Here is a 69632-nt window from a genome sequence, read left to right as displayed (position 1 = left end):
ACCCATTCTCCTCAACAAATTGCTGTTGTTCAGTTCTATCGTATTGCAATTCCTGCAGCAATTCTGGATTGTCATCATCAAGGTGCATCCTTCCATTTCTTGGTTGTGGCAAATTAAAGAATTCCATTGTTTTGTTGTAAGTCGCAATCCTCTGGAGTCACTGAAGAATTTGTGCAAAACAATTTTTTGAGGCGGGGCTGCCGGGGCGGGGTGGAGGGTGGAAAACGTCCTGCAGCCGAAGGAGGGGGCGGCCTCAGGAGGGGGAGCATCCTATAGCCAGGCGGAGGGCAGCGTCTTGAGGTGGGCGATGTCAGTTGAGGGGGGAGGGCGGTGAGCGATCTACTCATGGCCTCTCGACTCACTCACTGCCTTGGGACTAACTCATGGTGTCTGGACTGACTGATTGACTCACTCATGGCCTCTGGACTGACAGACTGAATCAGGGCTTGTAAACTGACTGACTTATGCCCGACTTCTGGAGTCACGTCCGACTTTTGTAAACTGAAAACTGTAACATTCACATTGAGGAACAGCTTCTTCCTGACAGCCATCAGGCTATTAAACATAACAAATAAGCTCTGAACTACAAAAGACTATATTATTTGTAGTATTTGTTATTTGTTGATCACACACACACACACCCTCCATCTCAGACACTCACACACACAGTCACACACACAGTCACACACATACACACACACACTCATACCCAGACTGACACACACACTCACACACATACACAGACTCATACCCAGACACACACACACTCACACACACTCACACACACAGACACACACAGACACACACACACAGACCCATTATCTGTTATTTGCACTTTATCAGTTTATTTATTCATGTGTGTATATATTTATATTCTGGTATATGGACACACTGATCTGTTTTGTAGTAAATGCCTACTATGTTCTGTGGGCTGAAGCAAAGCAAAAATGTATTTGTCCTATACAGGGACACATGACAATAAACTCACTTGAACTTGAACTTACAAGCTAAACCGTTGACAGTTCAAGTTCATAGCCCACTAACGGTGGCAGCACAAGCAGATAGGGTGGTAAAGAAGGCATATGGTATTCAATGTATTGCGGCATCGAACACAAAATGCAAGTCATGATGCAGCTCGAAAGCGCACTTTTTGTTTTACAAATACTTTGATTCATAAAACAAAAATAAACATACAGGGTATTAACACGATCAAAGGCTGCCTATATTGGCAGTTTACAAACAAACAATCATCAAATTCATATATTACCAACTTTATCAATAATACACTCAACCTGACACTTACAATAAATGTTTTATTATACAAATACTTTTATTCAAAAAATAAAAATAAACATACAGAGTATAAACACAATCAAAGACTGCCTATGTTGACAGTTTTACAAACAAACGATCATCAAATCAATATAACGCCAACTTTATCAACAAACCACTCGACATCCCGCGGGGACCAGCGTTCACGGAAAGCCTCCAATGTCCCCGTGGACACCGCGTGTTCCCTCTCCAGGGACGCGGGCACAGACGTAGGCCCGAAAAGGGGCAGGCAGTCAATCCCGGTGTGGTCATTGACTACCCGCTGCCTGGACCAGCGAATGGCCATCTTGGCCAGACCCAGGAGCAGACGGACAGGGAGATCCCCCCCTCCCGTCCCTCCCTCCCTTCCCCCCTCTGTACCGGGTGCCCAAATATCAGGATTGTGGGGCTAAAATGTAGCCAAAGCTTGAGGAAAGCCCCTTCAGATACTCGAACAGGTGCTGCAGCCTCTCACACTGCATGTACATATAGAACACAGTCTCTTTCTCGCCGCAGAAGTGACAGGTTCGTGAACCGGCTCAAGTATCTGTTACAGGCCACAGCCCTGTGCAACACTCTCCACCCAAGGTCCTCGATGTAAAAAGGGGTGGTCTCCCTTACAGAGAGACCTCCACTGGGGACCACTCCTACCATCAGGCGGTAACATAGTGGCTGGATGGAAGACAAGGGCGAGGAGAGGTCGCAATTCTCAGTCTGAGCTGTGAATAACACTGAACACATGTCTACTAAACTGTGAGTGGTTTTATTGACCTGTCAGTGCCCTTAATGTGGTTTGAAAATATAGTTTGAAAATGCAAAAGTGTGTTTTGTTTTGAAAGTGCAAAAGCTGTGTTGCCTTTGGTTTTGAAAGTGTTAAAGCAAGCTGCCTTGAAAGGTTGAACAAGTTAGGGCTTTATTCTTTGGAGCGCAGAAGGTTAAGGAAGTACTTGATAGAGGTCTTTAAAATGATGAGAGGGATAGACAGAGTTGACGTGGATAAGCTTTTCCCACTGGGAGTAGGGAAGATTCAAACAAGGGGACATGACTTGAGAATTAAGGGACTGAAGTTTAGGGGTAACATGAGGGGGAACTTCTTTACTCAGAGAGTGGTGGCTGTGTGGAATGAGCTGCCAGTGAAGGTGGAGGCAGGTTCATTTTTATAATTTAAAAATAAATTAGATAGTTATATGGACGGGAAAGGAATGGAGGGTTATGGTCTGAGCGCAGGTATATGGGACTAGGCGAGAATACGTGTTCGGCACGGACTAGAAGGGTCGAGATGGCCTGTTTCCGTGCTGTAATTGTTATATGGTTATATATGGTTATGGTTATATGCCTTGCCTTTGGTTTGAAAGTGCGAAAGCGAGCTGCCTTGCCTAATTAGAGCTGCCTTGCCTTCTATGTAATAAAGTCTAATCTTGACCATTTCCTGTTTGCGCTTTATATTGATTTTACCACGTCCGGCTGTGATTTTTGCTTATCTTACTGAGAGTCTCCTCCGCTCATCAGGTGCCGAGGATCTTTCCCATCGATGAAAAATAAAAGAGTTATTAGTGTTTAAAAAATGTTGAGATTCTCTCTCCTGTCAATCACGCCATGAAGACCACACCCCTTCTGGTGGGATTATAAAACCCAGAAGTGTGGGCGTGGCTCAGTCTCTGCAAGATGGGGGAGGGAGAGGTCATGACTCTCTGCCTTTAGTGGCCTTGCACCCTTCTTGAAATGGTAAGAAACTGCACTTGAATTTGATGCCCTTGCACCCTGCTTGAAATGGAGTTTCAAGGAATAGCCATGAGTCAACTGCAATGTCCATACTAGCCCTCTGGAAACCAGTCTCTTTAGTCTGTGTCTGTGCATGATGTGTGTGGGAGGGATGGAGAGAAGGGAGGAAGGAGAGAAAGGAGGGAGGGAAGTAGAGAAAGAAAAGAGGGAGGGAAGGAAGTGAAGGAGAGAAAGAAGGGAGGGAAGGAGAGAAAGAAGGGAGGGAGGGAAGGAAAGGGAGGGAAGGGGAGAAAGAAGGGAGGGAGGGAGGGAAGCAAAGTAGGGGAAAGAGAAAGATGAGGGAGGGAAGGAGAGAAGGGAGTAAGGGAAGGGAGGGAGAGGGCCGGCGGCAGGAGCGGATGCCGGGGTCCGGGTGTGAGCTGAGGCCGAGGTTTGTAAACATTCCTCCAACCCCCGGCCCGGCGCTCCCTGTATTGTTCCCCGCGTCTCCCCGGGGAGAGAGAGGGGGAGAGCAGTCAACTGGAGGGGTGGGAGCGCTGACCCGGGACACTGAGGGAAAGACCCAACTCCCCGTCCTCCCTTCACCCCTCACATCCCCCTCCCCGTCTACCCCTTTCTTCCCCCTCCAGCCCTCTTCTCACTCTCCACCCGTCTCTCCCCCCTCCACCCGGGGTAGATCTACCCAAGCCGAGAGTCGATTACTCTAGCGCGGGGCCCCCTTAGGCGCGGGGCCCAATTGGGAGCAATTGGTTCAATTGGCTTAAGGCCGGCCGTGGGGCGGACCATGTACGGATTCTCCAGGCTGTCAGACTTCCAGGCCAGGATTGCAAGATCGGGACGGATCCATCCCATCGCCACCTCGAACCTCTCCTGGCTGTGATGTAGGACGGGGAACCTCACCGTTCCACCCACGGGGACGGTGGTGATGGAGCCCGCAGTGGCTGCCGTTCCTGCTCTGCACAGCGCCGCAGTGTGGAGGCCTGCAACACAACAAGGGCCAGGGATGGTACACAATCCAGCGATGATTGGAGACATGGGACCAGAGCAGACAAGGCACCGTGCAACACGATAGACAACATGTAGTGGCCGCACCAGTGTGGACCTCTGGTCACCGTGTTGTAGGATGCTGCAGTGGAGGTTCACCAGCACATTGCATGCGACAGATACAGCACAGAAACAGGTCCTTCGGCCCCTCACCTCTGCCAACCAAAGTGTCTACACCAACTCATCCCACCTGCCTATATCTGGCCCATATCGAAACATGTTCCCATTGTTGGGGGAGTCCAGAAACAGGGGTCACAGTTTAAGAATAAGAGGTAGTCCATTCAGGACTTTTTCACATAGAGTTGTGAGTGTGGAATTCTCTGCCTCAGAGGGCCGTGGAGGCAGGTTCTCCGGATACTTTGAAGCGAGATCTAGATAGGGCTCTTAAAGATATCGGAGTCAGGGGATATGGGGAGAGGGCAGGAACGGGGTACTGATTGGGGATGATCAGCCATGATCACATTGAATGGTGGTGCTGGCTCGAAGGGCCTACTCCTGCACCTACTGTTTATATACTCCTTCATTATCCATTTACCTGTCCAAACATTTAATATCATACTAAGGTCTACAGCTTCCTCTGGCAGCTTATTCTGTACCCCCTTCCCGCACGCCCCCGTGTGAAAAATGTGACACTTGGGCCCCTGATGTAGTACATTTCGAAGATTTTAAGGAAGGTTTTTAATCAGTTTCAACCAAGACCTCACATAGACTGCGGTGGCCTCAATGGGCCCGACCTCGGGTGAACTTCCCTCACTGCAGAAAACGTTGATTCTGCAGTGGGGACATGTTCATGTTGAATTCTATAGTGTGTTGTCCTGGGGGCGGAGTTAGATTCATGGGAGGTTGGTTGGAGGGGAAGATGATCCTCAAACTGCGGAGCATCCTCGACAATACAGCTCACCCCCTCCATGTTGGCCAACCTGAGGAGAACCTTCAGCAACATGTAATGTTAAAATTGTACAAGGCATTGGTGAGGCCACTTCTGGAGTATGGTGTACAAAGAGTAGGAGTTAACGGGTCCTTTTCAGAATGGCAGGCAGTGACTAGTGGGGTACCGCAAGGCTCAGTGCTGGGACCCCAGCTATTTACAATATGTATTAATGATTTGGACGAGGGAATTGAATGCAACAGCTCCAAGTTTGCGGATTACACGAAGCTGGGGGGCAGTGTTAGTTGTGAGGAGGATGCTAAGAGGCTGCAAGGTGACTTGGATAGGCTGGGTAAGTGGGGACATGCATGGCAGATGCAGAATAATGTGGATAAATGTGGTTATCCACTTTGGTGGCAAAAACAGGAAAGTAGACTATTATCTGAATCGTGGCCGATTAGGTAAAGGGAAGATGCAACGAGACCTGGCTGTCATGGTACACCAGTAATTGAAAGTAGGCATGCAGGTGCAGCAGGTAGTGAAGAAAGCGAATGGTATGTTAGCATTCATAGCAAAATGATTTGAGTATAGAAACACAGAAATTAGGTGCAGGAGTAGGCCATTCAGCCCTTTGAGCCTGCACCGCCATTCAATATGATCATGGCTGATCATCCAACTCAGTATCCCGTACCTGCCTTCTCTCCATACCCCCTGATCCATTTAGCCACAAGGGCCACATCTAACTCCCTCTTAAATATAGCTAATGAACTGGCCTCAACTATCTTCTGTGGCAGAAATTCCAGAGATTCACCACTCTCTGTGTGAAAAATGTTTTTCTCATCTCGGTACTAAAAGATTTCCCCCTTATCCTTAAACTGTGACCTCTTGTTCTGGACTTCCCCAACATCGGGAACAATCTTCCTGCATCTAGCCTGTCCAACCCCTTAAGAATTTTGTAAGTTTCTATAAGATCCCCCCAATCTTCTAATTTCTAACGAGTACAAGCCGAGTCTATCCAGTCTTTCTTCATATGAATGTCCTGACATCCCAGGAATCAGTCTGGTGAACCTTCTCTGTACCTTGTCAAATATGGCAAGAATGTCTTTCCTCAGATTAGGAGACCAAAACTGTACGCAATACTCCAGGTGTGGTCTCACCAAGACCCTGTACAACTGCAGTAGAATCTCCCTGCACCTATACTCCTACCCTTTGCTTCCTGTCTGCCAGTCAGTTCTCTATCCACATCAATACTGAACCCCCCAATACCGTGTGCTTTAAGTTTGCATACTAAACTCTTATGTGGGACCTTGTCGAAAGCCTTCTGAAAGTCCAGATATAACACATCCAGTGGTTCTCCCTTATCCACTCTACTAGTTACATCCTCGAAAAATTCTATAAGGTTCGTCAGACATAATTTATCTTTCATAAATCCATGCTGACTTTGTCCAATGGTTTCACCACTTTCCAAATGTGCTGCTATTCCATCTTTAATAACTGACTCTAGCAGTTTCCCCACTACCGATGTTAGACTAACTGGTCTGTAATTCCCCATTTTCTCTCTCCCTCCCTTTTTAAAAAGTGGGGTTACATTAGCTACCCTCCAATCCTCAGGAACTACTCCAGAATCTAAAGAGTTTTGAAAAATTATCACTAATGCATCCACTATTTCTAGGGCTACTTCCTTAAGTACTCTGGGATGCAGCCTATCTGGCCCTGGGGATTTATAGGTCTTTAATCCATTCAATTTACCTAACACCACTTCCCGGCTAACCTGGATTTCACTCAGTTCCTCCATCTCATTTGACCCCCGGTCCCCTGCTATTTCCAGCAGATTATTTATGTCTTCCTTAGTGAAGACAGAACAAAAGTAGTTATTCAATTGGTCTGCCATGTCCTTGTGCTCCATGATCAATTCACTTGTTTCTGACTGCAAGGGACCTACATTTGTTTTAACTAATCGTTTTCTCTTCACATATCTATAAACACTTTTGCAATCAGTTTTTATGTTCCCTGCCAGTTTTCTTTCATAATCTATATTCCCTTTCCTAATAAACCCCTTTGTCCTCCTCTGCTAGTCTCTGAATTTTTCCCAGTGCTCTGGTAGGCTGCTTTTTCTGGCTAATTTGTATGCTTCATCTTTTGTATTGATACTATCCCTGATTTCCCTTGTTATTCACGGATGCACTACCTTCCTTGATTTATTATTTTGCCAAACTGGGATGAACAATTGTTGTAGTTCATCCATGCAGTCTTTAAATGCCTTCCATTGCATCTCTGCCGTCAACCCTTTAAGAATCAATTGCCAGTCTATCTTGGCCAATTCACGTCTCATACCCTCAAAGTTACCTTTCTTTAAGTCCAGAACCCTTGTTTCTGACTTAATTATGTCACTCTCCATCCTTAAGAACTCAACCATATTATGGTCACTCTTGCCCAAGGGGCCACGCACAAGACTGCTATGTAACCCTTCCTCATTACTTAATACCCAGTCTAGAATAGCCTGCTCTCTCGTTGGTTCCACTACATGTTGGTTTAGAAAACTATCCCGCATACATTCCAAGAAATCCCCTTCCTCAGCACCCCAGCCAATTTGATTTACCCAATCTATATGTAGATTGAAGTCACCCATTATAACTGTTTTACCTTTGTTGCACGCATTTCTAATTTCCTGTTTGATGCCATCCCCAACTCCACTACTACTGTTAGGTGGCCTGTACACAACTCCCACTAGCGTTTTCTGCCCCTTAGTGTTTTGCAGCTCTACCCATATCGATTCCACATCCTCCAAGCTAATGTCCTTCCTTTCTATTGCGTTAATCTCCTCTCTAACCAGCAACGCTACCCCACTTCCTTTTCCTTTCTGTCTATCCCTCCTGAAAATTGAATATCCCTGGATATTCAGCTCCCAGCCTTGGTCACCCTGGAGCCATGTCTCCGTGATCCCAACTATATCATAATCACTAATAGCTATCTGCACATTCAACTCATTCACGTTATTACGAATGCTCCTTGCATTGAGACACAAAGCCTTTAGGCTTGTTTTTACAACACTCTTACCCCTTATTCAATTATGTTGAAAAGTGGCCCTTTTTGATTTTTGCCCTGGATTTGTCTGCCTGCCACATTTCACCTTGGTACCTATTGCTTCTACCCTCATTTTACACCCCTCTGTCTCTCCACTCACACATTTAAGAAACCCTTTCCCTTTAACTCCATCCTCGACTATTCCATTTGACACCCCCCCCCCACCCCCTAATCAGTTTAAAACCACCCATGTAGCAGTGGCAAACCTGCCTGCCAGAATGCTGGTCCCCCACCTGTTAAGATGAAATCCGTCCCTTTTGTGCAGTTCCCCCTTACTCCAAAACAGATCCCAGTGATCTAAGAATCTAAATCCCTGCCCCGTGCACCAGTTCCTCAACCACACATCCAGGTCCCGTATAGGAGCAGGGAGGTTCTACTGCAGTTGTACAGGGTCTTGGTGAGACCACACCTGGAGTATTGCGTAGTTTTGGTCTCCTAATCTGAGGAAGGACATTCTTGCCATAGAGGGAGTGCAGAGAAGGTTCACCAGACTGATTCCTGGGATATCAGGACTTTCTTATGAAGAAAGACTGGATAGACTCGGCTTGTACTCGCTAGATTTTAGAAGATTGAGGGGGGATCTTATAGAAACTTACAAAATTCTTAAGGAATTGGACAGGCTAGATGCAGGAAGATTGTTCCCGATGTTGGGAAAGTCCAGAACAGGGGGTCACAGTTTAGGGATAAGGGGGAAGTCTTTTGGGACCGAGATGAGAAAAACATTTTTCACAGAGAGTGGTGAATCTGTGGAATTCTTTGCCACAGAAGGTAGTTGAGGCCAGTTTATTGGCTATATTTAAGAGGGAGTTAGATGTGGCCCTTGTGGCTAAAGCTATCAGGGGGTATGGAGAGAAGGCAGGTACAGGTCACGGAGTTTGATTATCAGCCATAATCATATTGAATGGGGGTGCAGGCTCGAAGGGCCGAATGGCCTACTCCTGCACCTAATTTCTATGTTTCTATGCAATTCTGGTCGCCAAATTATAGGAAAGACTAGACCAAGTGCAGACCCGTTGGGTCTGTTCCCCCAATGTGTGGTTGTGGGGGGGGGGAGGCGGCATGCAGCGTCACACACTAACTACCCCACCCCCCCTGCACTCCCACTAATGGAGGGGAGAGAGAGAGAGGGGGGAGGAGAGAGAGAGAGAGAGAGGGGGGTGGGTGGAGAGAGAGGGGGGGGGAGTAAGGGAAGAGGGGGGAGGAGGAGAGGGAGGGAGGCGAGGAGGGGGGGGGGTGGGATGGAGAGGGGGGGGGGGGGGAGAGGGGAGGGGGGGGGGGGGGGGAGAGAGGAGAGGGGCGAGAGGAGATGGAGGGGCGGAGGAGAGAGAGAGTGCCTTTTTACTTCAACCCAAACCCAAACAACTATTTGCAGGCAGTGCTTTTTTTTTACCTCTAACCATATTTTCATTTTCAAACCAAATTAAGGGTGCTCACAGTGCTGTAGACATTTGTCAGTGTCATTCAAAGCTTTGATTGAGGCACACCACTTGCAGAGACTGATTGAGGCACACCACTTGCAGAGTGATTGAGGCACACCACTTCCTGGTTTTATAGTCGCTCCCCCTCCCTCCAGCAGGGGCAGCAGAGAGAATGGGGAATGTTGTAAAAAAACATTAATATCTCTGTAAATTTTCAACGACGGGAAAAATCCTCGGCACACACGCGGCGGAGGGGGGCTCTGAGCGAGGTGGCCAAAAATGACGGCCGTAGGTGGCGGCGTACTCTCGGAAACCGCAGCACAGAATGCCGAAACCCGTCAAGAACAGAGTTTTAGTAATATAGACGTCAACAAACTAGAGAGTACAGAGATTTACTAGAATGTTGCTTGGGTTTAAGCAACTACATTACAGAGAAAGGTTGAACAAGTTAGGTCTTTATTCTTTGGAGCGCAGCAGGTTAAGTGGTACTTGATAGAGGTCTTTAAAATGATGAGAGGGATAGGCAGAGTTGACGTGGATAAGCTTTTTCCATTGAGAGTAGGGAAGATTCAAACAAGAGGACATGATTTGAGAATTAAGGGACAAAAGTTTAGAGGTAACATGAGGGGGAACTTCTTTACTCAGAGTGGTAGCAGTGTGAAATGAACTTCCAGTGGAAGTGGTGGGGGCAGGTTCGATTTTATAATTTAAAAATTGGATAGGTATATGTACAGGAAAGGAATGGAGGGTTTTGGTCTGAGTGCAGGTAGATGGGACTAGGTGAGAGTGTGTTCGGCATGGGCTAGAAGGGCCGAGATAGCCTGTTTCCGTGCTGTAATTGGTATATGGTTAAGAGACTAGTTCCACCAAGATGCAGCACAGAACGCCACAGGAGATCCTTGTTCCGTTTGGCTATCAAAGCGTACAACTCGTCCCCCTTGTGTGGTGAGGTAGACTGAGATTCAGACTGACTCCCACCCCCCACCACAGTCAAAGAGACACCAGTTGGACAACAGAATGTTTCCATTGTTTTAATTATTGCACCACCTCCCTGCAGCAGAACAGAGCCTGACCACGATCCCGCTCCGAGTCCCGGTGTCCAATCCAGTCCACTCCTAGCCCGGGTGTCCAGTCCTGGTCCAAGTGTAGTCCAGTCCAGTCTGCTCCTAGTCCGGGTTTCCAGTTCAGTACACTCCTAGTCCGGGTGTGAGGGAGAGGGAATATGAAGGGGGAGAGAGGGAATGTGAGAGAGGGAGAGAAGGGCAATGGGAAGAGAAGGAAGGTGACAGAGAGAGAGGGACATGGGGTAGGAGAAGGAAGGTGAGCTGGAAAAAGTGTTATTTATATAACACGTTTAAATCAACTTGCGTTGAAACCAAAGTGCTTTACATAGAAGAAATAATTCAGTTTCCGTACATCCATAGGGGAAAAAAAAAAGAAAAAAAATGACACAACACATTATAGAATTCAACATGAACATCAAAATGTTCCACTGTGGGGAAAGGCACCAAAATGTTCAGTCCTCTTCCTCTGTGATCACCCGAGGTCGGGGCCTATTTGTGGCCTCCGCAGCCAGTCCGATGTTTTCAGGCCATCTTGCCGGGAAGATGGAACACTCCCCAGCGGCTTGGAATGCCTGGAGCGGCCGCTTCCTCCCCGGAGACCGCGGCTCCTGAAGTCCTCAGGCTGCGTTGGCTGGAGCTCCGACTCTGGCGATCTCGTATCGCAGGCTCCGCGGTATTCTAAATCCAGCGCTGCCCGCTTGAGGCTGGACGCCCGCAGCTACAGCTTCTCGGATGTTGGAGTCAGCGGTCACAGCACTCCGGAGATTACCGCAAGGCGACCCGGTCTGTGATGGTGTCCCAGCGCTGTGCCGCCGCCGAAGTTGGGGTGCCGGCCGGTCCCGACAGGAAATGCCGCTCCACTCCGAAGGTAGGCCGTGAGCAAGGGGCGAAGAAGCAGCTCGGAGGGAAGCTGCCTCTCCGACCAGGTAGGGACTAGGAAATAAAGTTCCCCCTCCCCCACCCACATAAAAGACCTCCAACTAACATTTGTTTTTTAACAGGACTAAAAATAAACATAAAGAAGGGTGAAAGGGCGGACAGCAGGCAGAGCAGCCTTACACACAACGGCCTCAACTCCTACAGTCCGCAATCTAGCGTGTTAATAATAGAGAAAGTTAATATTGTGTTGGAGAGAAAGAGAGAGATAAATTAATATTATGTTAGGGAGAGGGAAGGAAGAAAGAGAGAGGGAGAGGAGAGGGAGAGGGAGAGAGAGAGGGAGAGGGAGAGGGAGGGGAGAGAGGGGGAGAGGGAGAGAGAGAGAGAGAGAGAGAGAGAGAGAGAGAGAGAGAGAGAGAGAGAGAGAGGTTAATATGTTAGAGAGGAGATGGAAGAAGAGAGACAGACTGGGGAGAGAAGAGACACTGCACAGTGGGAAGGGGAGAGGAGAAAGTTGAAGAGAGGGGCCTCCCCCTCTCCGAGAGGAGAAAGAGAAGGGAGAAGAAAGGAGGGGAGGAGAAGAGAGGAGTGAGTAGGGAGAAGAGTGGAGAAGTGAGAAGAGAGGAGAGACAAAGAAGAGAGGGGAGGGGTCGAGAAGGGATGTGAGGGAGGGTCGGGTCGGGTCGGGCAGGCAGCCCGGGGAGGGGGTCAGAAGTTGGGCTTGTGTTTCTTCACTTCCACCATGAGGTGGTGGATGTTGATGAGCTCGGAGCGGGCGGCCAGGTTTTTAAATGGCGGCTGTGCCAGCACCTTGTGGAAGCGATGGTAGTACTGGATCAGCTGGGTCAGTGCTCCCTGTGTGGAGGGAGGGGGGGGGGGAGAGGATGGGCAGAGAGGGGAGAGGTAGAGAATGAGGAGGGGGAGAGGGGAAGAAGAGTGGGGGTGACAGGGGAAGAGGGAGAGAAGAGTGGGGGTGAGAGAGGGGAGAGGGAAAGGGGTGAAGAGTGGGGGTGAGAGGGGGATAGAATGGGGGAGGGGATAGAGGGGGGATGAGTGGGGTGGTGAGAGGGGAAGAAGGAGAGGGGGGAAGAGTGGGGGTGAGAGGGGAAGAAGGAGGAGGGGGAATAGTGGGGAGAGAGTCGGGGTGAGATGAAATGGGGAAGAATGGGGGTGTGAATGTGGGAGAAAGAATGGGGAGGAGATGGGGAGAGAGGGGCTACCCAGGGGGGAGAGAGTGGGAGGGGGGGAGGACATGAGAGGAGGAGAAGGCGGGGGGAGGCGGAGGGGGGGATATTACTCCCCAGAGTCATCAGCCTTCCCCATGCACCCACCACTCCCATCCCATGCTCCTGTGCCCCCTCCCCCCTCCGCTATCTTTTCCCTCCCCCTCCGTTTCCCTTTCCCATTCCTTCCCTCCAGTTCCCCCCCCCCCCCCCCAGGAAGGGATGGGGAATGGATGGGGGGTGGCAGACTGTAAATTACCCCCCCCCCCCCACCAGGAAGGGATGGGGGAATGGATGGAGTTGGTGTGGTGGGGGGGGGGGGGTAATTCTGCCACCATCCTCCCAGATGAAGCCCATGCATTGAGGAGGGGCAAGGGGGAGGGGGGTAATTCTGCCCCCACTCACCAACCCACCCACCTGTATGATGCCGGTTCCGTTCTTAAAGTTGGTGAAGGATCGCATGACGTCCTGACTCAGTCCCTCCACTGACTGCTTCCAGGAGCCGGCAAAGCCCCGAACCAGTGTCACCGCACGCCCTGGGGGTGGGGAGGGCAGAGAGAGAGAGAGGGGGGTTATATATGACAGGGGGGGGGGGGCAGAGAGGGAGGGGGGCAGAGAGGGAGGGGGAGAGTCAGAGTGAGAGAGAGGGGGCCAGAGAAGGAGGGGGTGGGTGGTCAGAGACGAAGGAGGGCCAGAGAGGGGGTGAGGGTCAGAGACATGTTCCATTTAGGAGATGAGGAGGAATTTATTTAGTCAGAGAAGGAGCGGGGGGGGAGTGGTCAGAGAGGGGGTGGGGGTCAGAGAGTTAGGGGGGCGATTTAGGGATGAAGGGGGGGGGCAGAGTGGGGAGGGGGTTCACAGGGGGGACATAGAGGGAGCGGGGGACAGAGGGAGGAGGGGACAGAGGGGGGGGGGTCAGAGAAGGGGGGACTGAGAGAGTGGGGGGGGGGGGGGGGTCAGGGCCGAAAGGGGGGTCAGAGAGACAAGGGGGGGAGGTGTGGAGGCAGCGGCGGGCGGAGTGAGGGAGCTTCGCGGGTGGGGTTGGGTAGGGTGAGCCGCTCCTCTCTCCCCCCACACCTCCCACTCACTCCTCCTGCCTTGAGCCGCTCCTTCCACCTGCCCCCCTTCTCCAGCAGCAGCCCCTCTGCCTCCTTCACACAAAGGCCATCATCCCGCCGAACGGCGGGGGACAGGATCTCCTCGATAAACTCCTGCCGGGGACGGGGGGCCGCGTTAGGTCAGGGCCCGGTCATCTCACTGCCACCCACCAACCCCAGCTACCCACCCGAGACCCCCCACCACCCACTCACACACCCACCGAGCCCCCTCAACCACCCACCCACCAACCCACCCACTCACCCGAGCCCCCCACCCACCCACTCACACACCACCGAGCCCCCCACTCAAACCACACCACCCACCAACCCATTACCCCCCACTCACCCACCCAAGCCCCCCCCCACCTACTCACCCACCGAGCCACCCCCCCACCCACTCATTCACCCATCAATCCAGCTACCCACCCACTCTCGCACCCACTCACTCACCCACCCAGCCATCCGCACTCTGAGCCCATCCCATCCCCACCCAGCTCCATCTCATCTCGCCCTGACCAGGTCCATCTCACCCAGTCCTATCCCATCCCATCCCAACCAGACCCGCCCCCATCATTTCCCTCCCATCGCAGTCCCGTCCTGCCCCACCTTCACCTGGCCTGACCCCATCCAGACCCGTCCCATCCCATCTCATCCCATCCAGACACGTCCCATCTCATCCCATCCAAACCAAACCCTAACCGGACCCATCCCATCCCATCACCCCACTGCTGTCCCATCTGATCACAACCAGTCCCCCAGTCCCGTCCCACCTGCGTGCGGGCTCCGAGCAGCTGCTGGAAACTCTCCACTTCCTTGCTGTCGTCAGTGGCTCTCTCCTACAGACAGGGACACCAGGGTAAAGGGGCAGAACATTACCATCCCTGCCCCCACAAAGCCCCTGCCACACCGCCCTAGACACCCCGCTTCCATCCTCACCTCGGCTGCTGTCGATGCGGAGTTTGCACGTTCTCCCCGTGACCTGCGTGGCATCCCCCCCAGGTGCTCCGGTTTCCTCCCACACGCCAAAGACGTGCGGGCTTGTAGAATAATTCGCTTCTGTAAACTGTCCCTGGTGTGTAGTTTAGTTTAAAGATACAGCGTGGAAACAGGCTCTTCGGCCCTCCCGCTCCGCACCGACCAGCGAACCCCACATATTAACACTATCCTATACCAGGTAGGTCAATTTTTACATTGACCAAGCCAATTAATCTACAAACTGTACGTCTTTGGAGTGTGGGAGGAAACCGAAGATCTTGGAGAAAACCCACGCAGGTCACGGGGAGAATATACAAACTCCGTACAGACAGCACCCGTAGTCGGGATCGAACCCGGGTCTCCGGCGCTGCATTCGCTGTAAGGCAGCAACTCTACAGCTGCGCCAGCATGCCGCCCCAGATGTAGGTGCAATGTAAGGTCATAAGTGATAGGAGCAGACGTAGGCCATTCGGGCCATCAAGTCTACTCCGCTATTCAATCATGGCTGATTTATCTCTCCCTCCTAACCCCATTCTCCTGCCTTCTCCCCATAACCCCTGACACCCGCACTAATCAAGAATTTATCTCTGCCTTAAAAATATCCACTGACTTGGCCTCCAGAGCCTTCTGTGGAAAAGAATTCCACAGATTCACCACCCTCTGACTAAAGAAATTCCTACTCATCTCCTTCCCAAAGGAATGTCCTTTAATTCTGAGACTGTGACCTCTGGTCCTAGACTCTCCCACTAGTGGAAACATCCTCTCCACATCCACTCTATCCAGGCCTTTCACTATTCGGTAAGTTTCAATGAGGTTCCCCTCATCCTTTTAAACTCCATCGAGTACAGGCCCAGTGCTGTCAAACGCTCATCATACGTTAACTCACACATTCCTGCAATCATTTTTGGAAACCTGTAAATGTAGAATCTGGGGGTGAATTCAATGAGAATGTGGGGGAGAATACAATGAGATCAGTGAAGGATCAGTGGTGTTGGACAGTATGGATCCAAAGGGCCTGTTTTGTGTAGTATCACTATTGCTAGATCCCACCCGTAAATTAAGTATTAACCCAGATAGGTTAAACACAAAGTGCTGGAGGAACTCAGCGGGTCAAGCAGCATCAGTGGAGAACATGGATAGGTGGCGTTTCACCTGCAGTTGTACAGGGTCTTGGTGAGACCACACCTGGAGTATTGCGTACAGTTTTGGTCTCCAAATCTGAGGAAGGACATTATTGCCATAGAGGGAATGCAGAGACGGTTCACCAGACTGATTCCTGGGATGTCAGGACTGTCTTATGAAGAAAGACTGGATAGACTTGGTTTATACTCTCTAGAATTTAGAAGATTGAGAGGGGATCTTATAGAAACTTACAAAATTCTTAAGGGGTTGGACAGGCTAGATGCAGGAAGATTGTTCCCGATGTTGGGGAAGTCCAGGACAAGGGGTCACAGCTTAAGGATAAGGGGGAAATCCTTTAAAAACCGAGATGAGAAGAACTTTTTTTCACACAGAAAGTGGTGAATCTCTGGAACTCTCTGCCACAGAGGGTAGTTGAGGCCAGTTCATTGGCTATATTTAAGAGGGAGTTAGATGTGGCCCTTGTGGCTAAGGGGATCAGGGGGTATGGAGAGAAGGCAGGTACGGGATACTGAGTTGGATGATCAGCCATGATCATATTGAATGGCGGTGCAGGCTCGAAGGGCCGAATGGCCTACTCCTGCACCTAATTTCTATGTTTCTATGTTTCACAGAGAGTGGGACTAACTAAGATGGGTCAGGCAGCATCTGTGGAGAACATGGGTAGGTGATTTACATTGGGAAGGGCCCTGACCCAAAACCCCTGTCCATTGGTTCCAGGGGTGCTGCCTGAGCCGCTGAGTTCCTCCAGTATTTTAGTTTGGTTTAGTTTAGAGATACAGCGGAGTTTAGAGATACAAGAGGTCCTTCGGCCCACCGAGTCCCCGGCGAACAGCGATCCCCGCACACTGACACGACCGTTACATTGATACCAAGCCAAGCAAGCTGCAGACCTGTGCGTCTTTGGCATGTGGAAGGAAACCAAAGATCTTGGAGAAAACCTACGCAGGTCACGGGGAGAACATACAAACTTGGTAAGACAGCACCCGTAGTCAGGATTAAGCCTGGGTCTCTGGCGCTGTGAGGCAGCAACTCTACGCTGCCACTTTGTGCTGTGCTCAGGGATACGGCTCCTGCAGTCTCGCATTATCTCCAGCAGGGGGCAGAGACTCACCATCAGGACGCCCAACATCATATCGTAGTTGTTGATGAGGAATATCAGCTGCTCCCGGCGGGAGGAAAATTCCGCGGCCATCCGCAGCACAAAGTTCTCCACCTCCATCTGTGCAGAAAAAGATCGGTCTGTGTCACACTGCCGTCGGGAACAGCTCCGTCCAAGCCCCACGACAAAAAGTAGACTGCAGCCCAGACCATCACACACACAAACCAACCTCCCTTGCATCGACTCCATCTACACCTCACGCTGCCTCGGCAAGGCCAGTGGGATAATCAAGGACCGGTCTCTCCCCGGTCACTCCCTCTTCTCCCCTCTCCCATCAAGAAAGAGATACAGAAGTGTGAAAACGCACACCTCCAGATTATCTTTAATTGGACTGTATCTACATACTTTTAAAACTGTGTGTGTGTGTGTGGGTGTACGGCATTATGCCTTTGAAACATATCTCCTCGAAAACCAGACGCAAAAATGGGGAGATTTTTACAATTTCGGTAGGGATTTATCTTATGAGCAGAAATTCACTCCCTGGTCAATTATTTCCCCAGATTTTGAATAAATTTGATCACAAAACTCATTTAAAAAAATAATAAAATCGCCGCTTGAGCTGCTGACGTCACAATGCCCACCAATCGAGGCCCATCTGCCTCCAGCCCCTCCCCTCCCGCCGCTGTGGACTAAAGCCCTGCGCCCAGCCTAAGTACGCTCGTGCCACACCTCCCGCAGCTGGACTCCCACACCTGTCCGCTCCAACCACCCCCCCCCCCCTCCCCTCCCCTCGTTCTCAAAATGTGCAGAAAGAACCAGCGTTCTGCAGATCAGGAGGACACCGGAGGTCACAGCAGGTTACAGCCGGTCACAGGAGGCCACCGGCTTGCTTCTGATTTCACTCCGTTACCCCCACCCGATGGTAGAACATGGCAGCGGCCGTTATCGTTGTGCGGGGCACGCAATGAGAAGGTGATCCTGGCGGCCATTACTCCCTCTGGGAAACCTGCAATTCCTCCGTTGCTCGCAGGAACACGGGGAATCGTCACGTGAGAGCTGCCGAGGCTCTCGACGCCTCCCGAGGTTGAGAAAGCTGCCGAAGCTCGCTGCCCTTTCGCAGTCGGCCCTGTCCGAACGCCCGCTCACCAAGTTCAGGTCCGCCCTCTCCCTCTCTCCCCATCCTCTCCCCATCCTCCTTCCCTCTCCCCCCTCCCCCCACTCCCTCCTCCCCCCTTCCTCTCCCCCCTTCATCCCCACTCGCCCTCTCCCTCCTCCTCTCCCCCACACCCCCAACCTCCCGCCCTTCCTCCTTCCTCTCCGACTCCCTCCCCCCCCCAGCCTCTCCCCCTCCCTACCCTTCCCACTCTTCCCCCTCTCTCTTCCCCTCACCACTCCCTCCCCCTCACACCCCTTCGCTCCTCCCATCCACCCCCCTCCCCACCACCATCTCCCCCCCCCCCCCTCAACCCCTTCCTCCCCCTCTCAGTAGATAGGGCCGTTATGGGGTAATGGGAGCAAATCTATATTACTAAAAGTCTGTTCTTGACCGGATTTGGCGATCTGTGCTGCGATTTCCGAGAGAACACCGCCACCTACGGCCGTCATTTTTGGCCACCTCGCTCAGAGCCCCCCTCCGCCGCATGTGTGCTGAGGATTTTTGCAGTCGATGAAAAATGACAGAGATATTAATGATTTTACAAAATTCCCCATTCTCTCTGCTGCCTCCGCTGGCGGCAGGGGAGAGGGACTGTAAAACCAGGAAGTGGTGTGCCTCATCAGTCTCTTCAAGATGGAGGAAGGCAGAGGGTCACGTTTCTCTGAGCTGTGAATAACACTGAACATATGTCCACACTACTGTGAGTAAGTACCCTTAATGTGATTTGAAAACGAAAATATGGTTAAAATAAAAAAGCACTGCCTGCAAATGGTTGTTTGGGGGGTTTGGGTTGAAATAAAAAGGCACCCTCTCACTCTCTCCTCTCTCCCCCCTCTCTTCTCCCCCCCTCTTCTCTCCACCTCTCTTTCTCTCCCCCCTCTCCTCTCCCCCCTCTCCACCCCCTCTCATCTCTCTCCCCCCTCACATCTCCCCCTCCCCCTCCCCTCTCCTCTCCCCCCTCTCCTCTCCCCCTCCTTCCCTCTCTCCCCCTCTTTTTTCTCCCCCTCCTCCCCACCATCCCTCCCCTCCCCCCCTTCCCTCCACCCCCCTCCCCCTCCTTGCTCCCCACCTCACCCCCCTCTCAGCACACCCGACTACCCCCTCCTCTACCCTCCCTCTCCTCTCCCCCCCTCTCCTCTACCCTCCCCCCTCTCCTCTCCCCCCTCTCCTCTCCTCTCCCCCCCCCTCCTCTCTCCCCCTCTCACCCCATCCCCTCGCCTCTCCCCCTCCCCTCCCCTCACTCTCATCCTCTCGCTCTCCTCCCCTCCAGCCCCACCTTTCCCCCCTCACCCACCCTCCCTCTTCTCCTCCTCTCCACCCCCCTCTCCCTCTTGCCCCTCTCTCTGTGTCTCTGTCTCTGCCCCTTCTCTCTCAGCCCTAACTCTCTACCCCAGCCCCCCCCCCCCCCCTCTCTAGATGTGACTGCAAGTTGGGGGCTATGCGTCAGTAGATAGGGTGGTTATGGGGGTAAAATTAGTGTGTGTGACACTGCATGCTGCCCCCCCTCCCCGCAAACGCACATTGGGGGAACAGACCCAACGGGTCTGCACTTGGTCTAGTCTCCACTAAATGTCGACACCTTTATCTGTTGCATGTGGACGACGATGTACTCGTTCATCGTTGTTTGACTGGATTTTCACTGTTCTTCAGTACACGTGGTAATGATAATAAACTACATACACACATGCCCACACATGTATGCACACACGTACATAGATGTACATACGCACAGGTACGTGCACAAACTTACACGCACGCACGTACACGCACCCACGTAAACACACCAATACGTACATGCAGACGTATGCACACACACACCCCATACACACACACCCGTACACGAGCACACACGTACGTACACGCAGACACACACATCCGTACACACATACGCCTGTACACACACACCCATTACGTACACGCACGTAGTACACCGACACACACAGGTAGACACACACATACATGTACACACTCGCACACACGTACACAAACATGTACATATACACACACACCTACACATATACACGTACGTACACACACATACACATACGTACACACACTCACATATGTACACACACACATAGGTACACACACACGTACGTACACATACGCACACACACACTCGTACACATATACGTACACACACAGACGTGCATACACGCGTGCAGCTGGCTGGGCGATCACCAGGAGACAAGGAGGTGTTGCTGAGAGAGCCCAGTGTTATCCTGGACCCTGGTCCTGTCCTCTCACATCCCGGGAACGGGACACCCCCCCACTCCCGAGCCGCTGTACCGGAGGGGAGAGATGACCCGGCTCACACACTGACCTGTAGCTGGGCCAGTAGGCTGTGTGTTTTCTCGTTGGGGTAGGTTTCGTTGATGCTGACGATCGCTGAGGAGAACTCTGCGTACCTTCTGGTGACCTGCGGGGGGGGGGCACAGAGAGGGGGGAGTGGACAGGGGTTACATAGAAACATAGAAATTAGGTGCAGGAATAGGCCATTCGGCCCTTCGAGCCTGCACCGCCATTCAATATGATCATGGCTGATCATCCAACTCAGTATCCCATACCTGCCTTCTCTCCATACCCCCTGATCCCCTTAGCCACAAGGGCCACATTTAACTCCCTCTTAAATATAGCCAATAAACCAGCCTCAACTACCTTCTGTGGCAGAGAATTCCACAGATTCACCACTCTCTGTGTGAAAAATGTTTTTCTCATCTCGGTCCTAAAAGACTTCCCCCTTATCCTTAAACTGTGACCCCCTGGTCTGGACTTTCCCAACATCGGGAACAATCTTCCTGCATCTAGCCTGTCCAACCCCTTAAGAATTTTGTAAGTTTCTATAAGATCCCCCCTCAATCTTCTAAATTCTAGCGAGTACAAGCCGAGTCTATCCAGTCTTTCTTCATATGAGAGTCCTGACATCCCAGGAATCATTCTGGTGAACCTTCTCTGTATTCCGTCTATGGCAAGAATGTCTTTCCTCAGATTAGGTGACCAAAACTGTACGCAATACTCCAGGTGTGGTCTCACCAAGACCCTGTACAACTGCAGTAGAACCTCCCTGCTCCTATACTCAAATCCTTTTGCTATGAATGCTAACATACCATTCGCTTTCTTCACTGCCTGCTGCACCTGCATGCCTACTTTTAATAGGTACACAAAAATGCTGGAGAAACTCAGTGGGTGCAGCAGCATTTATGGAGCGAAGGAGATAGGCAACATTTTGGGCAGAAAACCTTCTTCCGACCCGAAACGTTGCCTATCTCCTTCGCTCCATAGATGCTGCTGCACCCGCTGAGTTTCTCCAGCATTTTTGTGTACCTTCGATTTGCCAGCATCTGCAGTTCCTTCTTAAACACTTTGCCTACTTTCAATGACTGGTTTCTATACTCAAATCATTTTGCTAAGAATGCCAACATACCATTCGCTTTCTTTACTGCCTGCTGCACCTGCATGCCTACTTTCAATGACTGGTGTACCATGATCCCCAGGTCTCGTTGCATCTCCCCTTTTCCTAATCGGCCACCATTTAGATAATAGTCAGCTTTCCTGTTTTTGCCACCAAAGTGGATAACCTCACATTTATCCACATTATACTGCATATGCCATGCATTTGCCCACTCACCCAACCTATCCAAGTCACTTTGCAGCCTCCTAGCATCCTCCTCACAGCTAACACTGTCCCCCAGCTTCGTGTCATCCGCAAACTTGGAGATGTTGCATTCAATTCCCTCGTCCAGATCATTAATATATATTGTAAATAGCTGGGGTCCCAGCACTGAGCCTTGCGGTACCCCACTAGTCACTGCCTGCCATTCTGAAAAGGACCCGAATACTCCTACTCTTTGCTTCCTCTGCCAGCCAGTTCTCTATCCACATCAATACTGAACCCCCAATACCGTGTGCTTTAAGTTTGCATACCAATCTCTTACAAACGGCACCTGACAGCACCCTGCAGCCTCACGATCGGACGGCACCTTGAACGCCAGAGATACACACAGCGGGTCAGGCAGAAGAGGGCTCTGCTCAAGCCCATTTTCCGGGGTTAGGTCCGCGCCCGGGTGGGGTTAGAGAGGGACAACATGCTGTCCACGGGCACTCTGGGGGATTTCCAGGACCGTTGGGCACCGCGGGGGGTGGAATGTATCCTTGACAAGGATTTTAATATAGTTAGTCATGGAGTCATACAGTGTGTAGGGACTGGGGGTGTGTGGGCGTGTGTGCGTGTGTGTGTGTGTGTGGGGATGTGTTTGGGGCCGGGTGTGTGTGTGTATGCGTGTGTGTGTGTGTGTGTGTGTGTGTGTGTGTGTGTGTGTGTGGTGTGTGTGTGTACATGGGCTGCGTGGGTGTGTGTGTAGTGTGTGTGTGTGTGTGTGTGTGTGTATGTGTATGTGTGTGTGTGTGTGTGTGTGTGTGTGCGCGTGTGTGTGTGTGTGTGTGTGTGTGTGTGTGTGTGTGTGTGTGTGTGTGTGTGTATGTGTGTGTGTGTGTATGTGTGTGTGTGTGCGTGTGTGTATGTGTATATGTGTGTGTGTGTGTGTGTGTGTGCGTGTGTGTGTGTATGCGTGTGTGTGTGTGTGGCGATGTGTGTGGGGCCGGGTGTGTGTGTGTATGCGTGTGTGTGTGTGGGGCTGGGTGTGTGTGTGCGTGTGTGTGTGGGGCTGGGTGTGTGTGTGTGTGTGTGTGTGTGTGGGGCCGGGTGTGTACATGGGTTGCGTGGGGCTTACATAGTGGGGCCGGGTGTCGAGGGCTCCCAGTTTCTGTGGGTCTGTGGTGCGAATGCTCTGGGTGTTCAACTCCAGGATGAACTCAAACCTCGGCCACAGGATCTCCAGCAGGGTGTCCCAGTACCTGGAGAGACACATGGAGCCGTTACCAACCTTGCCCTCTCTTGCAGCATCTTTAACCAAAAATAGATTCATACCAGTATTTACAACACCAAGTAATTCAAAACAAAACCCACCCACTCAATATAAATACAACAAATGTTCTTAAACATGTGGGTTGTCACGGTGGCGCAGCGGTAGCGTTGCTGCCTTACAGCGAATGCAGCGCTGGAGGCCCAGGTTCGATCCCGACTACAGCACGTCTGAAAGGAGTTTGTACGTTCTCCCCCATGACCTGCAAGGGTTTTCTCTGAGATTCGGTTTCCTCCCACGCTCCAAAGACGTACAGGTTTGTAGGTTAATTGGCTTGGTAAATGTAAAAATTATCCCTCGTGGGTGTAGGATAGTGTTAATGTGCGGGGATCACTGGTTGGTGCGTACCCAGTGGGCCGAAGGGCCTGTTTCCACTGTGAATCACCAAATTAAGTTAAATTAAATGTGTAAGGAGTGGATGCGAAAGTGGGATAACACAGAAGTAGTGAGAACGGGTGATCGATGGTCGGCCTGGCCTGTTTCCATGAGGTATAACTAAACTAAACTTAACCAAACTATGATGCGGGTCAGGCAGCATCTGTGGAGAATGAGGATAGGTGACGTTTCACACAAGTCTGAAGAAGGGTCACGACATGAAACATCACCCTTCTCCCCAGAGATGCTGCCTGTCCCGCTGAGTTACTCCAGCATTTTGTGTCTATCTTCAGTTTAAACCAGCATCTGTAGTTCCCTTCTTAAGACTGGTATCAGAGGAGAGGGAGATACATAGATAAGGAAGTGTAAGGTGTGAAAAAAGGACTAAGGGAATAGTGATGAAGGAAAATGTAGAATAGATCAGTGTTCGCTGGGAGAAGGTGACAACAAAGCAAACAGAGATAAAATGTAGTAAAATGAGATGCCCAGGGAGCTGTTGGTTGCGATGAGGAGTTGGCCCGGGGAGCCGTTGGTGGAGTTACCTGGAGCTGTGAGTATAAAAACAGCGCGGGGCTTGCTTCTACAGAGGCCCGGGGAGCCGTTGGTGCGAGGAGGAGTTACCTGGAGCTGTGAGTATAAAAAACAGCGCGGGGCTTGCTTCTACAGAGGCCCGGGGAGCCGTTGGTGCGAGGAGGAGTTACCTGGAGCTGTGAGTTACCCAAATCTGCAACGTTCCATCTCACTTCCAAAGAAGGATTCTGGTGGAAGCCTCTGATTCGTGGAAGAGGACCAGAGGACGCAGCTGATTGGCTTGTATCCCGGGTAAGGCTTTATTGTATTTGGATAAGGGGGAGAATGAGGACCAGGGCAGTTTACTGTTCTGGATGTCAGATGTGGGAGGTCATGGAGTCTGAGTGCTCTCCAGACGTCCATATCTGCGCCAGGTGCGTCGAGATGGGGCTCCTAAGGGACTGTGTTAGGAACCTGGAATAGCTCAGGGAGAGCGAGGAGGTCATAGAAAGGAGTTACAGGGAGGTGGTCACTCCAAGACCACGGGAGACAGAAAACTGGGTCACAGTTAGGAAGGGCAATGGGCAGAGGCAGGGACTGGTGAGTACCCCGGTGGCTGTACACCTTGAAAATAAGTACTCATGTTTGAGTAAGGGTGGGGGAGACAGACTCCCTGGGGGCAGCGACAGCGGCTGGGCCTCTGGCACAAAGACCGGTCCTGTTGCTCAGAAGGGTAAGGAAAAGAAGAGGAGGGCAATTGTAATAGGGGACTCTATAGTCAGGGGGTCGGATAGGCGATTCTGTGGACGCAGACAGGAGACACGGATGGTAGTTTGCCTCCCTGGTGCCAGGGTCAGGGATGTGTCTGAACATGTCCAAGAAATCCTGAAATGCGAGGGAGAGGAGCCTGAGGTTGTGGTACATATAGGTACCAACGACATAGGTAAAAAAAGAGAAGAGGTCCTGAAAGAAGAATTTAGGGAGTTAGGTAGAGAGTTAAGGAGAAGGACCGCAAAGGTAACAATCTCAGGATTACTGCCTGTGCCACGCGACAGTGAGAGTAGGAATGGAGCGAGGTGGAGGATAAATGAGTGGATGAGGGACTAGTGCAGTGGGTATGGATTCAAGTTTCAGGAACATTGGGACCTCTTTTGGGGAAGGTGCGACCTGTACAGAAAGGACGGGTTGCACTTGAACTCGAGGGGGACCAATATCCTGGTGGGGAGATTTGCAAAGGCTACTGGGGAGACTTTAAACTAGTATGGTTGGGGGGAGGGACTCAAATTGGGAAAGCTAGCAGTCAGTGTGTGAGGCAGGAGGCAGAGAATGGTAGCACTCTGACCCAAAATGTAGGGGAGAGAGAAGAAAAAGACAATAAACAGAGAATAAGAGTGGGTGGGTTTCTCAAATGTGTATATTTTAATGCTAGGAGCATTGTAAGAAAGGTGGATGAACTTAGAGCCTGGATTGACACCTGGAAGTATGATGTTGTGGCGATCAGTGAAACATGGTTGCAGGAGGGCTGTGATTGGAAACTAAATATTCCAGGATTTCGTTGCTTCAGGTGTGATAGAATTGTAGGGGCAAGAGTTGGAGGTGTTGCATTGCTAGTCAGGGAAGATATTACAGCAGTGCTTTGGCAGGATAGATTAGAGGGCTCGTCTAGGGAGGCTATTTGGGTGGAACTGAGAAATGGGAAAGGGGTAGCAACACTTATAGGGGTGTATTATAGACCGCCAAATGGGGAGCGAGAATTGGAAGAGCAAACATGTAAGGAGATTGCATATATTAGTAGTAAGCACAAGGTAGTGATTGTGGGAGATTTCAATTTTCCACACATAGACTGGGAAACACATTCTGTAAATGGGCTGGATGGGTCGGAGTTTCTAAAATGTGTGCAGGATAGTTTTTTGCAGCAAAACATAGAAGTACCTACTAGAGAAGGGGCGGTGCTGGACCTCCTGTTAGGAAATGAGACGGGTCAGGTGGCAGAGGTATGCGTTGGGGAACAGTTCGGGACCAGTGATCACAATACCATCAGTTTCAATATAATTATGGAGAGGGTCAGAACTGGACCAAGGGTTGAGATTTTTGATTGGAGAAAGGCTAACTTTGAGGAGATGCAAAACGATTTAAAAGGAGTAAATTGGGACAGTTTGTTTTATGGGAAAGATGTGGATGAGAAATGGAGGACATTTAAAGGTGACATTTTAAGAGTACAGATTCTTTATGTCCCTGTTCGGTTGAAAGGAAAATTGGAAAGAGCCATGGTTTTCGAGGGAAATTGGACACTTGGTTCGGAAAAAGAGAGAGATCTACAATAATTATAGGCAGCATGGAGTAAATGAGGTGCTTGAGGAGTATAAAGAATGTAAAAAGAATCTTAAGAAAGAAATTTGAAAAGCTAAAAGAAGATATGAGGTTGCTTTGGCAAGTAAGGTGAAAGTAAATCCAAAGGGTTTCTACAGCTATATTAATAGCAAAAGGATAACGAGGGATAAAATTGGTCCATTAAAGAGTCAGAGTGGACAGCTATCTGAAGAGCCAAAAGAGATGGGGGAGATATTGAACAATTTATTTTCTTCGGTATTCACCAAGGAGAGGGATATTGAATTATGTGAGGTAAGGGAAACAAGTAGAGTACCTATGGAAACTATGAGATTCAAAGAAGAGGAAGTACTGACACTTTTGAGAAATATAAAAGTGGATAAGTCTCCAGGTCCGGACAGGATATTCCCTAGGACATTGAGGGAAGTTAGTGTAGAAATAGCAGGGGCTATGACAGAAATATTTCAAATGTCATTAGAAACGGGAATAGTGCCGGAGGATTGGCGTACTGCGCATGTTGTTCCATTGTTTAAAAAGGGGTCTAAGAGTAAACCTAGCAATTACAGACCTGTTAGTTTGACGTCAGTGGTGGGCAAATTAATGGAAAGGATACTTAGAGATAATATATATAAGCATCTGGATAAACAGGGTCTGATTAGGAACAGTCAACATGGATTTGTGCCTGGAAGGTCATGTTTGACTAATCTTCTTGAATTTTTTGAAGAGGTTACTCGGGAAATTGATGAGGGTAAAGCAGTGGATGTTGTATATATGGACTTCGCAGCCAGAGAGTCAGAGTGGGCCATCATACATCCACGGCCCTCAGCCTCAGTACCGGCTCTCCACAGGGCTGCGTACTGAGCCCCCTGCTCTACACCATCTACACACATGACTGCACCCCCGCCCACCACAGCAACACCATTGTCAAATTTGCGGATGACACTACGATGGTGGGACTCATCTCCGGGGGGGACGAGTACGCCTACCGGGATGAGGTGGAGCAGCTGCCAGTGTGGTGTGAAGAAAATAACCTGCTCCTCAACACCTTAAAGACAAAGGAATTAATAATAGACTTTAGGAAGAATAAAACGGACATGGTACCATTGACTATCAGAGGGGACTGTGTGGAGAGGGTGGCGGATTTCCGCTTCCTGGGAATCCATATTGAGGAGGACCTGACGTGGAGCGTGAACACCACTGTGCTGCTGAAAAAGGTCCAGCAGAGACTGCACTTCCTGAGGGTGCTCAGGAAGAATAACATCACTCAGAGACTGCTGCTGTCCTTTTATCGGTTGAGAGCATACTAACATATTGTGTATGCGTGTGGTACACCAGCTGCACAGCGGCTCAGAGGAAAGCGCTCCAGAGGGCCATTGACAACGCCCAGAGGATTGTCGGCTGCCCTCTCCTTACCTTGGAGGACTTACACAGTTCCCGCTGCACCAAAAAATCCCAGAGTATCATAAAGGACATTTCCCACCCCGGACACTCCCTGTTTGAACTGTTGCCGTCAGGCAGACGGTACAGATCTACAAGGACAAGGACGAACAGACTAAAAAACAGTTTTTACCCCACTGCTATAAAAGCACTAAATGTAGCCGCCAAGGAACGCAGGGGCCAGACATACTATGGGACTGTGGTACACTGTGAAATCGACAGAAGGATGGAGGGTTGGGTGTTTATGCGTGCTATTTTCGTGATATTTATTTTAGTTGTTTATCTTTTAATATTTTACCTTGTATGTATCGTTAGCTTTTAGAAATGTTTGAATGGTGCACTGACTGGCTGACATTTTTAAATTTCATTGTACATGGTTCATGTTACAATGACAATAAAGAAACTATTCTATTCTACTATTCTATGGAGTTTAATGCTGATAAGTGTGAAGTGCTACATCTTGGCAGGACAAATCAAAATAGGACGTACATGGTAAATGGTAGGGAATTGAAGAATGCAGTTGAACAGAGGGATCTGGGAATAACTGCACAGTTCCCTGAAAGTGGAATCTCATGTAGATAGGGTGGTAAAGAAAGCTTTTGGTGTGCTGGCCTTTATAAATCAGAGCATTGAGTATAGAAGTTGGGATGTAATGTTAAAATTGTACAAGGCATTGGTGAGGCCAATTCTGGAATATGGTGTACAATTTTGGTCGCCTAATTATAGGAAGGATGTCAACAAAATAGAGTGAGTACAGAGATTTACTAGAATGTTGCCTGGGTTTCAGCAACTAAGTTACAGAGAAAGGTTGAACAAGTTAGGGCTTTATTCTTTGGAGCGCAGAAGGTTAAGGGGGGACTTGATAGAGGTCTTTAAAATGATGTGAGGGATAGACAGAGTTGACGTGGATAAGCTATTCCCACTGAGAGTAGGTAAGATTCAAACAAAGGGACATGACTTGAGAATTAAGGGACAGAAGTTTAGGGGTAACATGAGGGGGAACTTCTTTACTCAGAGAGTGGCTGTGTGGATTGAGCTTCCAATGAAGGTGGTGGAGGCAGGTTCGTTTTTATAATTTAAAAATAAATTGGATAGTTATATGGACGGGAAAGGAATGGAGGGAGGAGTACCTGCGCTCTATGGTCTGAGCGCAGGTATATTGGACTAGGGGAGAATACGTGTTCGGCACGGACTAGAAGGGTCGAGATGGCCTGTTTTCGTGCTGTAATTGTTATATGGTTATATGGTAGTCGGAGCCAGTAAAGGCCGATAAATCCCCAGGGCCTGATAGGCTGCATCCCAGAGTACTTAAGGAAGTAGCTCCAGAAATGGTGGATGCATTAGTGATAATTTTTCTTAAACTCTTTAGATTCTGGAGTAGTTCCTGACGATTGGAGGGTAGCTAATGTAGCTCCACTTTTTAAAAAGAGAGGGAGATAGAAAACGAGGAATTACAGACCAGTTCGTCTAACATCAGTAGTGGGGAAACTGCTAGAGTAAATTATTAAAGATGGGATAGCAGCACATTTGGAAAGTGGTGAAATCATTGGACAAAGTCAGCATGGATTTACGAAAGGTACATGTCTGACAAATCTTATACAATTTTTCGAGGATGTAACTAATAGAGTGGATAGGGGAGAACCAGTGGATGTGTTATATCTGGACTTTCAGAAGCCTTTCGACAAGGTCCCGCATAAAAGATAAGTATACAAACTTAAAGCACATGGTATTGGGGGTTCAGTATTGATGTGGATAGAGAACTGGCTGGCAAACAGGAAGCAAAGAGTAGGAGTAAACGGGTTCTTTTCAGAATGGCAGGCAGTGACTAGTGGGGTATCGCAAGGCTCAGTGCTGGGACCCCAGCTATTTACAATATATATATTAATGATTTGGACAAGGGAATTTAATGCAAATCTCCAAGTTTGTGGATGACACGAAGTTGGGGGGCAGTGTTAGCTGTGAGGAGAATGCTAGGAGGCTGCAAGGTGACTTGGATAGGCTGGGTGAGTGGGAAAATGCATGGCAGTTGCAGTATAATGTGGATAGGAGTATAGGAGCAGGGAGGTTCTGCTGCAGTTGCACAGGGAGTGTAGAGAAGGTTCACCAGACTGATTCCTGGGATGTCAGGACTTTCTTATGAAGAAAGACTGGATAGACTCGGCTTGTACTCGCTAGAATTTAGAAGATTGAGGGGGGATCTTATAGAAACTTACAAAATTCTTAAGGGGTTGGACAGGCTAGATGCAGGAAGATTGTTCCCGATGTTGGGGAAGTCCAGGGCAAGGGGTCACAGCTTAAGGATAGAGGGGAAATCCTTTAGAACCGAGATGAGAAAAACATTTTTCACGCAGAGAGTGGTGAATCTCTGGAACTCTCTGCCACAGAAGGTAGTTGAGGCCAGTTCATTGGCTATATTTAAGAGGGAGTTAGATGTGGCCCTTGTGGCTAGAGGGATCAGGGGGTATGGAGAGAAGGTAGGTAAGGGATACTGAGTTGGATGGTCAGCCATGATCATATTGAATGGCAGTGCAGGCTCGAAGGGCCGAATGGCCTACTCTTGCACCTATTTTCTATGTTTCTATGTAAGACTGGTGCGAGAACTAGGAAGCTGGAGGGATGGAGAGAGAGGGAAAGCAAGCCTGACTTGAAGCTAGAGAAGTCAATGTGTAAGAAGGAACTGCAGATGAGGTTTTGTGTGAAACGCCACCTATCCATTTTCTCCACAGATGCTGCCTGACCTACTGAGTTACTCCAGTATTCTGTGAAACATCATCTATCCATGTTCTCCACAGATGCTGCCTGACCCACTGAGCTACTCCAGCATTCTATGAAACATCATCTATCCATGTTCGCCACAGATGCTGCCTTCTTCAGAAATCAATGTTCATACCACTGGGGTGCAAGCTGCCCGAGTGAAATATGAGGCGCTGTTTGTCTACAGCATTGGATATTCTGCTTCTTACTTGTCGACAGCAGGGACGTTCCGCTTTGTCATCATGGTCTTGAAGCGGAGGATGATGTGGATGGAGAGGAAAACGGCGATACTGTCGTAGCAATCGGCAACATAGGTGTCCATGTGTTTCTGAAGGGGAATTACACACAGACCATTCTGAATCACAGATCAGGATCTTACAGAAACATATAACAATACTGTAGGGATTGGACAGGCCAGATGCAGGAACAATGTTCCCCATGTTGGGGGAGTCCAGAATCAGGGCTCACAGTTTAAGAATAAGGGGTCGGCCATTTAAATATGATCTTGGCTGATCATCCAAAATCAGTACCCCTTTCCTGCCTTCTCCCCATATCTCCCCCAAGTCATTTCTCTCCACCAGCGGCCAGAGTCTGCTTAAACTCACCAAGAACATGCTGAGGGTTTTGCCCATGATGGCGTTGAAGAGATCTTGAGCAGAGTTTCCGGTCACCATGAAGAAGTCACAGAGGAAGAGGTATTCACGACAGCTGTTGTCTAGAAGGGCGTAGTGCTGGCTCCGAAACAGGCTCTCAAAGGGGTACTGGGAGGGAGGAGAGTAACGTCACATCACAGAAGATAAGGCACAAAATACTGGAGTAACTCAGTGGGACAGGCAGCATCTCTGGAGAGAAGGAATGGTGATGTTTCGGGTCGAGACCCTTCTTCAGACTGATGCTTCTTGGACTCCCCCTGATGGTCTTCTACTCTCTCTAGACCTCGTTATTTCTAACTGTCGGTGTGATGTCGACCGTCTCAACTTTTACACTCCCTTTACACCCCCTCACCCCCTCTGAACGTACAGCCCTCGCTCACTCTATAGACTGCAGCAACCCCGACACTCGTCTACAAGGCAGGTGCCGTGGTAGTCTGGCGCAAGGATCTCTGTCTGGCTGACCTAGTCTAGTCTGGCAGACCTAGTCTAGCTGAGGCCAGGCGACCAGAAGATTTACGAGGATGTTGCCAGGACTAGAAGGTGTGAGCTATAGGGAGAGGTTGAGTAGGCTGGGACTCTATGCCATTGAGTGCAGGAGGATGAGGGGTGACCTTAAAAAGAGGTGAATACTGTAATATCATGAGAGGAATAGATCTGGTATTTGCAGTCTCTTGCCCAGTGGGGGAATCGAGGACCACAGGATATAGGTTTAAGGGGAAGGGGAAAAGATTTAATAGGAATCTGAGGGGCAAATTTTCCACACAAAGAGTGGTGGGTGTATGTAACAAGTTGCCAGAGGAGGTAGTTGAGGCTGGAACTATCCCAATGTTTAAGAAACAGTTGGACATGTACGTGGATAGGACAGGTTTGGAGGGATAGGGACCAAACGCAGGCAGGTGCGACGAGTGTAGCTGGGACATGTTGGCCGGTGTTGGCAAGTTGGGTCGAAGGGCCTGTTTACACACAGTATCACTCTATGACTCGTTGACAGCCCCAGAGCAGAAGCGTCCATGTGGTGGGGCTGGAAACTGGAAATATCCCGTGCTAATACTGCTACCACCATCATCTACTGCGACAAGTGATGGCTCCCACTGATTGTGGCGGAAGCTTGCGTCCTTCACAGAACGGACGATGACAGCGAGGCCAACATTTGTAACAAGATTGTCATAAAAAGGAGAAGAATCCATGACAATACATGATTACAATCCAGCCGTCCACAGTGTACAGATGCAGGATTAAGGGAATAATGTTTAGTGCAAGATACAGTCCATTAAAGATAGTCCGAGGCTTCTGCTCAGCTACTGCCGTGAGATGTTCCGGTTTAGTTTAGTTTAGTTTTAGTAGTTTACAGATACAGCGCAGAAACAGGCCCTTCAGCCCACCGAGTCCGTGCCGACCAGTGATCGCCTGTTCACACACTAGTTTAGTTTAGAGATACAGCACGGAAACAGGCCCTTCGGCCCACCGAGTCCGTGCCGACCAGTGATCCCCGCACACTAACACTATCCTGCACACACACACAAGGGACAGTTTTACATTTACACCAAGCCAATGAACATACCACCCTGTACGTCTTTGGAATGTGGGAGGAAACCCCAGGTGGTCACGGGGAGAACGTACAAACTCCGTACAGACAGCACCCGTGGTAGGGATCGAACCCGGGTCTCGGGCGCTGCAAGCACTGTAAGGCAGCAACTCTACTGCTGTGCCATTGTTTCTCTATCCACAGCCGCCACTGCCTGATCTGCTGAGTGCTGCCACTCTGTCTGCTGGTCTGACCATGGGGAATGGACAGTGGGGGGGAGGGGTTTGGAAGGAAGGGGTTGGAAAGGGAGGGAAGGGGTAGCACGCTTACCCGAGTGTCATTCTTCTGTGCTGCGTGGGGCACAATGATGGGGGCTTCCAGTTCCGATGAGGCAATCACGTTTCCACGGTTACCCAGGGTGAAGATGGTGTTCCTGTTCTTCAGCGACGGCTTGGAGAAGAAGCGTTGAGTGGTCAGTCAAGGTTAACTGTGTAGGAAGGAACCGCAGCTGCCGGTTTAAACCGAAGATAGATGCAACATGTTGGAGTAACTCTGCGGGACAGGCAGCATCTCTGGAGAGAAGGAATAGGTGGCATTTCTGGTTGAGACTCTTCTTCAGACTCATTCTTCTGAAGAAGGGTCTCGACCCGAAGCTTCACCCATCCCTTCTCTCCAGAGATGCTGCCTGCCCCGCTAAGTTACTCCAGTCAAGATTAAATGTTGATGCTTAAGCCAGGGGACTACCCAAGCTGTGACTACCGAAGTTCACCAGGGGTTAGTTGGCCGCCGTTAGCAGCACAGTGTTAGGATACACTGTCAGCACTGGCAAAGCATTTGTCGGCACTGGACCTGCACTCGCTGGAGTTTAGAACAAAGAGGGGGGGGGGGGGGGGGACCTCACTGAAACATACAGAATAGTGAAAGCCTTGGATAGAGTGGATGTGGAGAGGATGTTTCCACAAGTGGGAGAGTCTAGGACCAGAGGTCAGTCTCAGAATTAAAGGACGTACTTTTAGGAAGGAGATGAGGAGAAATTTATTTCATCAAAGGGTGATGAATCTGTGGAATTCTTTGCCTCAGAAGGCTGTGGAGGCCAAGTCAGTGGATATTTTTAAGGCAGAGATAAGTACATTCTTGATTATTACAGGTGTCAGATGTTATAGGGAGAAGGCAGGAGAATGGGATTTGTACGTTGAGATAGATCAGCCATGATTGAATAGCGGAGTCGACTTGATGAGCCGAATGTCCCAATTCTACTCCTATTCCTTATGGCCTTAAAGGATATCTTTCTTGGCCGTGTCCTCCACTCCCATCAGATCATCCTTGTCTGCGACCTCTTCATACTGGGGGGGAGAACAAGGTTCAATGACAGCAGAGCACAAATTACACAAGACTTTGCAACGGCGATGGCTGCTTTCATCACAGACACCGCACATGGATAGGTGAAGTTTCACAGAGTGTTGGAGTAACTCAGCGGGTCAGGCAGCATCTGTGGAGAACATGGATAAGTGACGTTTCACAGAGTGCTGGAGTAACTCAGCGGGTCAGGGGGGTGGGAGATTGCAACCTTCACGTGGTCCGCCCTGTTTCGACGAATGCAATCAACCTGGCGTGCACAATCAAGTAAGATCAAATAGAACAAGTTGTCCTACAACCTTAGGCTGTGCACGCCATATGCAAGAAGAAGAAGAAGCGGGTCAGGCAGCATCTGTGGAGAACATGGATAGGTGACGTATCATGGATAGGTGAGCGTGGTGGGAAGGGCGGGAGGTGCGGAGGGAGGGAGGTGGGGAGAGAGGGAGGGGAAGGAGGGGATGGGTGGAGGTAGGTGAGAGGGGGAGCAAGGGAGAAGGGGTGGGAGGGACGTAGGTGGGGAGGGAGGGTGGGGAGGGAGGGGGAGAGGGGAGGGAGGGAGGGAGGGAGGGGAGGGGCTCTGACCTGCACTTTCATCAGCCGGCTGCTGTAGGACTTGAAGTAGGACAGGTAGATCTTGCTGACGGTGTCCACGTATTCATCCCGGATCTCCTTCGCTACCTGACGCTCGTTTGCCAGCAAGAATTGGAAGAAAAACCTGAGGGGGGGAAGAGCAGGCAATGAGGGTGGGGGAAGGGAGGGAGAATGGGGTTAGGAGGGAGAGATAGATCAGCCATGATTGAATGGCAGAGTAGACAAATGGGCCAAAGGGCCTCATTCTACTCCTATCGCGTATGAATGAATAACCATATAACCATATAACAATTACAGCACGGAAACAGGCCATCTCGGCCCTACAAGTCCGTGCCGAACAACTTTTTTTCCCTTAGTCCCACCTGCCTGCACTCATACCATTCCCTTCTCATCCATATGCTTATCCAATTCATTTTTAAATGATACCAACGAACCTGCCTCCACCACTTCCACTGGAAGCTCATTCCACACCGCTACCACTCTCTGAGTAAAGAAGTTCCCCCTCATGTTACCCCTAAACCTCTGTCCCTTAATTCTGAAGTCATGTCCTCGTGTTTGAATCTTCCCTATTCTCAAAGAGAAAAGCCTGTCCACATCAACTCTGTCTATCCCTCTCATCATTTTAAAGACCTCTATCAAGTCCCCCCTTAATCTTCTGCGCTCCAGAGAATAAAGACCTAACTCATTCAACCTATCTCTGTAACTTAGTTGTTGAAACCCAGGCAACATTCTAGTAAATCTCCTCTGTACTCTCTCTATTTTGTTGACATCCTTCCTATAATTTGGCGACCAAAATTGTACACCATACTCCAGATTTGGTCTCACCAATGCCTTGTACAATTTTAACATTACATCCCAGCTTCTATACTCAATGCTCTGATTTATAAAGGCTAGCATACCAAAAGCTTTCTTTACCACCCTATCTATATGAGATTCCACCTTCAAGGAACTATGCACGGTTATTCCCAGATCCCTCTGTTCAACTGTATTCTTCAATTCCCTGCCATTTACCATGTACGTCCTATTTTGATTTGTCCTGCCAAGGTGTAGCACCTCACATTTATCAGCATTAAACTCCATCTGCCATCTTTCAGCCCATTTTTCCAAATGGTCTAAATCACTTTGTAGACTTTGGAAATCCTCTTCATTATCCACAACACCCCCTATCTTGGTATCATCTGCATACTTACCAATCCAATTTACCACACCTTCATCCAGATCATTGATGTACATGACAAACAACAAAGGACCCAACACAGATCCCTGAGGCACCCCACTAGTCACCTGCCTCCAACATGATAAACAGCCATCCACCATTACCCTCTGGCTTCTCCCATTCAGCCACTGTTGAATCCATCTTGCTATTCCTGCATTTATACCCAACAGTTGAACCTTCTTAACCAACCTTCCATGAGGAACCTTGTCAAAGGCCTTACTAAAGTCCATATAGACAACATCCACTGCTTTACCCTCGTCAATTTCCCTAGTAACCTCTTCAAAAAAGTACGAGCAGCTTTCAATTTCACTGTACATGTATAGTGACAATAAATGGCATATCTATATCTATCTAAGAAGATTAGTCAAACATGACCTTCCAGGCACAAATCCATGTTGACTGTTCCTAATCAGACCCTGTTTATCCAGATGCTTATATATATTATCTCTAAGTATCTTTTCCATAAATTTGCCCACCACTGAAGTCAAACTAACAGGTCTATAATTGCTAGGAATGAATGAATAAGTTTATTGGCCAAGTATGTTCACATACAAGGAATTTGCCTTTGTGCTCCGCTCGCAAGTAACAACATGACATACAGTAAACAATTAAGAATAAAACACAAAACATTAAGAATAAAACATTACATGTGAATTAAATTAAATACCAGAGCAAAAGGAGGCTACAGATTTTTGGTTATTGAGTAGACCTATTACTCGTGGAAGAAAGCTGCACTGGCTGTGGCAGCTTTGACAGTCCGGAGTCGCCTTCCAGAGGGAAGTGATTCAAAGAGTTTGTGGCCAGGGTGAGAGGGGTCAGAAATGATCTTACCCGCTCGCTTCCTGGCCCTTGCAGTGTACAGTTTGTCAATGGAGGGAAGGTTGCAGCCAATAAACTTAGCTGATCGGACAATGCGCTGCAGCCTCCGGATCTCGTGCTTGGTGGCTGAGCCAAACTGGACCATGATGGAGAAGGTGTGACCTTATGAGGGGAACAGGCAGTCGGGGTGGACTGAGCGGAGGTGTTCAGCGAAACGATCGCCGAGCCAACGCTTTGTCTCGCCAAAGCAGAGAAGTTGACAGCTGCAACAGCGGATACAGTAGATGAGGTTGGAGGAGGTGCAGGTGAACCTCTGCCTCACCTGGAAAGACTGTTTGGATCCTTGGATGGAGTCGAGGCAGGAGATGAGAAATGTGGCACCTGGATCTCACACCTTGTATGGGGCAGGGAGACGACTTACCTGTACCTCAGTTCTGTAACGTGACGGGGACAGAGAGAGGCTGTACCTGTATCTCACCTGTTGTACAGGACAGACACACAGAGAGAGGATGCCATACCTGTATTTCAGCAATGCGTTCTGAGGAACCTGGTAGTTGGTCATGGGTTTGCGAAATGAATAGATCTTCTGCAGTATAAACTCCCTTATCTTCGAAACGGCCTGCACAAACGACAAGCAGAAGTCAAACCTTTGCAGTGGAGCGCTGATCCCTTGAACTTTAGCCCGCGAACGCCAACCAATGGGTGGCAACTGAAGAAGTTCTGCACTACCCGCTGCGACACCGTGCCTGCCGTTGTAGAGAAGTTACAGAGAGAGAGATGCCACACCTGTATTTCAGGCCTGGTATTGGTCAGTGACAGAGAGAGGCCGTACCTGTATCTCACCTGTTGTACAGGATAGACAGAGACAGAGAGAGAGAGAGTGATGCCATACAGAGAGTTGTGTGTCTGCGGAATTCTCTGGCTCAGAAGGCGTTGGAGGCCGGTTCTCAGCTTACTTTCAAGAGAGAGCTAGATAGGGCTCTTAAAGATAGCGGAGTCAGGGGATATGGGGTGAAGGCAGGAACGGGGTACTGATTGGGGATGATCAGCCATGATCACATTGAATGGCAGTGCTGGCTCGAAGGGCCGAATGGCCTACTCCTGCACCTATTGTCTATTGATGCCGAAGCCCGTACCTTGATCTTGAGGCGGTCCAGGATGTCTTGCACATCAGAGCAGGCCAAGGTCTCCTTGAAGGACTGCTCTTTGACGTAGTTAATCTTGTTGTTGAGCTCGTGGAGCTGCTCCACAAACTGTTGCTCAGTGACTGGGATGTCCAGGATGGTGCTGTAACGTAAGCGGGCAGGGAGGGGGTGAGAGGCAGTCAGTGCCAGAGATGGGCACGGCACCAGCTGAGCAGGTCTCAACGTTCGTGCCATACACCACGCCCCCCACTCCCCAAAACATCGACGGCGTTCATAACAAGAGTAGTTGAGTATAGGAGCAAAGAGGCCCTTCTGCAGTTGTACTGGCCCCTAGTGAGACCACACCTGGAGTATTGTGTGCAGTTTTGGTCTCCTAATTTGAGGAAGGACATTCTTGCTATTGAGGGAGTGCAGCATAGGTTTACAAGGTTAATTCCCGGGATGGCTGGACTGTCATCTGCTGAGAGAATGTCAGCTGGGCTTGTATACTTTGGAATTTAGAAGAATGAGAGGATATCTTATTGAAACATTTAAGGTTATTAGGGGATTGGACACACTAGAGGCAGGAAACATGTTCCCAATGTTGGGGTAGTCCAGAACCAGGGATCACACAGTTTAAGAATAAGGGGTAAGCCATTTAGAACGGAGATGGGGGAACACTTTTTCACCCAGAGAGTTGCCAGTTTCTTCCTCTCATGATTTTGTACATCTCTGTAGGATTCTCTGCCTCAGGCCGGTTCTCTGGATGCTTTCAAGAAATAGTTAGATAGGGCTCTTAAAGGTGGGTGCGAGGTGGGTCGGGGGTGGGTTTTATCAGGATGGGTAGGGGTGGGTAGTACTGTGCCCGGTCACTCACGTGATCATGATGTTGGAGTCGATGCTGGGTCGGTAGTTTTAGGGTGGGTCGGGGGTGGGTGAGTGGTGGGTCGGGTGCGGGGTGGGGTGGGTTTGTGTTGGTGGGTGGGTCGGGGTGGGTGGGTGGGTCGGGGTGGGTGGGTCAGGTGCAGGGTGGGTCGGGTGCAGGGTGGGTGGGTCGGGTGCGGGGGTGGGTGGGTTTGGGTGGGTGGGTGAGTCGTGGTGGGTGGGTGGGTCGGGGTGGGTTTAGTTGAGTGGGTGGGTCGATGTGGGTAGTGGGGGGGGTCGGGTGGTGTGGTGTGGGTGAGTGGGTGGGTGGGTCGAGGTGGGTGGGTCAGGTGCAGTGTGGGCCTGGTACAGGGTGGGTGGGTCGGGTGCGGGGTGGGTGGGTTTTTGGTTGGTGGTGGGGGTGGGTCGGCGTGGGTGGGTGGGCCGGGGTGGGTGGGTGGGTCGGGATGGGTGGGTGGGTCGGGGTGGGTTGAGTTGGGTGGGTGGGTCGGGTGTGGGGTGGGTCGGCAATGGGTAGTGGTTGCCACTGAGCCTGGTCACTCACGTGATCATGGTGTTGGGCACGATGAGCTCGTCCACTAACTGGCTGAGTTCGCTGCGCACGGACTGACGGTTCTTCAGCTTGATGTTCATGGCGATGGACTGCTCTTGTAGAGTCTGGATCTCACAGCTGATGCTGCTCAGGTCACACTGGAAGGTGCTCAACATCTGCTCCATCCTCTGCCACAAGGCACACAGCAGAGAGAGATGGTCAAAGAGCCATACAGTGTGGAAACGGGTCCTTCAGCCCAGCTCATCAATGCCAAACAAGATGCCCCAACTATTCTCCCCCTTGAAAGGGTTCAGAGAAGATTTACGAGGATGTTGCCAGGACTAGACGGTGTGAGCTATAGGGACAGGTTGAGTAGGCTGGGTCTCTGTTTATAAGTTTATAATTCATAAGAGCAGCAGTAGAGTGTTCGGCCCATCGAGACTACTCTGCCATTCAATCATAGCTGATCCATCTTTCTCTCTCAACCCCATTATCCTGCCTTCTCCCCATAACCCTTGTCACCGTTACCACTGAATAAGACTTTACAAACCTATAAGCTCTTAGGATAAACATATTACAATCTACTCATCTTTCTTATAATTTTCACATTTCAGAGTCGCAAAAACATAAAGCTGATCTTTTAGCTCTCAAAGAGATCTCAAAGTCTGCATTTGCTTTTACCACTCTAGGGGTATTACCACATGCAGAGCACCAAATGTATCTAAAATAGGACCAAGCAGGATTTTTGGTAAATTTGTGGACCATTTTTCAGTAAATGTGCAATATTTGGTCTCATTTCTGCTTTGCCCAGTCTATTTGTCTTGAAGCTCAGTATTGCTAAACTCTGCTGCCTTCGATCTACTGCATCAAAGTCTCGCACGACTCTATGTTTCAGTGAGACAACATCTCATTCTACTGAACTCCCGAGTGTGTTGGCTATAATGGATTTCCAGAAATAACAAAACCCAGAAAGCATTCTCTAATACTGCCTGTAATACAAGTATATCCCCTTCCCTTGGTGCAGTGTATGGTACTCCGGGCAAGGTCATATGGAACTGGAACAGAAATAGACCACTGAACCCGAGCCCCATTCAATGGGATCACAACTAATTTGATTTTAGCTCGAGCATTACTTCCCTGACATTTCCCATAACCTTCAATATCGCAACAGACCAAAGTTGTCTAATATTATAGTTCCATGGTGTGTAGGAGGATGAGGTGACATCTTATAGAGGTGTACACAATCATGAGAGGAATACATCGGGTAGATGTACAGAGTATTTTACCCAGTGGGGGAATCGAGGACCAGAGGACAGGTTCAAGGTGAAGGGGAAAAGATTTAATAGGAATCTGAGGGGTAACTTTTTCACACAGATGGGTGTATGGAACAGGCTGCCAGAGGAGGTAGTTGAGGCTGGGACTATCCCATAGTTTAAGAAACAGTTGTACAGGTACATGGATAAGACAGGTTTGCAGGGTTATGGACCAAGCGCAGGCAAGTGGGACTAGTGTAGCTGGGACATTGTCGGCCTGTGCGTCTACCCGATCTATTCCTCTCATGATTTTGTACACCTCTGTAAGATCTCCCGTCATCCTCCTGTGCTCCATGGAATAGAGACCCAGCCTACTCAACCTCTCCCCACAGCTCTCACCGTCTAGTCCTGGCAACATCCTCGTTGACCTCCGTACAAGAGCAGCCCAGTGGAGTCCCTGGCCACAACCCTGCCAGTATCACTGTGGCAGTGCCCCTGAGGCTGTGCCCGCACCCACCTACCTCCAGGATGGTGTCACAGGCTGTGATCTGGTTGTGCAGGCTGGCGATGTTCTCACTCTCCTTGATGTCTGTTGTGGCCGCTGAGGAATGCAGTGGGAACAGAGCAAAGAGCACAACTCCCACCCCTCCAGAGCCCAGCGGCTGCACGACGGGTCAGTTCATAGCAGGTGGAGCTCCAGTACCCTGCTGTCATCACCTGTCCATGTATCTGCCCTGTGTCATTACCTGTCCATGTACCTGCCCTGTGTCATTACCTGTTCATGTACATGCCCTGTGTCAGTACCTGTCCATGTACATGCCCTGTGTCAGTACCTGTCCATGTACCTGCCCTGAGTCCGTACCTATGATGGACCGGGCCATGTACCTGCCTGTGTCAGTACTTGATGGACCGGGCCATTTACCTGCCCTGCGCCAGTACCTGTGATGGACTGGGCAGTGTGAGTGTACCTGCCCTGTGGCAACTCTATCAGACATCCAGTTCATTGAGGCCAGTTCATTGGCTATATTTAAGAGGGAGTTAGATGTGGCCCTTGTGGCTAAGGTGATCAGGGGGTATGGAGAGAAGGCAGGTACGGGATACTGAGTTGGATGATCAGCCATGATCATATTGAATGGCGGTGCAGGCTCGAAGGGCCGAATGGCCTACTCCTGCACCTAATTTCTATGTTTCTATGTTTCTATCCACAGGTGTACAGTAGAGAGCACACTGACTGGTTGCATCACGGCCAGGTTCAGCAACTCACCACCCAAGAGCCAAGGTGAGTACAGAGAGTGGTGGACACTGCCCGGTCCTTCACGGGTACTCACCTCCCCACCATCGAAGGGATCTACAGGAGTTGCTGCCTCCAAAAGACCGACAGCATCATCAGAGACCCACACCACCTGGCCATGTTCCTACCATCGAGAAGAATGTACAGGAGCCTGAATACGTACACACCTCCAGATTCAGGGACACTTTCTTCCCAACTGTTATCAGGCAACTGAACCATTCTATCACCAACTAGACAGCGGCCCTGCCTTCCATCTACCTCATTGGAGACCCTCGGACTATCTGTAATCAGACTTTATCTTGCACTAAACGTTATTCCCTTAATCCTGGATCAATACACTGTGATGTTAATCATATATAGTGTTTCCGCTGATTGGATAGCACACAACAAAAACACTTCTCACCGTACATGAAACTAAACCAGCGCGCATTCATTTGCAGGAAAAATTAACTATTTAAAGTTCATAAGTGATAGGAGCAGAATTAGGCCATTCAGCCCATCAAGTCTACTCCACCATTCAATTGTGGCTGATCTATCTCTTCCTCCTAACCCCTTGCCTCTCTTGCCTTCTCCCCATAACCCCCGACACCCACACTAATCAAGAATCTATCTATCCCAGCCTTAAAAATATCCATAGACTTGGCTTCCACAATGTGGCAATGAATTCCACAGATTCACCACCCTTATCGGAAATTCCTCCTTATCTCCTTCCAACAGGAACATCCTTTAATTCTGAGGCTGTGACCTCTGGTCCGAGACTCTCCTACTAAAGGATGCTCAGGAGGGGAACTAAATCCACCACGGAATTCCCCTCCAGCCAATGAGGTACGTCAGAGGCAGATGATGGAGATTGTTATAGGAAAAGGATACAGTCTTTGATGGAGGCATGTTCAATATACTGTAACTCAGTCTCCACCTGTTTGGAGTAGTGTCTCAGATCAACGCCCTGTGGACAAATACAGCCCAGTTAAACCCACTCTCACACCTCCTCCAGCTTCAAGAACAGCTCCTTCCAGACAACCGTCAGGCACTTGAACACCGCACAGCATTAACCTCAATAAACAATAGACAAAAGGTGCACGTGTAGGCCATTCAGCCCTTCGAGCCAGCACCGCCATTCACTGTGATCATTGCTGATCATCCCCAATCAGTACCCCTTTCCTGCCTTCTCCCCATATCCCCTGACTCCGCTATCTTTAAGAGCCCGATCCAACTCTCCCTTGAAAGCATCCAAAGAATTGGCCTCCATTGCCTTCTGAGGCAGAGAATTTCACATATTCACAACTGTCTGGGTGAAAAAGTTTTTCCTCACCTCCGTTTTGAATGGCTTACCCCTTATTCTTAAACTGTGGCCCCTGGTTCTGGACTCCCCCAACATTGGTAACACATTTCCTGTCTCTAGCTGTCCAAACCCTTAATCTATATTACTAAAATTCTGATCTTGACCGCTTTTGGCTCACTTCGATGTGATGTCCGAGAGAACGCGCAACCTACGGCCGTCATTTTTGGCCACCTCGCTCAGAGCCCTCCTTCGCCTTCCTGGACCAGAGGGTTTTTCCCATTGATGAAAAATCAGAGCGATATTAATGTTTTTAAAAGATTTGCCATTCTCTCTGCTGCCCCTGCTGGTGGGAGAGGGGAGGGACTATAAACCCGGAAGTGGTGTGCCTCACTCAGTCTCTGCAAGATGGAGGAAGCCAGAGGGTCACGTGTCTCTGAGCTCAGAATAACACTGCCCACATGTCTACTCAACTGTGAGTGCCCTTAATGTGGTTTGAAAATGAAAATATGGTTGGTTTGAAGTGACCAGGCATTGCATGCAAATGGTACACAAAAATGCTGGAGAAACTCAGCGGGTGCAACAGCATCTATGGAGCGAAGGAGATAGGTAACGTTTCGGGCCGAAACCCTTCTTTGTTTGGGGGGTTTGGATTGAAGTAAAAAGGCACTGCATGCAAATGGTTGTTTGGGGGGTTTGGGTTGAAGTAAAAAGGCACTGCATGCAAATAGAAACCATAGAAAATAGGTGCAGGAGGAGGCCATTCAGCCCTTCGAGCCAGCACCGCCATTGATTGTGATCATGGCTGATCGTCCCCTATGGTTGTTTGGGGAGTTTGGGTTGAAGTGAAAAGGCACTGCAGGCAAATGGTTGTTTGTCTAAACTTGACAACTTCCTGTTTGCACTGTATTGATTTTAGATAAAACGCTACCATTTACGGCTGTGATTTTTGGCCATCTTACTCAGTCCCTCTCTGCTCATCAGGTGCAGAGGATTCTCCCCATCAATTAAAAACAAAAGTGTTATTAGTGTTTAAAAAATGTTGGGAATCTCTCTCCTGCCAATCACGCCATGAAGGCCACACCTTTTCCGGTGGGAGGGGGAGGGATTATAAAACCCAGAAGTGTGGGTGTGGCTCAGTCTCTGCATGATGGGGGAGGGAGAGGTCACGACTCTGTCTGAGCTGTGAATCAACTGAACACACTGAATGTCTACTGAACTGTGAGTGTGGTATTTTGTGTGGTTTTATGGTGGTTTTTATGGTGGTTTCACCCTGCTTGAAATAGTATGAAACTACATTTGAATGTAGTGGCCTTGCACGAAATGGTATGAAACTGCATTTGAATTTGGTGGCCTTGCACCCTGCATGAAATGGTATGAAACTGCATTTGAATTTGGTGGCCTTGCACCCTGCTTGAAGTGGTATGAAACTGCACTTGAATTTTGTGGCCTTGCACTCTGCTCGAAATGGAATTTCAAGGAATAGCCGTGAGTCAACTGGCAGCCCACCAGCCGTGAGTGAGCTGCCAGCACATCAGGCTTGAGGGACTGAGCTGCCACCCCAAGAATCCATTTGACCCACAATGCCCATACTAGCCCTCGGGAGACCAGTAGTCCCTGCAGCCAACAACACCCATACCAGCGGTCCAGAAAGCCCCCCCACCACTGGCCACCAATATTGGAATTGGTGGAGAGGTGGAATATTGCGGTCGGGGGATTAGACCACCCGTGTGAACATGGGTAGTCTAGTAATCTTATATGTTTCAATAAGATCCCAACTCATCCTTCTAAACTCCAGAGTATACAAGCGCAGCTGCTCCATTCTCTCAGCATATGACAGTCCCGTCATCCCGGGAATTAACCTTATAAACCTACGCTGCACTCCCTCAATGGCGCAGCGGTAGAGTTGCTGCCTTACAGCACTTGCAGCACCGGAGACCCGGGTTCGATCCCGACTACGGGTGCTATCTAAACGGAGTTGTACATCCTCCCCGTAACCGCATGGGGTTTCTCCGAGATCTTCTTAGATACCATTTGCTCGCATGTGAGCAGTCACTCCAACGACTGCTAAATCAATCCTATTTTACAAACATTAATCCGATCTCAACACTTTTGGACAAGCTGATAAAAATGAAGTAAACTTACTGTCTTCAATGCTTCCTTCACGAGTTCATCCTCGAGGTTGGCCTGTATGTGTGCTGCAATGCAAAGTAATAAATAATCATCTTAGAAGATAGACTGTGTAGGAAGAAATTGCAAATGCTGAAGTTAAACACAAAAAGATGTAGTAACTCAGCGGGACAGGCAGCATCTCTAGAGCGAAGGAATAGGCAACATTTCAGGGAGAGACCCTTCTTCAGACTGAGAGTCAGGGGAAAGGGAAACGAGAGATATGGTTGTTGATCTAGAACAAATGATGTAAGATCTTCAAAAAAGGTTATGATGATAAAGGAAACAGGTCATTGATAGCTGTGGGCTAGGTGAAAACGAGTTGCAGACAATGAAACTCCATGACGACTTTGAAGCTGGAACAACAACTAGGGTGGAGGAAGGACAGAGAGAGAGGCGATGCAAGGGTTATTTGAAGTTAGAGAAATCAAGATTCCACAGCTGGGTTGGAAGTTGCTCAAGTGGAATATGAGGTGCTGTTCCTCAAATAGACTTACAAGCTTTGACAAAGTCTAACGTTCTGCAGAAATTAAGTGTTCAACAGGTTGGTGCACTGCAGCTCAGATGAAAGCGGCAATACAAACTAAAATTGAAAAGGAATAGAAACATAGAAACATAGAAATTAGGTGCAGGAGTAGGCCATTCGGCCCTTCGAGCCTGCACCGCCATTTAATATGATCATGGCTGATCATCCAACTCAGTATCCCGTACCTGCCTTCTCTCCATACCCTCTGATCCCCTTAGCCACAAGGGCCACATCTAACTCCCTCTTAAATATAGCCAATGAACTGGCCTCAACTACTGTGGCAGAGAGTTCCAGAGATTCACCACTCTCTGTGTGAAAAAAGTTCTCCTCATCTCGGTTTTAAAGGATTTCCCCCTTATCCTTAAGCTGTGACCCTTGTCCTGGACTTCCCCAACATCGGGAACAATCTTCCTGCATCTAGCCTGTCCAACCCCTTAAGAATTTTGTAAGTTTCTATAAGATCCCCTCTCAATCTCCTAAATTCTAGAGAGTATAAACCAAGTCTATCCAGTCTTTCTTCATAAGACAGTCCTGACATCCCAGGAATCAGTCTGGCGAACCTTCTCTGCACTCCCTCTATGGCAATAATGTCCTTCCTCAGATTTGGAGACCAAAACTGCACGCAATACTCCAGGTGTGGTCTCACCAAGACCCTGTACAACTGCAGTAGAACCTCCCTGCTCCTATACTCAAATCCTCTTGCTATGAAAGCCAACATACCATTCGCTTTCTTTACTGCCTGCTGCACCTGCATACCTACCTTCAATGACTGGTGTACCATGACACCCAGGTCTCGCTGCATCTCCCCCTTTCCCAATCGAATGATTTACAATTTGCAAGCTGGAGACACAGGAAAGTGCAGATGCTGGAATATTGAACAAAACACAAACTGCTGGAGGAACTCAGCAGTTCAGACAACATCAATGGAGGCAATGGACAGATGACGTTTCATTTTGGGTTGCTTCCTCAGACAGCAATGAACAAGGATCATAAATTCATACAGTATAGAAACATGCCTGTTGGTCCAACTCCTGCATGCCAAGCAAGGTGACCCATCCTGCCCGCATTTGGCCCAAATCCCCCTAAATCCTTCCGATCCATGTCCCTGTCCAAATGTCATTTTAATCTTTTCATAGATCTGTCTCAACTACTTCCTCTGGCAGCTCATGGCAGTAATCCATCATCCTCCCTGGGTAAAATACATTGTACACTCAACCGATCTATTCCCCTCATGATTTCATGCACCTCCATAAGATCACCCCTCAGCCTCCTGCGCTCCAAGGACAGAAATCCGAACATGCTTCAATAAGAAAACATACAGAAAATTTGTGGACATCTGCTAACTCTTGAACCTGATGTTGTTTACACTAAAAGTCACACAAATTGTACAATTTCCTGGCTCCAACAATCGAATATTAAACCTAGCACCTTAATTCCCACCAACCACACAGACAATTCTGCAAAGGTTTTATTAAAAGCTATAGTGCTGGAGTAACTCAGAGGGTCAGGCAGCATCTCTGGAGAACATGGATTGCTGATGTTTCAGAGTGCTGGAGTAACTCAGCGGGTCAGGCAGCATCTCTGGAGAACATGGATAGGTGACGTTTCACAGACTGCTGCAGTAACTCAGTGGGTCAGGCAGCTTCTTGAGAGGGGGGCAAGTTTAAAATGCCGTTTTTCTCCAGCCTGTTGAAATCGATCTTTCTCAGGCTGTTTAGCTGCTGAAGAATAATCACTCCGACTGCCGTTTTATCAAGTTTATTAAAATTAGCGCTGGATAATTTAATAGCAGGAGTAAATTAAAAATCATCTTCTAAAGCCGTGAACGCTGACAACGGGACGGATCTCACGTACGGGACAAAGCAAAGTAAGCCGTTTATTTAATCAAAATTCCACCTTGGATTTTTTTTCCCCCTATACGAACCGGCAGTATTTTTCCTGCCGATATGGGGTTTAAATTCACCGCAAATGCAACGTTCCAATTGATCGCGTTCCACAAAATCTCACTCGCAAGATGATTTAAATGGCAATTAATTTACGGGAATTACTACATTCATTCCATTTGGCCTATAAATTCATGACAATGGGATTTAAAAATCATGTTATATTGTGAATTGTTGTGTGAATGTTATTTGGACACTTAGGCTATTTAAAAATGTTAACCTTTTCTTAGGAAATGGATAGGTGTTTAGATCTAGTAATTGAATTTTGTAATTAGCTACAATTGGGTAACTAACTAATTATATGCTTTAATTTTAGGTCATCCAAGTAAGATTGTTTCATATTTGTTTCAGAATGCTTCAATCTATAATAACTGAAATTTTCATTCAGTTCTCTTAATTTTTAAGAATGTTATGAGCTTTTGACTGTCCTTGATCACAGCTTTTGAGTTAAGTCAATGGAAAAGCAATAGGGAACAAGATGCTAATTTCCGAGTATGAAAATGGCCATTAATTTTTTAATACTGAAGATATGAAAGTGAATTAGGTGTCAAATTAAACTTCTTTTTATGCTTTATCTGGTGGGATAAATTGCAGACTTGACTTTTACAATCTCAAAATTTTGTAACATTGCTACATGGATAGGTCGAGACCCTTCTTATTCAAAACATTGCTTATCCATGTTCTCCAGAGATGCTGTCTGACCACCCATTGCGTTACTCCAGTACTCTGTATCTCATTATAAACCTACATCTGCAATTCCTTGTATCTCCTTTTATTAACAGCTGTCGTTGAAGCCGAACAGGTTAGCAAGCAGCCCCCATCGTGCGTTAGGCTCAGGAGGAACGGTACTCACTGTCCACTTCGTCCAGGATGAACTCATCGGAGGTGATGTCCAGTTCACCCATCAGCATCTCACTGCCCACTGCCTGCATCCGCAGGCCCTACACAACAGAAAACGCCGGTATCATCGTACAAGCTCCACAGACATACAGGTTTGTGGGTTAACGACCTGTAAAAATTGTAAATTGTCCCTAGTGTGTGTGGGACAGTGATTGTGAGCGGGGGTCACTGGTCGTCACGGGCTCGGTGGGCCGAAGGGCCTGTTTCCGCGCTGTCTCTAAACTAAACTAAACTAAACTAAACCCATGCTGGCATCTCCACCCCACTAGCACAAGGGGGGTTTATGCTGGATGGTGTTTTGGTGAAGATTTCCACCAGAAAAGCTAAAAGAAGATATGAGGTTGCTTTGGCAAGTAAGGTGAAAGTAAATCCAAAGGGTTTCTACAGCTATATTAATAGCAAAAGGATAATGAGGGATACAATTGGTCCATTAGAGAGTCAGAGTGGACAGCTATCTGCAGAGCCAAAAGAGATGGGGGAGATATTGAACAGGATATTCCCTAGGACATTGAGGGTAGTGTAGAAATAGCAGAGACTATGACAGAAATATTTCAAATGTCATTAGAAACGGGAATAGTGCCGGAGGATTGGCGTACTGCGCATGTTGTTCCATTGTTTAAAAAGGGGTCTAAGAATAAACCTAGCAATTATAGACCTGTTAGTTTGACGTCAGTGGTGGGCAAATTAATGGAAAGGATACAGAGATAATATATATAAGCATCTGGATAAACAGGGTCTGATTAGGAACAGTCAACACGGATTTGTGCCTGGAAGGTCATGTTTGACTAATCTTCTTGAATTTTTAGAAGAGGTTACTCAGGAAATTGATGAGGGTAAAGCAGTGGATGTTGTATATATGGACTTCAGTAAGGCCTTTGACAAGGTTCCTCACGGAAGGTTGGTTCAATTGTTGAGTATTAATGGTGGAGTAGCAAGATGGATTCAACAGTGGCTGAATGGGAGATGCCAGAGAGTAATGGTGGATGGTTGTTTGTCAGGTAGGAGGCCAGTGACTAGTGGGGTGCCACAGGGATCTGTGTTGGGTCCACTGTTGTTTGTCATGGACATCAATGATCTGGATGATGGTGTGATAAATTGGATTAGTAAGTATGCAGATGATACTAAGATAGGTGGGGTTGTGGATAATGAAGTAGATTTTCAAAGTCTACAGAGAGATTTATGCCAGTTGGAAGAGTAGGCTGAAAGATGGCAGATTGAGTTTAATGCTGATAAGTGTGAGGTGCTACATCTTGGCAGGACAAATCAAAATAGGACATACATGGTAAATGGTAGGGAATTGAAGAATGCAGGTGAACAGAGGGATCTGGGAATAATTGTGCACAGTTCCCTGAAAGTGGAATCTCATGTAGATAGGGTGGTAAAGAAAGCTTTTGGTATGCTGGCCTTTATAAATCAGAGCATTGAGTATAGAAGCTGGGATGTAATGTTAAAATTGTACAAGGCATTGGTGAGGCCAATTCTGGAGTATGGTGTACAATTTTGGTCGCCTAATTATAGGAAGGATGTCAACAAAATAGAGAGAGTATAGAGGAGATTTACTAGAATGTTGCCTGGGTTTCAGCAACTAAGTTACAGAGAAAGGTTGAACAAGTTAGGGCTTTATTCTTTGGAGCGCAGAAGGTTAAGGGGGGACTTGATAGAGGTCTTTAAAATGATGAGAGGGATAGACAGAGTTGACGTGGATAAGCTTTTCCCACCCCGTCCCCCCTCATAAAGCTCCCACCCCTCAGTGTGGAGCTCCCTCCCTTACCTTCAACCCCCCCCCCCCCCACCCAGTGTGGAGCTCCCTCCCCCTCCCCCCCCCCCCCCCCCCCCCCTCAGTGTAAAGCTCCCCCCCCCCCCCCCCCCCCCCCCCCCCCCTCAGTGTGGAGCTCCCTCCCTCCCTCCCCCCCCCCCCACATACCCAGTGTGGAGCTCCCTCCCTCACCCCCCCCCCCCCCCACACACACACCCAGTGTGGAGCTCTCCCCTCCCTTACCTTCAACCCCCCCACACCCAATGTGGAGCTCCCTCCCCCTCAGTGTAAAGCTCCCACCCCCCCCCCTCCCCTCAGTGTGGAGCTCCCTCCCTCACCTCCCCCCTCCCCCCCCCCCCCCCCCCCCCACACACCCAGTGTGGAGCTCCCTCCCAGACATTGAGGAGATCCAGTGCGGAGCTCCCTCCCCCCTCAGTGTAAAGCTCCCACCCCCTCCCCTCAGTGCGGAGCTCCCTCCCTCACCCCCACCCAATGTGGAGATCCAGTGCGGAGCTCCCTCCCTCACTCACTCACTCACCTCCGTCGCCATCGCGGCCACTTCCGCGCATGACCGGACTACTACTCCCAGCAACCCCCGCGGCGCGGCCTAGCCCGGGACCCGAAGGCTGGGCCTGGAGTTGATCCGCAGCTTGGTCCTGCATTTGTGCTCCCTGCGGCGGGGCAGCGGCCTAGCCCGGATCCCCACAGCCGGGGCCTGGAGTTGTACAGCCGGCCTTCCCCCTCTGCCCGGTCTCCCAGCCTTGGCCCCCAGTCTAACCCAGGCCACCAGACCCACAAACAACAGCAGCCTCTCTCTCTTCCTCCCCCTGACCACATCATCCCTCGCTGCTGTGGAGCAAGGATCTGCCTTTGCTGCTTCACACTGAAGACAGTCAGCAAATCCTGCAGTTACTCAGCGGGTCGAGCAGCATCTGTGGAGAGAAAGGAATAGGTGACATTCCGGGCAGAGACCCTTCTCCAGAGACACCTTGTTGAACAACCTGAGGCTTAAAGGATCTCCAGCAGTGAATGGTAGACAAAAATGCTGGAGAAACTCAGCAGCTCGAGCAGCATCTGTGGAGAGAAAGGAATAGGTGACATTGCGGGTCGAGACCATCTCCAGAGACACCTTGAGGCTTAAGGGATCTCCAGCAGTGGATAAAATCATCTCAGGAATGAACTCCAACCCAATCCAACTCCTTGCAGAGACCCGAGGAAGTATTATGAGTGGGGGCAAAGACCAAGAGCATTGATGCTTGTTTTATTTCTGGCACCATCGAGATAGGCTGCTCAGTTGGGATATTGTTGACCGAGGTACAGTGAAAAGCTTCTGCTTGCAATGAGCCGCCGGCATCTGATCAGATTTACCCGGGCGGTGGAGGATGGAGACGCTTGGAGGGATGGTGAGCGGCGTGTGCCCTGCTCTCCCCTCCCCAGGGAGGGAGGGTTGGACGGGTAGCAGGCCAGGAGCTTCTATGAGAGCATCCTTGCTTCCAGCACCAGCACCCAGGCCAGCACCAGCACCCAGGCCAGCACCAGCACCCAGGCCAGCACCAGCACCCAGGCCATCACCAGCACCCAGGCCAGGACCAGCAGCCAGGCCAGCATCAGCACCAGCACCAGCTCCATTGCACTCCGTAAACACAAGGCCGAGCGGAGGAGAGCGCAGGCAGGTGGCCCCAGCAGGCATGAGATGAGAAAAACTTTTTTCACACAGAGAGTGGTGAATCTCCGGAACTCTCTGCCACAGAAGGTAGTTGAGGCCAGTTCATTGGCTATATTTAAGAGGGAGTTAGATGCGGCCCTTGTGGCTAAAGGGATCAGGGGGTATGGAGAGAAGGCAGGTACGGGATACTGAGTTGGATGATCAGCCATGATCATATTGAATGGCGGTGCAGGCTCGAAGGGCCGAATGGCCTACTCCTGCACCTATTTTCTATGTTTCTATCTCTATCTCCTGTTGAAATCTGTTCAGAATGGGGACTTAAAAATGCTTCGGAGTTTGCTGGAGACGGGAGTGAGTGACATAAACTTCCGGTACAGTTACTACTGGACTGTCACCATGTGTACAGCGTACAGTGGGCAGCTGGAAGCAGTGAGATGCTTGCTGAGTCTTGGAGCTGCATGGGTCGGAGTGTGTGACTGCATGGGATGCGATGCTCTGGATTTGGCCCGACAGGCTGGACAAGCAGGAATGGTCACTGCTCTGCAGGAATATCACACTCGTCCAGAGGAACAAGAAGACCGCAGGTATCAATCAATCAAAGTCTTTATTGTCATTCAAAAATACACCAACAAATGCAAGTCTGAACGAAATTTTGTTGCATCAGTCTCACCATGCAACATAAAATAACAAAAGGATAAAATAGATAAAAAGATAAAATAGATATGTATGAGGCTTGTGGTCTGAGCTTGGCAGTGCCTTTTAGGAAACTCGCACCATCTTTCCCTTCCAGCCTCTCACGTGCGCATTTCCAAATTGGGAGGTTAAAATAACAGACAGACACAAATAGATACAGATAAATAGTCTGTGGAACTCTGCCTCGAATGGTGGTGGAGGCCGGTTCTGTGGATACTTTCAAGAGAGAGCTAGATGAGGCTCTTAAAGATAGCGGAGTCAGGGGATATGGGGATTTGGCAGGAACGGGATACTGATTGTGAATGATCAGCCATGATCAGTGAATGGCAGTGCTGGCTTGAAGGGCCGAATGGCCTACTGCATCTATTGTCTATTGTCTAAAAGTCTGGAGTGACTCGGGTAAGGTGACAAAGGCAGCCTCTCTGGAGAGAAGGAATGGGTGACGTCTTGGGCCGAGACCCTTCTTCAGAGGTTGAAAGAAAAATCAACTGCAGATGCTGGTTTATATCAAAGATAGACACAAAATGCTGGAGGGACTCAGTGGGTCAGGCAGCATCTCTAAAGAAAATGGACAGGTTTCCTTGATTAGTACATGTGTCAGATAGTATGGGGCGAAAGCAGTAGAAAGGGGGTTGAGAAGGAAAGATAGATCAGCCGTGATTGAATGGCACAGTAGACTTGATGGGCTGAATGGCCTAATTCTGCTCCTAGAACCTATGGACAGGTGATGTTTCGGGTCGGGACCTTTCAGTCAGGCAGCATCTCTGGTGAAAACAGGAAGGTGACATTTCGGGTCGGTCTTTAGTCTGAAGAAGGGTCCCAACCCAAAACGTAACTTATGCATGTTCTCCAGAGACGCTGCCTGAGCCGCTGAGTTACTCCAACATGTTTTATTTATCAAGGGGGGTTATACTTCAGTTATGTAGGGCATTGGTGGGAATACATTTGGAGCTGTATTCAGAATTCATCCCTGCATTTAATGATGGATATTAATGTGTTGGAAGCAATTGGGAAAGGTTTATTGAGATAGTCGAGAGTGCTTATTGTTAGACAAAAGGACAAAAAGTGCGAATCGTTCGATCAGCTGAGAAGGTTGTTGGCTGCAACCTTCCGCGCGCCCCCCCCCCCTCCCCCCTCCCCCATTGACGAATTGTACACTGAATGGCCAGGATAAGAGCGGGTAAGATCATCTCTGACCCCTCTCACCCTGGCCACAAAGTCTTCGAATTACTTCCCCCTGGAGGGCGCCTCCGGACTGTCAAAGCTGTCATAAAAAGAGCATTTTCTCCACGAGTAGTAGCTCTACTCAATATCTGCTCTGGTATTTTAACCCCCCCCCCCCCCCCCCCCCCCACAGGCAGCATCTCTGGAGAGAAGGAATTTCAGGTCGAGACCCTTCTTCAGACTGGTTAGGGAAGAAGGATCTTTAAGTTCTCTAAGTTGGCCAATCATGCTACTATTCGAATCATTGGGTTAAACTGATTATAAACACTCACTTCCCTTAAAATCTTAAAAATGTACAACATCAGGGGCTTAAGGGTCACATTTTCCACGTGGGGGTGGGGGTGAGGGGTGGGGTGGGGGTATAGAATGAGCTGTCAGAGGAAACTGTAGAGGTTGGTATGATCTTAAACAATTTGGACAGGTACATGGACAGGGAGATTTGAAGGAATATAGAACCAGTAGGTGCAGGAGTAGGCCCTTTGAGCCAGCACCACCATTCAATATGATCATGGTTGATCATCCTTCCAAATTTTCCTCATATCCCTTAATTGCGTTATCCCTAAGAGCCATATCTAACTCTCCCTTGAAAGCATCCAGTGAATTGGCCTCCATTGCCTTCTGTGTCAGAGAATGACACAGATTCACAACTCTCCGTTTTTCCGCATCTCAATAGACAATAGGTGCAGGAGTAGGCCATTCGGCCCTTCGAGCCAGGACCACCATTCAATGTGATCATGGCTGATCATCCACAATCTACCCCGTTCCTGCCTTCTCCCATATCCTCTGATTCCGATATCTTTAAGAGCCCCATCTAGCTCTCTCTTGAAAGTATCCAGAGAACCTGCCTCCACCACCCTCTGAGGGAGAGAATTCCACACTCACAACTCTCTGTGTGAAAAAGTCCTGAATGGACTACCCCTTATTCTTAAACTGTGACCCTGTTTCTGGACTTCCCCAACTTGAGGATCATGTTTCGATATGGGCCAGATGTAGGCAGGTGGGATGAGTTGGTGCAGACACATTGGTTGGTAGAGGAGAGATGGGCCGAAGGGCCTGTTTCTGTGCTGTATCTGTCGCATGCAATGTGCTGGTGAACCTCCACTGCACCAACCTACAGCACGGTGACCAGAGGTCCACACTGGTGCGGCCACTACATGTTGTCTATCGTGTTGCACGGTGCCTTGTCTGCTCTGGTCCCATGTCTCCAATCATCGCTGGATTGTGTACCATCCCCGGCCCTTGTTGTGTTGCAGGCCTCCACACTGCGGCGCTGTGCAGAGCAGGAACGGCAGCCACCGCGGGCTCCATCACCACCGTCCCCGTGGGTGGAATGGTGAGGTTCCCCGTCCTACATCACAGCCAGGAGAGGTTCGAGGTGGCGATGGGGCGGGTCCATCCCGATCTTGCAATCCTGGCCTGGAAGTCTGACAGCCTGGAGAATCCGTACATGGTCCGCCCGTCCTACAGGGACAGGGTCCGCTTCCGACGGGACACCTTCATCAAGCTGCGAGCCGTGAGATCTGGTGACCAGGGGATGTACAAGTGCAGACAAACTACTTGGGGAGGGAGCTGAGGAACCGGGACCGGGAGCGCTTTGAGCTGCGAGTGGTCAGTGAGTAGCGTCGTGGAGAGTTGTACAGTACCCAGACTGGCCCTTCGGCCCACATGGTTCATGCCAACCCCCTGGGCATTATGGCCTGGTCCCACCCACCTGCACACAGCGGTGAATGAATGAAACTTTATTGCCACATGTCCTTTGTGTTTCACACCCAAGGTATGCAAAGAGTCGCCAGGTAAAGGGCGCTGACATAGTTGCAAAGAATTCCATTTTACACAAAGCATTTTTAACACATTCCATTTGTGGTCCCCCTTAGTTCCCAGCAGTTCCCTGACGCCGAGATGGAATTCTCTGCCTCAGTGGGCGGTGGAGGCCGGTTCTCTGGATATTTTCAAGAGAGAGCTAGACAGAGCTCTTATAGACAGTGGAGTCAGGGGATATGGGGAGAAGGCAGGAACGGTGAACTGATTGTGGATGATCAGCCATGATCACATTGAATGGCTCAAAGGCCAAATGGCCTACTCCTGCACCTATTGTTTATAAGTAATAGGAGTAGAATTAGGCCATTCAGCCCATCAAGTCTAGTCTGTCATTCAATCATGGCTGATCTATCTCTCCCTCCCAACCGCATTCTCCTGCTCTCTCCTCATAACCTCTGACACCCATACTAATCAACAATCTATCAACCTCTGCTTTAAAAATATCCGCTGACAGCCTCCACAGCCTTCTGTGGCAAAGAATTCCACATATTCACCACCGTCTGACTAAAGAGATTTCTCCTTGTCTCCTTCCTAAAAGAACGTGCTTTAATTCTGAGTCTATGACCTCTAGACCTGGACTCTCCCACGAGTGAAAACATCCTCTCCACATCCAAATCCAAAATCAACCTCTCCCTGTAGCTGAAACCATCTAATCCAGGCAGCATTCTGGTAAACTACCGTCTCCAATCCCTCCACATCTCCCGTGTAATGGGGGCGATCAGAACTACATGCAATACTGTGTATGGGGCTTAACCAGAGTCATATAGAGCCGCATCATGACTTCCTGCATCTTGTATTCAATGCCCCTCTATATTGAAGGCAAGCATACCACATGCCTTCTTTACCACCCTATCTGCTGTTGCTGCCACCTTTAGTGGGCTATAGACTTGAACTCTCAACGGTTTAGCTGGATTTTGCACTGTGCTGCCTTGCAGAGCCAATGTCCACACCGACCGTGGAGGTCAGCCGCAACTCGTCGCATCTAACGGTGAACTGCTCCACCTTCAGCGGCTGCCTAATCATCGCATGGGGCAGCACACCTGCACCTACACCTGCGTCGTAGAAGATTGCTGCAGCAACCGCGCAGTCCCTGCAACGCTACACAGCGGCACACTGCCCAGAGGTGAGTGGGTGAATGCTGGGTCCCTGTCCAATGGGAGAGTCATGCAGTACAGGAACAGGTCATTTGGCCCCACTCCTCCCTGCCCACCAACATGCGCCATCTGCACTAGTCCCACTTGCCCACGTTTGGCCCATATCCCTCCAAACTTTCCAGAGGGTGTCATGGTGTCCCAGCACGGAGAGTGGCTGCCTCCTCACAGCGCCAGAGACCCGAGTTCGATCCTGACTATGGGTGCTGACTGTACGGAGTTTGCACGTTCTCCCCATGACCTGCGTGGGTTTCTCCGGGATCCTCCCACATTCCAAAGACGTGCGGGTTTGTTGGCTATTTGACGATAATTGTAAGTTGTTCCGGGTAAATTGTCCCCATGCAGGGTAGTGTTAGTGTGTGGGGTTCGCTGGTCAGTGCGGACTCAGTGGGCTGAAGGGCCTGTTTCCATGCTATATCACCAAATTAAACCAGACTCCAGGTTCACCACTATGTGGCTATATCTCCTCCAGGGTCCAGGAGTCGTTGGGCGATCGTTCTCTCCGTGATTCTTCTCACCATGTTCCTTCTCTTCGTGATCCATCTCTCTGTGATCCTTCCCTCCGGTTTCTCCTCCGCGATCCTTCTCTCCGTGATCCTTCTCGCTGTTGCTGCGTTGGGAGTCCGGGCATCGAATCTCCACAGAAACCGTGCCGTGAGTGTCTTTCTCACCTTCACACTCTCTCCCTTTCCCCCCTATCTATCCCCGTCCATCCCCCCTCTCAGTCTCCCCTTTACCCTCTTTCCCCCCCCTTCCCTCTTCCCCACACCCTTCCCTCTTCCCCCCCACCTCCCCTCTTCCCCCCCTCCCTCCCCTCCTCCCCCCCTTCAACCCTCCCCCTGCCCCGCTCCCCCTCTTTCCCCCTTTACCCTCTTCCCCCCCCCTCTTCCCCCTCCCCCCTTCCCCCCCCCCCCCCCCCCCCCCCTTCCCCCCTCCCCCCCTCCCCCCCCCCCCCCCCTCTCCCCCCTCCCCCCTTCCCCCCTCCCCCCCCCCCCCCCCCCCCTTCCCCTCCCCCTTTCCCCCCCCCCCCCCTCCCCCCCCCCCCCCTCCCCCCCTCCCCCCCTTCCCCCCTCCCTCCCCTCTTCCCCCCTCCCATCTTGCCCCCTCCCTTCTTCCCCCCTCTCTCTCAGCTAACATTATGGGGTCACGCTGCCCCCTAGTGCACGGGATGGATGCGCCATGATGCCCAGTCACTAGCACAGATTTCTCTCTCTCCCTCTTCTCCCTCTTCTCCCTCCTCCCTCTTCTCCCTCTTCTCCCTCTCTCCCCCCTTCCCCCCCCCCCCCCCCTCCCCAGGGATGAGGAGTGGTCCATGTGCGACTGGGTGAGTTGCAGAGTGTGGACCGCTGTACGTGGGGGTCACAGTGCACCCGTCCCTGGGTGATGGGGAACGGGTTTGCTGCTGTCCCATGTCTGTGGCAGATGTGAGCCTCCTGTCCACGGTCCCAGAGCCCCCCAGCCTGACACGGTCACCGCACAGATGAAGACTACAGTCTGTATGAACTATGGGTAATGGTGGACCATGGTCAATGTGATCTCACTGTCAGTGGAGATTGAAGTTTCTGGCTGCGATTGTTCCTCTGCATTCATAGACCAAACAACGGTACTTTCGGCCCTTAATCTTTGTTCCTTTAGATTTAGACGTTAAAAAATCCAATTCCACTTGCTGTCGTGCCCGATACAATGTTACAAATAACAGGACTCCCAGTGTTCGATGATGCGGAGAGACGCTTACGGTACAGGCTGCTCCTGCACACCCGACACTTCCTCGCCATTGTCTTCTGTCCATACACGCACTGGCGGTCTATGTTACCGCCTGACAGTAGGAGTGGTCCCCAGTGGAGGTCTCTCTGTAAGGGAGTCCTTCCCTTTTACATTGGCGACCTGGGGTGGAGAGTGTTGCACAGGGCTGTGGCCTGCAACAGATATTTCAGCCGGTTCACGGACCTGTCACTTCTGCGGCGAGGAAGAGACTGTGTTCTATATGTACATGCAGTGTGAGAGGCTGCAGCACCTGTTTGAGTATCTGAAGGGGCTTTCCTCAAGTTTTGGCTACATTTTAGCCCCACAATCCTGATATTTGGGCACCCCGTACAGAGGAGGGGAAGGTCGGGAGGGAGGGGAGGGGGGGATATGCCTGTCCATCTGCTCCTGGGTCTGGCCAAGATGGCCATTCACGGGTCCAGGCAGCGGGTAGTCAATGACCACACCGGGATTGACTGCCTGCCCCTTTTCGGCCCTACGTCTGTGCCCGCGTGTCCCTGGAGAGGGAACACGCGGTGTCCACGGGGACATTGGAGGCTTTCCGTGAACGCTGGTCCCCGCGGGATGTCGAGTGTTTTCTTGATAAAGTTGGCGTTATATTAATTTGATGATCATTTCTTTGTCGTCTCGAGCTGCATCATGACTTCCTGCATTTTGTGATCGATGCCCCAATACATTGAATACCATATGCCTTCTTTACCACCCTATCTGCTTGTGCTGCCACCGTTAGTGGGCTATGAACTTGAACTGTCAACGGTTTCGTTTGTATTCACTGGAATTTAGAAGGGTGAAAGGGGATCTTGTAGCAACATGCAACATTCTTAAGGGATTGGACAAGCTCAAGAAAGAGTCAAGAGTCAATTTAATTGTCATTTGGACCCCTGGAGGTCCAAACGAAATGCCGTTTCTGCAGCCATACATTACACACAAATAGACCCCAGACACAACATAATTACATTTAACATAAACATCCATCACATAGCTGTGATGGAAGGCCAAATAAACTTATCTCTCCAGCTATAGACAATAGGTGCAGGAATAGGTCATTCGGGCCAGCACCGTCATTCAATGTGATCATGGCTGATCATCCCCAATAAGTACCCCGTTCTTGCCTTATCCCCATAGGGGAGAGTACAGAGGAGATTTACTAGAATGTTGCCTGGGTTTCAGCAACTAAGTTACAGAGAAAAATTGAACAAGTTAGGGCTTTATTCTTTGGAGCGCAGAAGGTTAAGGGGGGACTTGATAGAGGTCTTTAAAATGATGAGAGGGATAGACAGAGTTGACTTGGATAAGCTTTTCCCACTGAGAGTAGGGAAGATTCAAACAAGGGGACATGACGAGAATTAAGGGACAGAAGTTTAGGGCCAACATGAGGGGGAACTTCTTTACTCAGAGTGGTGGCTGTGTGGAATGAGCTTCCAGTGAAGGTGGTGGAGGCAGGTTCGTTTTTATCATTTAAAGGTAAATTGGATAGTTATATGGACGGGAAAGGAATGGAGGGTTATGGTCTGAGCACAGGTATATGGGACAAGGGGAGAATACGTGTTCGGCACGGACTAGAAGGGTCGAGATGGCCTGTTTCCGTGCTGTAATTGTTATATGGTTATATCCCCTGACTGCTATCTTTAAGAGCCCTATCTAGCTCTCTTGAAAGAGCCCTCTGAGGCAGAGAATTCCACAGACCCACAACTCTAGGTGGAAACGTTTCTCCTCGTCTCAGTCCCAAATGGCCACAGATTCACAACTCTCTGGGTGGAAAGATTTATCCTCATCTCATTCCTAAGTGGCTGACCCGTTATTCTTAAACTGTGTGTGGCCCCTGGTTCTGGACTCCCCCAACATTGAGAACATGTTTCCCGCCTCTAGCTGGTCCAAACTCTTAATAATCTATACCCTCTCATCCTTCTAAACTCCAGAGGGTACAAGCCCAGCCGCTCCATTCTCTCAGCATATGACAGTCCCACCATCCCGGGAATTAACCTGATGAACCTACGCTGCACTCCCTCAATAGGAAGAATGTCCTTCTTCAAATTTGGAGACCAAAACTGCACACAATATTCCAGGTGTGGTCTCTCCAGGGCCCTGTACAACAGCAGAAGGACCTCTTTGCTCCTATACTAAGCTACTCTTGTTCAGAGCTACAGCGCAGAAACAGGCCCTCCGGCCCACTGAGTCCGTGCCGACCAGCGATCACCCATTCACACACTAGTTTAGTTTGGAGATACAGCGCGGAAATAGGCCCTCCGGCCCACCGAGTCCGCACTGACCAGCGACTCCCACACACTAACATTATCCTACACACGTACAAACCAGGTGACAATTTACAATCTTTACCAATTAACCTACAATCTAAGCCAATTAACGTACAATCCTGCATATCTTTGGAGTGTGGGAGGAAACCGGAGCGCCCGGAGAAAACCCACGCAGGTCACAGGGAGAGAACGTGCAAACTCCGTACAGGCAGCACCCGTGGTCGGGATCGAACTGGGGTCTCTGGCACTGTGAGGCGGCAACTGTACTGCTGGGCCACCGTGATGCTCAGAGGGAGGGAGAGATGAATATTCTCTCTCTCTCTCTTGGAGGGAAGGTGGGGGAGAGGGAGAGAGAGAGAGAAGGAGAATCACACATTCCTCAAAACGATCTCAAAACTTTCCAACACTCTCTCTCCCCCCCTGCCCCATCTCCCCTCTCTACCTCTCCTAATATATCTCACCCTCCCCTCCTTTCTTTTACTCTTTGTTTCTCTCTCCATCTCTCGCTACAAAACTATCTCAAAACTTTCCAAAACTCTCCCACACTTTCTCTCACATTCCTTCCCTCTCACTCTCCAGGGCTGCCAACTCTCACGCTTTGAGAGAGAGTGAGGTGGGAGAGAAATGGAAGAGAGGGGTGAGAGGGAAGAGAGAGGGGTGGAGAGGGAGGAGAGAATGGGAGAGAGGGGGAAGAGGGAGGGGTGGTAAAAGTGAGAGTGAAAGAGGTAAGAGGGAGAGAGGGGGAAATAAAAACGGGAAAGAGAGAGAGATGGGGCAAAAAGAAAGGAGATGGAGACAGAGGAGAAAGAGATAGGGAGAGAGCAAAGGGGAGAGTGAGGTGGGAGGGAGAAATGGGGAGGGGGAGAGAGGAGAAAGAGAGGGGGAAGAGAGAGAGGTGAGAGATAGGGAAGAGTGTGGAGAGGGAGTGAGAAGAGGAGGGAGAGAGAGAGAAAGAAAGAGAAAGAGGGAAAGGGGGGGAAGCAAGGGGGAGAGAGGAGAAGGAGAGAAGAGGGGGGAGAGAGAAGAGGGGGAGAGAGAGAGAAAGAGGGGGAGAGAGAGAGAGAGGGGGGAGAGAGAGAGAGAGGGGGAGAGAGAGAGAAGAGGAGAGAGAGGGTGAGAGGGGGGAATAGAGAGAGAGAGAGAGAGAGAGAGGGAGAGAGAGAGAGAGGGGGAGAGAGGGAGAGAGAGAGAGAGAGAGAGAGAGGGGGGAGAGAGAGAAGGGGAGAGAGAAGAGGGGGGAGAGAGAGGGGGGGGCGAGTTAGGAGAAAGAGGGAGAGAGAGCAGAGGGGGGAGAGCTAGGAGAGAGGAAAGAGGGGGGAGGAAGGGGAGAGAGAAGGGATGAGAGAGGGAGAGGGGAAGAGAAGGAGGGGAGAGATAGAGGGGGAGAGAGAGGGGGGTTGAGGGGAGAGAGCAGAGAGAGGGGGGAGAGAGAGGGCAGAGAAAGAGGCATGAGAGTGAGGTGGGAGGGAGAGGGGGACGGAGGAGAGAGGGAGGGAGAGAGAGAGAGAGGGTGGAGAGAGGGATAGAGAATCAGGGCTGCCAACTCCCATGCATTTTACTCCCATGCATTGAGCGTGAGAATCACGCATTTCGCCAAACTCTCACGCTGATCACAAATTTCTCTCGCTCTGTTGTGAGAAATTCTGTGATCAATGAAAATTTCAAAACTCATATCAACTGCATGGGCCATGGGTGTTGGAAGCAGAAGTAGCGGCGGGGCTGGCGTGTGTTTGCCGGGATGGCGAGTCGCTCACTGCAGCTCCGACTGTGGAGCATCTTCAGTGCAAGGTGTCGGAAGCGTAGTGCCGCTGCCGTGAGAGTCTGTGCCAAACTCGCCCATGTGACCGGCATGGATCAGGCCACGGCTCGGTGCATCCAGGAGGACAACCAGTGGCTGCTGGAAGTAAGTACCAAGCACTGGGTAGAAACGGTGGAAGATAGTGGTCTTCAAATGGGGGTGGTTGGAGAAAGCATCCTGCTTGCCTGGTAGATTTACTCCCATGCATTGAGCAAAGGCTACTGGGGAGACTTTAAACTAGTATGGTTGGGGGGAGGGACTCGAATTGGGAAAGCTAGCAGTCAGTGTGTAAGGCAGGAGGCAGAGAATGGTAGCACTCTGACCCAAAATGTAGGGGAGAGAGAAGAAAAAGACTATAAACAGAATAAGAGACTAGTGTAGATGGGGCATGTTGGTCGGGGTGGGACTGGTGTAGATGGGGCATGTTGGTCGGGGTGGGACTAGTGTAGATGGGGCATGTTGGTCGGGGTGGGACTAGTGTAGATGGGGCATGTTGGTCGGGGTGGGACTGGTGTAGATGGGGCATGTTGGTCGGGGTGGGACTAGTGTAGATGGGGCATGTTGGTCGGGGTGGGACTGGTGTAGATGGGGCATGTTGGTCGGGGGGGGACTAGTGTAGATGGGGCATGTTGGTCGGGGTGGGACTGGTGTAGATGGGGCATGTTGTTCGGGGTGGGACTGGTGTAGATGGGGCATGTTGGTCGGGGTGGAACTAGTGTAGATGGGGCATGTTGGTCGGGGTGGGACTGGTGTAGATGGGGCATGTTGGTCGGGGTGGGCAAGATTGTCCGAAGCAAGAGCCTGTTTCCATGCTGTGACTCCATGAACTTCCAAGAGTAAGATTCTCCTTTCTCTGGGTCATTCATTGTTAATAAAGAAAGTTGACTCTTCCTGGTTAAATGTCCGCAGTAAAGAATAGTTAGAAGTGAGCCCACCTGCTTCAGCCACGATGAATTAACAAATCATCACTATTCACTTCTCAGATGTTAGAATTGGTCAGAACATTCCCTCCACTGTGACCCGTGACAGCAATGTCCCTCGGGGTCATGACCTTGCCACCCGCAACTTGTGGCCAGGTCTCAGGCCAATGGGATCCAGACATCCGTCCACTGCTCAGAACACTATTTCATCCACATGAGCAGTAAAGATGAGATAGAATATGGGAAAGACATCGAGAACCTTCTGTCCTGAAGGGCTGAATGACCTACTCCTGCCACTATTCTGGATCATTGGGACCTCTTTTGGGGAAGGTGCGACCTGTACAGAAAGGACGGGTTGCACTTGAACTCAAGGGGGACTAATATCCTGGCGGGGAGATTTGCAAAGGCTACTGGGGAGACTTTAAACTAGTATGATTGGGGGGGGAGGGACTCAAAGTGGGAAAGCTAGCAGTCAGTGTGTGAGGCAGGAGGCAGAGAATGGTAGCACTCTGACCCAAAATGTAGGGGAGATAGAAGAAAAAGACAATAAACAGAGAATAAGAGAGGGTGGGTTTCTTAAATGTGCATATTTTAATGCTAGGAGCATTGTAAGAAAGGTGGATGAACTTAGAGCCTGGATTGACACCTGGAAGTATGATGTTGTGGCGATCAGTGAAACATGGTTGCAAGAGGGCTGTGATTGGAAACTAAATATTCCAGGATTTTGTTGCTTCAGGTGTGATAGAATTGGAGGGGCAAGAGGTGGAGGTGTTGCATTGCTTATCCGGGAAGATATTACAGCAGTGCTTTGGCAGGATAGATTAGAGGGCTCGTCTAGGGAGGCTATTTGGGTGGAACTGAGAAATGGGAAAGGGGTAGCAACACTTATAGGGGTGTATTATAGACCGCCAAATGGGGAGCGAGAATTGGAAGAGCAAATATGTAAGGAGATTGCAGATATTAGTAGTAAGCACAAGGTAGTGATTGTGGGAGATTTCAATTTTCCACACATAGACTGGGAAACACATTCTGTAAATGGGCTGGATGGGTCGGAGTTTGTAAAATGTGTGCAGGATAGTGTTTTGCAGCAATACATAGAAGTACCTACTAGAGAAGGGGCGGTGCTGGACCTCCTGTTAGGAAATGAGACGGGTCAGGTGGCAGAGGTCTGCGTTGGAGAACAGTTCGGGTCCAGTGATCACAATACCATTAGTTTCAATATAATTGTGGAGAGGGTCAGAACTGGACCTAGGGTTGAGATTTTTGATTGGAGAAAGGCTAACTTTGAGGAGATGTGAAAGGATTTAAAAGGAGTAAATTGGGACAGTTTTGTTTTATGGGAAAGATATGGAAGAGAAATGGAGGACATTTAAAGGTGAAATTTTAAGAGTACAGAATCTTTATGTCCCTTCGGTTGAAAGGAAATAGTAAAAATTGGAAAGAGCCATGGTTTTTCATTGGACACTTGGTTCGGAAAAAGAGAGAGATCTACAATAATTATAGGCAGCATGGAGTAAATAAGGTGCTTGAGGAGTATAAAGAATGTAAAAAGAATCTTAAGAAAGAAATTAGAAAAGCTAAAAGATATGAGGTTGCTTTGGCAAGTAAGGTGAAAGTAAATCCAAAGGGTTTCTACAGATATATTAATAGCAAAAGGATAACGAGGGATAAAATTGGTCCATTAGAGAGTCAGAGTGGACAGCTATCTGCAGAGCCAAAAGTGATGGGGGAGATATTGAACAATTTCTTTTCTTTGGTATTCACCAAGGAGAAGGATATTGAATTATGTGAGGTAAGGGAAACAAGTAGAGTAGCTATGGAAACTATGAGATTCAAAGAAGAGGAAGTACTGACACTTTTGAGAAATATAAAAGTGGATAAGTCTCCAGGTCCGGACAGGATATTCCCTAGAACATTGAGGGAAGTTAGTGTAGAAATAGCAGGGGTATGAAAGAAATATTTCAAATGTTATTAGAAACGGAAATAGTACTGGAGGATTTGCGTACTGCGCATGTTGTTTCATTGTTTAAAAAAGGGTCTAAGAGTAAACCTAGCAATTATAGACCTGTTAGTTTGACGTCAGTGGTGGGCAAATTAATGGAAAGGATACTTAGAGATAATATATATAAACATCTGGATAAACAGGGTCTGATTAGGAACAGTCAACATGGATTTGTGCCTGGAAGGTCATGTTTGACTAATCTTCTTGAATATTTTGAAGAGGTTACTCGGGAAATTGATGAGGGTAAAGCAGTGGATGTTGTATATATGGACTTCAGTAAGGCCTTTGACAAGGTTCCTCACGGAAGGTTGGTTAAGAAGGTTCAATGATTGGGTATTAATGGTGGAGTAGCAAGATGGATTCAACAGTGGCTGAATGGGAGATGCCAGAAAGTAATGGTGGATGGTTGTTTGTCAGGTTGGAGGCCAGTGACTAGTGGGGTGCCACAGGGATCTGTGTTGGGTCCACTGTTGTTTGGCATGTACATCAATGATCTAGATGATGGTGTGGTAAATTGGATTAGTAAGTATGCAGATGATACTAAGATAGGTGGGGTTGTGGATAATGAAGTAGATTGTCAAAGTCTACAGAAAGATGGCAGATGGAGTTTAATGCTGATAAGTGTGAGGTGCTACATCTTGGCAGGACAAATCAAAATAGGACGTACATGGTAAATGGTAGGGAATTGAAGAATGCAGGTGAACAGAGGGATCTGGGAATAACTGCACAATTCTCTGAAAGTGGAATCTCATGTAGATAGGGTGGTAAAGAAAACTTTTGGTGTGCTGGCCTTTATAAATCAGAGCATAGAGTATAGAAGTTGGGATGTAATGTTAAAATTGTACAAGGCATTGGCGAGTCCAATTCTGGAATATGGTGTACAATTTTGGTCGCCTAATTATAGGAAGGATGTCAACAAAATAGAGAGTACAGAGGAGATTTACTAGAATGTTGCCTGGGTTTCAGCAACTAAGTTACAGAGAAAGGTTGAACAAGTTAGGGCTTTATTCTTTGGAGCGCAGAAGGTTAAGGGGGGACTTGATAGAGGTCTTTAAAATGATGCGAGGGATAGACAGAGTTGACGTGGATAAGCTTTTCCCACAGAGTAGGGAAGATTCAAACAAGGGGACATGACTTGAGAATTAAGTGACAGTAGTTTAGGGGTATCATAAGGGGGAACTTCTTTACTCAGAGAGTGGTGGCTGTGTGTAATGAGCTTCCAATGAAGATGGTGGAGGCAGGTTCGTTTTTATCATTTAAAAATAAATTGGATAGTTATATAAAAGGGAAAGGGATGGAGGATTATGGTCTGAGCGCAGGTATATGGGACTAGGGGAGAATACGTGTTCGGCACGGACTAGAAGGGTCGAGATGGCCTGTTCCCGTGCTGTAATTGTTATATGGTTATTGTCAGGATAACAATCCATCCCTCAACATCAGCAAGACAACTGAGTTAGCGTTTACAAGAACGATCCCAGGAATGAGTGGGTTAAAGTATGATGAGCGTTTGTCGGCGCTGGGCCTGTACTCGCTGGAGTTTAGAAGATTGGGGGGGGGGGGGGGGGGGGGGGGGGGGGGGGGGGAGGACCTCATTGAAACTTCACCGAACAGTGAAAGGCCCGGATAGAGTGGATGTGGAGAGGATGTTTCCACTAGTGGGAGACTCTAGGACCAGAGGTCACAGCCTCAGAATTAAGTTACTTTCCTTGAGGAAGGAAATGAGGAGGAATCTCTTTAGCCAGAGGGTGGTGAATCTGTGGGATTTGTTTCCACAGACGGCAGTGGAGGCCACAAGCCAGTGGATATATTTATGGCAGAGGTCGATAGATTGTTGATTAGTGCGGGTGTCAGGGGTTATGGGGAGAAGGCAGGAGAATGGGGTTAGGAGGGAGAGATAGATCAGACATGATTGAATGGTGGGGTAGACTTGATGGGCCGAATGGCCTAATTCTGATTCTGTGTGTTATGGTCTTCTCTGACTTAAGGAAATGCAAGCAGCCACTTTGTGCAAAGAGCAACATAGAAACATAGAAAATAGGTGCAGGAGGAGGCCATTCGGCCCTTCGAGCCAGCACTGCCATTCATTGTGATCATGGCTGATCGTCCTCTATCAATAACCCGTGCCTGCCTTCTCCCCATATCCCTTGACTCCACTAGCCCCTAGAGCTCTATCTAACTCTCTCTTAAATCCATCCAGTGACTTGGCCTCCTCTGCCCTCTGTGGCAGGGAATTCCATTAATTCACAACTCTCTGGGTGAAAAGTTTTTTCTCACCTCAGTCTTAAATGACTTCCCCCTTATTCTAAACCTGTGGCCCCTGGTTCTGGAGCAACACGTCGGAGGGCAATTATTGTCCCGCAGACAACTACTGCCCCAGGTAGATATCATGATGTGTGCAACAAACATTGATTGGCCACTGGTGGGCGAAGGGTTAATGTGGTAATTGGCTTGATTGAAGCTGATTAGGAAATTGTCAGCTGCTGTGTATAAAAGGGGGAGTTGTGGGAGTGTCTGAGTGCAGTGGTCCTGGGCTGTGGATGGGAGCAGTGGTCCTGGGTTGTAGATGGGAGCAGTGGTCCTGGGCTATCGTTGAAGGGGATAGAGTGAAATACGATACTGGTTTGGGAGATGAGCATACAGAGGGAAGGAGCAGAGTGACCAAGGTGTTGAGGGAAGTGTTCACACCAGGGTGGGGGGGTGCAGGGAAAGAGGGGGTTCCCATCACCAGGGTGGGGGGGTGGGGGGTGCAGGAAAAGAGGGGTTTCCCATCACCAGGGGGGGGGGGGGGGGGGGAGGGTGTGCCGAGAAAGAGAGGGGTTCCCATCACCAGGACCAGGGTGGGGTGGGGGTGGCAGGGAAAGAGGGGGTTCCCATCACCAGGGTGGGGGTGCAGGAAAAGAGGGGGTTCCCATCACCAGGGTGGGTGTGGGTGTGGGGGGGGAGGGTGTGCCGAGAAAGAGGGGGTTCCCATCACCAGGGCCAGGGTGGGGTGGGGTTGCAGGGAAAGAGGGGATTCCCATCACCAGGGTGGCGTGTGCAGGGAAAGAGGGGGTTCCCATCACCAGGGTGCTGATTCCCCACCTCCATGCCACATTTACCTTGTATCCCCTCCCATGCCCCATTCACCCATAAAACCCGCTGGCTTCATCTTCCACACCTCTCCCCTTCTTATCCAACAGGTTTTATCACTTTCACCTCTGGCCTTTGTCACTTCATCCACCGGCCAATCACCCACCCCCACATGCCACGCTTTGTCCCATCCCCACTTTCCATTTCATTCTCCCTACTCCAGTCTGTAGGTTTCCAATCCAAAATGCCATCTGCCTATTTCCCCCACAGATGCTGCCCGACCCACAGAGTTCCTCCAGCACTTCTGCTCAATATTCCAGCACCCTGAAATACAAGGAACGTGACCACAAAGCAATTTGGAAAAGACATTATTAATCTTTCTCAAAGATTTAATAACCATATAACAATTACAGCACGGAAACAGGCCATCTCGGCCCTACAAGTCCGTGCCGAACAATTATTTCCCCTTAGTCCCACCTTCCTGCACTCATACCATAACCCTTCATTCCCTTCTCATCCAATTTATTTTTAAATGATACTATCGAACCTGCCTCCACCACTTCCACTGGAAGCTCATTCCACACCGCTACCACTCTCTGAGTAAAGAAATTCCCCCTCATGTTACCCCTAAACTTCTGTCCCTTAATTCTGAAGTCATGTCATATAACATATAACAATTTACAGCACGGAAACAGGCCATCTCGACCCTTCTAGTCCGTGCCGAACACGTATTCTCCCCTAGTCCCATACACCTGCGTTCAGACCATAACCCTCCATACCTTTCCCGTCCATATAACTATCCAATTTATTTTTAAATTATAAAAACGAACCTGCCTCCACCACCTTCACTGGAAGCTCATTCCACACAGCCACCACTCTCTGAGTAAAGAAGTTCCCCCTCATGTTACCCCTAAACTTCTGTCCCTTAATTCTCAAGTCATGTCCCTTAGTTTAAATCTTCCCTACTCTCAGTGGGAAAAGCTTATCCACGTCAACTCTGTCTATCCCTCTCATCATTTTAAAGACCTCTATCAAGTCCCCCCTT

The 69632-nt window shown here is 49.5% G+C and overlaps 2 protein-coding genes across 2 annotated transcripts; one reads left to right on the top strand and one right to left on the bottom strand.

Moving 5' to 3' along the window:
- Window positions 1-11746: 11746 nt before the first annotated feature.
- LOC129693611 (vacuolar protein sorting-associated protein 52 homolog) lies at window positions 11747-50809 on the bottom strand. Its single transcript, XM_055630404.1, is given in 22 exon segments — window positions 11747-12245; window positions 13031-13149; window positions 13689-13770; window positions 13773-13799; window positions 13801-13824; window positions 14481-14546; window positions 16940-17047; window positions 20407-20502; window positions 22814-22937; window positions 30619-30737; window positions 31015-31170; window positions 32918-33051; window positions 33873-33930; window positions 34526-34658; window positions 37088-37188; window positions 37706-37856; window positions 39123-39298; window positions 40885-40952; window positions 42525-42600; window positions 45079-45131; window positions 48425-48512; window positions 50766-50809. Coding segments are annotated over 22 exon segments (2118 nt in total). The 5' UTR covers window positions 50778-50809; the 3' UTR covers window positions 11747-12098.
- A 137-nt stretch (window positions 50810-50946) lies between these two features.
- On the top strand, window positions 50947-57537 carry LOC129693610 (uncharacterized; the record flags this gene model as incomplete). The annotated part of the gene is made up of 3 exons (XM_055630403.1): window positions 50947-52477; window positions 56564-56751; window positions 57252-57537. Coding segments are annotated over exons 1-3 (851 nt in total), but the record flags the coding sequence as incomplete, so codon positions are not given.
- Between the last annotated feature and the right edge of the window lie 12095 nt (window positions 57538-69632).

The sequence above is a fragment of the Leucoraja erinacea genome, unplaced genomic scaffold (assembly GCF_028641065.1).
Source record: "Leucoraja erinacea ecotype New England unplaced genomic scaffold, Leri_hhj_1 Leri_367S, whole genome shotgun sequence".
In the NCBI taxonomy this organism is placed as follows: domain Eukaryota; kingdom Metazoa; phylum Chordata; class Chondrichthyes; order Rajiformes; family Rajidae; genus Leucoraja; species Leucoraja erinaceus.
The sequence above is the reverse complement of the archived record's forward strand: the minus strand, read 5'-3'. Positions and strand labels throughout refer to the sequence as shown.